Here is a 68,594-nt window from a genome sequence, read left to right as displayed (position 1 = left end):
AGAAAAGAGGGCAGCAGAATATGGACCCTGGACTTCAGAAAAGCCGACTTTGCCTCCCTCTGGGAACTGATGGGCAGGATCTCCTGGGAGAATAACATGAGGGGGAAAGGAGTCCAGGAGAGCTGGCTGTATTTTACAGAATCCTTATTGAGGTTACAGGGACAAACCATCCGATGTGTAGAAAGAATAGTAAACATGGCAGGTGACTGGCTTGGCTTAACAGTGAAATCCTTGCTGATCTTAAACACAGAAAAGAAGTTCACAAGAAGTGGAAGATTGGACAAATGACCAGGGAAGAGTATAAAAATATTGCTCGGGGATGCAGGAGTGAAATCAGGAAGGCCCAAATCCCACCTGGAGTTGCAGCTAGCAAGAGCTGTTAAGAGTAACAAGAAGGGTTTCTTCTGGTATGTTAGCAACAAGAAGAAAGTCAAGGAAAGTGTGGGCCCCTTACTGAATGAGGGAGGCAACCTAGTGACAGAGGATGTAGAAAAGCTAATGTACTCAAAATGCTTTATTTGCCTCTGTCTTCACGAACAAGGTCAGCTCCCAGACTACTGCACTGGGCAGCACAGCATGGGGAGGAGGTGACCAGCCCTCTGTGGAGAAAGAAGTGGTTCGGGACTATTTAGAAAAGCTGGACGAGCACATGTCCATGGGGCTGGATGCGCTGCATCCAAGAGGGCTAAAGGAGTTGGCGGATGTGATTGCAGAGCCATTGGCCATTATCTTTGAAAACTCATGGCGATCGGGGGAAGTCCCGGACCACTGGAAAAAGGCTAATGTAGTGCCCATCTTTTAAAAAGAGAAAAAGGAGGATCCTAGGAACTACAGGCCAGTCAGCCTCACCTCAGTCCCTGGAAAAATCATGGAGCAGGTCCTCAAGGAATCAATTCTGAAGCACTTAGAGGAGAGGAAAGTGATCAGGAACAGTCAGCATGGATTCATCAAGGGCAAGTCATGCCTGACTAATCTAATTGCCTTCTATGATGAGATAACTGGCTCTGTGGATGAGGGGAAAGCAGTGAACGTGTTGTTTCTTGACTTTAGCAAAGCTTTTGACGCGGTCTCCCACAGTATTCTTGCCAGTGTAACCCTTCTGCCCATCAGAGTTGGCAGCAACAAGAGCCGGGTTCAATATCTAGGGGATCCATTCCAATAACACAATGCAAACCGGCTTGAGCCCCCACCCAGTGACCTGGGACAAATATATACCACGCCCGCTGGGCGCCTCCAAGAGGCAATACTTCCCCTCTCGCAAGCACCTAGTCTGAGTGTAGCAAAAAGCCTTTTAATAACAGAGAGAAACAATGTGGCATTATGTTGGGGAAACACCACCAACAGGATTCATAACACAACCCATGAGCAAAAAACCCACCCCAAGCAAATTGGGGCATGTCCTTTCCCTTTGGTTCTTGAGTCCAGCAACCCCAAATCACCCAAAGTCCCAAAAGTCCAATGACCCAAAAGTCTCTGTCCCTGGTCAGGGCAGCCCCAGAGTTCAAAAGTTTATCTACAGAGCTTTACCTCCCAACCTGGGTGGAGATGGGGGCGGAGGTAAGAGGCACCTTACATGATCTGAAGCTGACCGCCCCACAGCTCCATAGGCCTTCGCTTCACTCCGCCAGCCGCCCCACGAACTCCTTCGCTCAGCTCCGCTCAGCAGCCCACACGCAGCTCCCACCATCCCACAAACTGCTCCACCAGCCAATCCACAAACTGCTCCGCATCCCACCAGCAGCTCCCGCCATCCTATGAACTGCTCCACCAGCCTGTCCACAAGGCACTCCAGCTGTCCCGCAAACTGCTCCCCCCCTACTTAACACAGCACTCAGTGAGTTCAGCTCTTAGGTGAATTCAGCTTGTAGTAAGGGAGCCTCAGTGCTGGTGCACCATTAGCCCAAAGTGAGCTCAGCAGCCTGTAACTAGACTCCTAATGGAATCAAAATTAGCTCTGATATTCCACAGTGGAGAGAGGAGGAAGTGCAATTAGCATGTAAGGCCCTCACCAAGAGGCCCAGGCCACCAAGTATTAATACTTGTCCCCAACCTCTCTCCATTCACAGAGTTTTGGAACCCATGACCCTTGCCTAGTGAGTGCTACTTAGTTGATGGTGAGTCCCTCCATCATAACAAAAGACCCAGTACAGTTCCCAGCACAGTTCCCATAATCAGGGTAATAACAATTTATTCTTTCTGCCCCAATAACAGAGACACTGGGGATCCCACAGCAGCCAAAGTGACCATTTGGGCAGCTATAGCCTCATTCTACACGGGGTGGGTGTGCCTATGCAAATGAGATCGGCCCCTGAAGTTCTTTTCCACAACTTGCCACACCTCATCACCAGATGTCAGGGTGGAGCTCATCCTGACACTGCTTACACCAGCAAGTTAAAGAAGTATGGGCTGGATGAATGGACTATAAGGTGGATAGAAAGTTGGCTAGATTGTTGGGCTCAAGGGGTAGTGATCAATGGCTCCATGTCTAGTTGGCAGCCGGTATCAAGTGGAGTGCCCCAAGGGTCGGTCCTCGGGCCGGTTTTGTTCAATATCTTCATTAATGATCTGGAGGATGGCGTGGATTCCACCCTCAGCAAGTTTGCAGATGACACTAAACTGGGAGGAGAGGTAGATACGCTGGAGGGTAGGGATAGGATACAGAGGGACCTAGACAAATTAGAGGATTGGGCCAAAAGAAATCTGATGAGGATCAACAAGGACAACTAAAGAGTCCTGCACTTAGGATGGAAGAATCCCATGCACCGCTACAGACTAGGGACCAAATGGCTCGGCAGCGGTTCTGCAGAAAAGGACCTAGGGGTTACAGTGGACGAGAAGTTGGATATGAGTCAACAGTGTGCCCTTGTTGCCAAGAAGGCCAATGGCATTTTGGGCTGTATAAGTAGGGGCACTGCCAGCAGATTGAGGGACGTGATCGTTCCCCTCTATTCGACACTGGTGAGGCCTCATCTGGAGTACTGTGTCCAGTTTTGGGCCCCACACTACAAGAAGGATGTGGAAAAATTGGAAAGCGTCCAGCGGAGGGCAACAAAAATTATTAGGGGACTGGAGCACATGACTTAGGAGGAGAGGCTGAGGGAACTGGGATTGTTTAGTCTGCGGAAGAGAAGAATGAGGGGGGATTTGACAGGCTGCTTTCAAGTACCTGAAAGGGGGTTCCAAAGAGGATGGCTCTAGACTGTTCTCAGTGGTAGAAGATGACAGAACAAGGAGTAATGGTCTCAAGTTGCAGTGGGGGAGGTTTAGGTTGGATATTAGGAAAAACTTTTTCAGTAGGAGGGTGGTGAAACACTGGAATGCGTTACCTAGGGAGGTGGTAGAATCTCCTTCCTTAGAAGTTTTTAAGATCAGGCTTGACAAAGCCCTGGCTGGGATGATTTAGTTGGGGATTGGTCCTGCTTTGAGCAGGGGTGGGACTAGATGACCTCCTGAGGTCCCTTCCAATCCTGAGATTCTATGATTCTATGAAAGGGACATGAGCCCAAGGCAGCCCTTTGTCCCTGTGTGTGTTAATGCAGCCCCCCCAACCCCACTGCTGCTCCCAGCAGGGTTCCAGGAACGCCCCTCCTGGGCCCAGTGGCTGGGAGCCCTGGGACCCCCAGCCTGCTGTTTGAAGAGGAGCAGGTCAGTTAGCTGAGTCCAGGGCTGGGAGCCACTGCTGCTCCCCAAGTTTCATGTTCTGAAAACATCCTGATGCCACGATATAAATCCCTGGCATGGCCACCCGAGGGGTGGGGGTGGGGGCTACGATAGAAGGCTATAAAATTATGACTGGTTTGGAGAAAGTGGGGTCACCCAATGAAAGTAATAGGCAGCAGGTATAAAACAAACCTAAGGAAGCATTTCTTCACACAACACACAGTCAACTGGTGGAACTCCCTGCAGCGGGATGTTGTGAAGGCCAAAAGTGTAACTGGGTTCAAAAAAGAACTAGATAAGTTCCTGGAGAATAGGTCTATCAATGGCTATTAGCCAAGAAGGGTCCCAACCGCATGCTCTGGGTGTCCCTAAGCCTCTGACTGCCAGAAGCTGGGCCTGGACAACAGGGGATGGATGTCCTGGTCTGTTCATTCCCTCTGAAGCACGTGGCATTGGCCACTGTCAGAAGCGCGATACTGGGCTAGATGGACCATTGGTCTGATCCAATCTGGCTGTTCTTATGCACCCTGTGCAATGGCCGTGGCCTCCCAGCTGTCCCCACAGTGAGAGCCCAGACTCTGCAGCATCTCACCTCACTGTCCCCTGCTGGGAGAGGGTCATTCCCCCTCCAAAGTCCAGTGACTGACCACGGCAGAACCAGGGAGGTGCTGCACCACCTCCCCCAGCACAAGAGACCATCCCAGCTAAGCCCGCCAGACTCAGCTCGCCCACTGCCCCGGGCTGAATTCAGAGAGCCCACCAAGGAGCTCCTCTAGAAGCCTAGGGCCAGAAATCTCCTTTGTAGCAGCACCCCACCCCCATTCCCCGCCCTATCATGGAGAAGCACCTCTCCCTCTCCCCAGCGTCCCAGCAGGTGCTGTCTTCATCTCCGTCCTGGGACCCATGTTAACCCTGCTTGGCTACTCCAGGGTGGGAGACAGGGAGGTGCTTTCAGGAGCACATCCATGTTCTGGCTTGGGAATGGCAACTGGCGTAGGAGCAAGCCCCAAGCTAGCTGGAGCATGCCGATTTCACAGTGGTTGCTGTGGCCCAAAGGGCAGGACCTTGCCTCTCGGCTCGCCAGCCAGGCCTGAGCGAGGCCCGTCAGCACTGAAAGCAGAGAGGCCTTTCCTGCGCTGCACTCCAGGAATAACGGTCAGGTGGCAACTTGAACTGCAAGGAGGCCACGTCCCCCTTTAGCATTTGCCATGATGATGACAAATAACTCCCATAGCTGGCAGCACGAATAGGCTGGTATACTTCCTCCTCTCCCAAATAGCTCATTACTGGAGAACTTGGCTGAGATCCAGGGCCCTGATGTGCCAGCCACTGCAAATGTAACCCACACTCCTCCTGGGCGTGGTGTCTGTCCCAGCTAGTGGAAACGAGACCACTTAGCGAGATTAATGGGTCTGGTCTACAGCCTTGGCCAGCAGACAGGTGGCTTTTAGCTCATGCAGTAGAGGCTCGTGCACTAAGCTCCAGAGATCCCAGGTTCGATCCTGCCCGCCAACAACCCGGCTCTGTCTGTGTGAGAGCCAGCTCTTGCCCCAGAGCCCTTGCAGTCTAACCAGCCACATCAGATGCAGGCAGCTGGCACTAAGGCCCAGATCCACGGAGAGATTTAGGCACCTATCTCTCATTGATTTCAGTGGGAGTTAGGCACCTAAATACCTTTGAGGATCTGGGCCCCAGGAATTGAACAGGGCCGGGGGTAGAACCTAGATCTCCTGAGTCCCAATCCAGTGCTTTATTCACAGCCCGGCTTTCTTGCTAGCCGCTCCTGTGACCCAGCCGCTGGTGAGAGGGCTGCCAGACTCTGAACCAGTGGTGAACAGCCAGACTTCCCCCCCGCCCTGTGCTGACACCCTGCCCCCCAACAGCCCCATATAGAGCTGACAGGGGAGTTGAGTCTCCCTGGCCTCTCTGCCCGGATCTACCCCCAGCAGTTTTTGCCAGGTGTGGTTTTGTGGGAACTGGGCCCAGACCCCCAAACACATTTTGCAGCCAGTCAGAGGATGGCCAAGCTGTCACAGGAGGCTGCGGGACCACGTGGTGCCCTGCCGGGGGGAGCCGTGGCACCATCAGTGGGTGCAGTGACCTGCTTTGCTGGGCACAGGGCCACGTCTCCGTGCCACACAGGGCAGGTTGCGGGCTGCGCCTATGGGGATGTGGCCCTGGGCATGCCAGTTGCACACACACAGGCCCTTGTATTCCCTGGCTGCATCGCTGGGCTCTGGGAGGGGCTGGCTATCTCCAATGGGGCCAGGCTGTAAGACACTTGTGGACTGGGATTTTGGGTGGGGAAACCGCAATTTTCACACACTGCAGCAGGTGCTGCAAACTTGAGCGGTGCAGCAACCCCGGGCGTGACCAGGTCACAACGCCATGCACTCAAATTCGGCCCCTTCTCTCTCGCTTTTTACAAACCTGCCCAAAAGGGCTCTCAAAGGCTGCAGATCAGGTATTCTTATACCAGCTGGCGAAAGGCAGGAGGGGGACACGACCAAGAAAAGACAGCGGCTGGCTTCATAAGCCATGACTGTTCGGTTTGGTGGCCGATCTTTTACTGCCCTTTCACGTATTCTGCATTAAAGGTGGGGCAGTTATTGTTCGCTGCGTTTTGTGACAAGTAATGCAAGGCATAGAAAATGCTCCCTTGCAAGCGATGACTTGCCAGCCAATGATAGAGGGACTCGTTTGAATCCCACAAATGCGCTAGGAAATTATTTGCATGGTTTTTTTCCTCTGTGTGTTTGAACAGATGCTGGTCATCCATCTGGAAAGCAGGGATCCAGTAGCAAGCCCTTGCGAGTTTGCGTATGGTACATGAACCGACCGCACCAAACCCACAACTTAAACAAACCGTGGCCACAACTTTTGAACCCCCCAAATCGCTACTTCCTCACAGCGTTCCCCTGGGGCATCCTAGAGGGACTCTGCACTAGCTCCGTTACTCTGTGATGTATTGAAAACTGTATCAAAATTACAGGCTGTCACTTTCAATCCTGAGGTTTTTTTCCCTAGCTCGGCTTGCAGGCGAGGGGGCTCTGCAGGGAAGCCTGCAATCTGGTCAGTCTGCAGAGAGCCAGCCTAAAGGAAGGTGGGATGAATTGTGCTTCTCTTAGGGAGCAGCCTGTTTTGTCTCACTCTGGTTTGGGGTTTTTGTGCTTCAGCAATCTAGATTCTAGGAAATAAAGCGAAGTAACAGTGCACCCTTCCAGCTAGAGTGTTTTGATGTTTTTATCTAATTTCTCTATGTGCTGTGAATGTAACATCATGGTCCATTGGAGAGCCACAGAGCAAGTGCAAGGGGTTGAACCTCTCCACAAGGAGTACTCAGCAGGTCACGGTTGTTTGAGGAGGGGCTCACACTCCAGGCCTCCAGGGGCTGTGCTGGAAAGTTGACCCTGTCCCTGCTACAGAGCTCACCTGGTCTTGGGCTTAAACACCGCTCTCTGTGTCTGCACCAGGTGCTGGGGGGAGGGCTTTCAATAATGTGTTAATTACAACGTGTCAATTCACACAGCTCATGTTCCTGGTGCAGACCCAGTGGTGGGGAGATGGGAAAGGCCTGATTACCAGGCGCTTGGGAGGAAAGGGGCTGGCATGGGTTGTGGGGGAGGGGATTGCAGGCGTGGTATTTGACGTGTGGGTATTTAATTCACACTCCCACATTTAAACACAAAGAAGGACTCAGGCCAGCTCTGGAGTCAGACTCAGTTCAGTGCAGGGGGGCAGGGAAGAGACATGTCCCTGGCCAAGAGACCAGGGGCCTGGCTCTGAGTCCCTCGTCACTGGCCCCACTGCCTACCTCACTATCCTCCTCGGGATTCGGAGGGGGCCCATCACCCTGGTATCAGGGCTGTCTGTTGTGCCCGCTACATAACGTTTTGTGGGTGACACCCACAAACTTTTGGAAGTGGAACCTTTTTTTCTCCGGGAACACAACCTGCCCGGCTAAAGGACCCCCACTGGCTGCATCTCCTGGAATGAGGGGCGGTGCTGTTGTGGCCCTGTTGGGCCCTGGACCTTGGAGAGACAAAGTGGATGAGGCAAGATCTTCTCTCCACGCCTGCTTGCCAGGCAGTGAAATAGTTAACCTTGGTGCCTTTCACTCTCGCATCATTAGGCTGCTAGTTACCACCCAGAACCAGTTCACACCTCTCAGATGTGGCTGGTTTCCAGGACTAGCACTTGCATATTTCGGAAGTTTTCTTTGCCACCAGCAAGGCTCCAAACAAAGCCATTTTTCCCAACAGCAACCGGCCGGTTGGTATCTCGCGCTGCCTACCAGCTGCGCTCAAAGTGCTTTATGGAGGCCAGCGGGAGGATTATCCCCCTATTGCGGGGGGAAACTGAGGCACAGGGAGGGTGCAGGGGGAAACTGAGGCACAGGGAGGGTGCAGGGGGAAACTGAGGCACAGGGAGGGGCAGTGACTTGTCTCCGGTCACCCAGCAGGCCAATGGCAGAGCTGGGACTAGAACTCGGCTCTCCCACGGACTTCTCGGGATCGACCCCCGGCCCTGGGGACTCCGGGTCACCGAGCCCCTGCTCGGCTGTGTGCCTCCCTCTCTGGCTCCCCGTGGGCAGGTGGCGGGCTCTCCCCCTCCTGCCTTGCTTGGCCCGCTCCAGAGCCTGCCCGGAGCACAGGGCGGCTATTGTGCGGCTCGCCCGCCCCCGCCCCACCGCTGGCACCGTTCCCGGCTCCGTCTGCCTCGCTACCCGCCAGACCTGTTTGCTTTGCTGCGAAGACATGTCCCCCGGGAAGCGGGGAGGGTGCGGCGGGGAGGGGGGAAGCCAGCGGGCAAGTCAGCACAGCCCCACGCCCCGCCGGGCCCCCGCCCGGCTCCACCGCCGACGCAGCGGGAGCACAGACGAGGGATTCAGCAGCACACGCCAGCGGGGGCCCCAGGCTACCCGGAGCCAGCCCCGGCGCAGGCAGCTCCAGCAGGTGCCGGAGATGAAGCGAATAAATCTCTCGGCGCAGGGGGAGATTCGGGGCGGCTCCGGGCTGTCGCACGGCCGCTGAGGCGCCCCCCTGCTCCCGGCGTCCCCCTTGCCGGGGCCGCTCGGGGGGCTGGCGCAGGGGGCCCCGGGGGGCTGAGGATGGACCCTGGGGCGGTGGGGAGCTGCCGGGGAGCTGCGGCGACAGCTGAGGCCGGGAGCCGGCGCGCAGATGAGGTACCACGTCGGCCCTGTCCCTTCCCCTCCCTCCGCGAGCCGAGAGATGTGACCCTGCGTGGGGTGGGCGCCGGGCCCGGGGGGGCAGGTTCCTCCCTTTGTTTTGGATGCCACGTGCGGCCAGTGGGCGGGTGGCGAGGGCAACCCGGGAGGGGACGTGGGGCTGGACCGTGGGCTCCTAACTGAGTGCGGGGCAGCAGGGCAGGGTGGTCCCGGGGTGGGGGCACAGAGCTACTGAGGGGCTGAGACGGTCCCTGGCTCTAGGGAAAGGGAAGCCCCTGGGCTCAGTGAGGGGCGAGCGAAGGGGGAGCCGCGGGCCGGGCTGGGCGAGTCCAATCGGCTCCCACTGGCCTCTCCGGCACTGGCAGGGTTCAGAGCCCTGCCCCCGGGGCGAGCCGGGAAAGGAGCCTGGGCGCTGTGTGGGCGAGCGAGCTCCCGCGGGGGGACCCCAGACGAGGCGGGGGGGGGGTCAGCTGAGCAGCGCGCCCCTCCCGGTCGGTGCCGTCCCAGGGCGCTGGGCAGCCGCGGGGGCCATTAACGACCCCCAGGCACGTTTCCCAGCTTCCAAGAGTCAGGGCTTAGCACCGGTGACCTCGCTAACCTCCTGCCCGCAGCTTCAGATGGATACGGGCCACTTGCCGTCCTAAGCTCCCGTGCGGCTTCGCTGCCTGCCCTGGGACAGCTGTGCTGTTCCACCCCCGAGGCAGCTGCATGTGAGGGACGGATACCTCCGGCCCCTCAGGCTCTTCTTCCTAGCTCGCAGCCCTCCCGTACAATGATCCGATTTTGTGGCAGCCCGCCGGGGGTACCGGCCAGGCTGAGCCTTGGCTCGAGGGACCGGCGCTTGGCAGCAGTGGGGAGGGGGGGGACACAACGTGGCTCCTGTGTCTAAGGGGACATCTACACCCCTGGCTGGCTCGTATCCGCTGCCTCGGGCTGCAAAACGGCAGGGTAGACGTTAGATCCAGAGCTCTGGGACCCCGCCAGGTTCCACCCTCCTCCCCCTTCAGAAGAGGCGATTGGGGGCAGCCCACCAGGAAGAGCCTGGACCCCAGGGAGGCCTCTCCCCACCCCCCATCTTATGGACACGAGACTCCGTCCAGGTCAGTGGAGTTATGCCAGGGAGCCGTTTGGCGCCGTCAGAGCGACCCTAGGTCCTTCCATGGACGGCTGGCAGGGTCGGAGATCTCAGCAGAGCCCTTCTCGCCCTGGAGCTGATGGGACCCAGGAGTCCTAGCTCTGGGCCACTGGTTGGCATCGAACCCATGTAAGAACCCGGCCATACCGGGGCCGATCACCGTGTGCCCAGGGCGCTGCTGGATCTTCCCCCCCAGCCCCGGCGCCGGCGGCAGAACTTGGCCGGTCGGAAGCGCCGTGTTGCTCCCTGATTCCACTTCAGGGGAACCCTCAACTCCATTCCGGGATTTCCCTGTGTCCCACAAGCTGCGGCCTGAACTGAAGTCAGCTGGGGAGGGGAGCCTGTGCCCGGCTGGAATATATTTTGCTACCAATCCCCTCCCCTCCCCGGAGAGGAGAAGAACCCGGGCTGGAGGTTTGTGGCCGATGGAAGAACGGGGATAGGTGGGTTTTTCCTCTCCTGCTGGTCATAGCTCACCTTACCTGATCACTCTGGTTACAGTGTGTACGGTAACACCCATTGTTTCATGTTCTCTGTGTATATAAATCTCCCCTCTGTGTTTTCCACTGAATGCATCCGATGAAGTGGGCTGTAGCTCACGAAAGCTTATGCTCAATAAATGTGTTCCTCTCTGAGGTGCCACCAGTCCTCCTGGTCTTAATTCCAAGACTGAGCCCCGTGGGCACCTTAGTTCTTGGGAAGTCGCCCGCTGTACCCCTCTCCTCTGTTAAGTAACAGGGAGCTCAGGTTGCCCAGGGCCACCTCGTGCCCTTCTGGAACATGGTGAGCGGCTAAACTTAGCCCTCTGAAAACTGGGAAATATGGAGTTAAAGAACACCCCATCCCCCTCACTCCCCTTAACTCTGCCCCCTGGAGCTGGCAACAGCGGCAGGGAATAGCTCAATCGGGGTGGTGCCATCCGAAGCCCTGAGTTAGGACTGGGAGACCGCAGTCGTTTTGGGTTCCACTGATTCAAATCGAATTCGTTTGGTGCAGCGGAACGGTGGAGGGATTGGCTGGCAGGGAGTGCACGTACCTGCACAGTTCCCGTAGAGACCCAACAGTAGAACCGAGCCCATGAGCCCTACGGGACAACGCCAAGCTTCTTCTGCTTGCTGCCTGAAAACCCTGCTTCAGGTCAGAAACCCTCAAGGCCAGGCTGACGGGCAGGGAACCTTCTGCAAGTCTGCCCCGAGACCCAGCACAGGGCGCACCAGGGTTTCCATTTTAACAGGGTGGAAAAGGTCTATGGAAATGCCACCTTGGGGGCTAGAGGATTGTCTTTAAATGCTTAGTTTGCACACGGCTTAATTCAGGCAATTCTATGGTCCTATTGTTTGATGTCCCATAGCTTGGGGGCGAGTGAGGGTTGGAGCCCACACGTTAGAAGAGCTGGAACGTTTTGGGGAGTGTGTGATCTTTGTAGGGGGCCTGTATCTCAGGAATGCCTTACTCAGACAACCCCAAATTTGGACTACCCTCCCCTGAGCCCTGATGAGGCATACTGAGTCACCCCCCCACCCCCTTCCTGCAGCACAGCACCCCTACCATGGTGCTGGGACACTGGCTCCGAGTCCCCCCTGCTGAGTAACTTCCCGCAGCGCCCTGGATTTTCGGTGGGGGACTCACCTCCGGGTACCCATCACTGCTGAGTCTGGTGAGATCTGCCCTTGAGGATGGTGAGGGCTGGGAAAAAAAGCCTTTGCAAACTTCTGCCGTCTCCCTTGGCTCAGTCTCCCCTTCCCACCTCCTCTGTGCCCAGCTCCGGATCCTCTGTTGCTCCCTGTGTGTGTTCAGCTGCCATCCTGATCTTCTTTTTATCCCTTTGGTCCTCTCTCTCCCCTCCTGCCCTCCTTCCCTGGGCTTGTCCCTCCTCTTTGTCCTTTCCTGCTGCCTGGCTCCTTTTCACCTTCCTCGCTGACTCTCCCTCCTCTTCCAGCCCTGGCACAACTTGCCTGGCATTACATATGGACCACACACCTGCCTCTGGGGCGGGCTCTGGCAGTGTGTCTGGGCCCAGGGCCACCAGGAGAGTCCTGGGGAAGCAGGTGGCGTTCCCCTGCCAAGGTCTTTACTTTGATCTGCACCTGGACTCCATTCCTGGCTGGGCAGTAAACTCTATCCCAGCCTTTACCTATGACTGTGGCAGGCGAAAAGTGCTCCTGCCTGCCAAGCCCCGACCAGGGGCAGACAGGCAGCGGAGGCAAGGTTCTGTGATGAGCTTTTTGGTCTTAGCCCCAAGGCTGTGCCAGTCCTGGCCTCCCCAGCTTCCTCATCCACATCTTTTAAGTTTCTCTAGCACCTTTCGTCACAGTGCTGCCGAAATGCAGCCAGGTCTGGGGTAGGGCACAGACAGCATGGTGCACAGTTTGGGGAAGGAGTAATTTTGGCCAAGGACATCTCAGCAAATCCCATGGCTTATCCACTGCAGGGAGAGAGGACCTCGGTTTGGGGGTCTCTTCTGAAAGATCCCAGCAGAGCAAACTGTCTGGACCTCCCTGTATCTGCAGGGCAGGTGGAAGGGCCAAGTCAGACATGCGGGTGTTGAAGGTCCGGGGCCAGGTGCTGGTGAGTCCTAGGGAGTCACGCACTACATCCTTGTGACCCCGGTGAAATGGGCTCTTGATCTTTGGAAGGGTTTGAACCACTGAGCCCTGCACACGCTCCAGTGTTAACTGAATATGGAAGCAGTTAGTGAAGGGGCTGGATCTAAACATGGCCAGTCTCCACCTGTGCGCCGTGCTCTGCAGAGGCTTTGGCTGGCTTGGGGCTGTCCCCGGCAGATGGGATCCCCCATGTCACTGGACCAGCATGTCCTCCTTCCTCCCGGCTCTCTGTGTGACGGGATATCCCCGAATGCCTTGTGCCAGGAACTCAGCAGCCTCCGGGCTCGGCTGCCCAGTGAGCTTGGCTGGGACAATAAACCCTCGCTAAGTCCCTGTGCTCCCCACTGGCACCCTAGCAGCACTGTGGCTGCTCAGTGTGGTGGTGTGTGGACGCAGCTCACCGCATTGGCTGTAGCAGAGCCGGGGTGGCAGGTTGCACTGGCAGTGAGAACAGGCCCCATTCTGAATTCTCTGCCGCCCACTCCCCAGCAGTCCCCGGGGTCACGGTGCGAGGGTTCTCGGCCAGTCTGTGACGGGTGAGACCCGGGCAGCCAGGAGTTGGTTTCACCCTCCGAGCCGGAGGCAAGGTGACAAATGAAGCAGCCCTTTAGGTTTCCTTAGGTTCTTCGGTGTCGCCGAACCCAGGGCGAGTGCCGGTACTGTGAGCTCACCCGTAGCAGCCTCCCGCTGTGCATGCAGAGGAGTCACCATTTCCCTCCTGAAAGTCCCACCGCAGTGTGGAAAGTGAGCCAGGGCGTGGCACTGGCACCTGGGGCACCTGGAATCTGGTCCTCGGTCTGCCCAGGACCTGCTGGGTCCCCTGGGGCAAGTCGCGTCCCCGCTCCAGGCCTCAGTTTCCCTGGCCCCGGTTGTCCAGTTAGCTCTTCAGGGTACGTATTTGTACAGCGCTTGCCACAATGGGGGCCTGGTCTCAGCTTGGAGGCTCCAGGTTCTGCTGTTGTACAGAGAATAAATCGCGGCATCTTGCCCACTGAAAGTCCTGATGCCAGGGGGACCCACCCCATTGACTGTAGCGAACTCAGACACTGGTTGCTTTCAGATCCCTAAGAAATGGGACCTAGTGTTAACCCGCCAGGGGCCATTCCCTGCGGATCCCAGCAGGGCAGCTCTGCCCCTCAGCTTGTTACCACGAGAAGCACATCCTGAAGGATCCTTCACCAGTAGCTTGCAAGGCTCCCAGGCCAGCAGCGAGGTCGAGAACCCAGAGCTGAGAGCCCCGTTTGGTGCCATTGGCTCTAACCTGACTCTGTGGCCCCCTGTGCCAGCAGGAACTGGGGGCCTAGCAAGCCTGGAAGGGGGTGGATGTCTCCTCGGGCTCCTGTTCCTCCGGGCCTTGCGGTGGGCTGACATCACCATGGAGGGACGCTCCAGCTCTTAAGGACAGGTTTCCCCCCAGGAGTTTCCAGAGTTGGCTGACTGGGGCTGGGGGGCCTGGCTGGGCTTGGCAGCACACATGGACCTCACAACCTGACACCCCTCCCCCCCCGCCCACCTCCGGAGGCCCTCAGCAAAGCCCCGAGGCACTACGCCAGTTCTGGCAGGAGTAGGAGGGTGCCTGGGCCCTGGGAACGCCCACTGGCTTGGCTCCAGCTCTGTGGAGCTGCTCCAAGGGCGGTTTAGAAGCCGGAAGCCTGCCCCTGTTTCCTTACCCCCAAGCCCTTTGGGACAGTGGAGATCCAAAGACGGTAAAGGGAGCACCCAGCCGCTGTGGCTGGCGGGGCCCATCCCAGGGGCGCTGTGTGGATTCGAGCCCCTGGGATCGCACTGGGAAGCAACAAGGGCAGCACCTGGTGCACAGGGGCCCTGTGCCAGGAGGGGACGCCTGTCACCGAGTCCCCAGGCGATGCTCTGGAACTGCTCCCCATGAAGCCAGTCAGGACTCTGGGGCAGTCACCTTCCTGTGAGCAGCCTGTCTGCAGGGCAAGAAGCTCACACAGCTTCCACCTTCCTGGGTCTGACCTCGGAGCATTCAGCATCCTCTGCCCCTCCGTGTGCTTCCCTCAGCGAGTCCGCCCAGGCGGGGTCCTGGGGAAGCCAGAGGGTCCTGCCCCCGAACTTTGCAGCCAGACTTGACTCTCAGCCAGCCAGTAAAACAGAGGTTTATTAGACGACAGGAACATGGTCTAACACAGAGCTTGTAGGTGCAGAGAACAGGACCTCTCAGCTGGGTCCATTTTGGGGGGCAGTGAGCCAGACAACCCCGTCTGCACTTCACTCCATGTCACAGCCAGCCCCAAACTGAAAAACTCCCTCCAGCCCCTCCTCCTCTGGGCTTTGTCCCGGGCCAGGAGGTCACCTGATGCCTTCGTTCTCCAACCCTTTAGCTCTCACCTTGCAGGGGGGAAGGGCCCAGGCCATCAGTTGCCAGGAAACAGGGTGTCGGCCATTCTCTGTGTCCAGACCCCTGCACACACCTGCCCTCTAGGGCTCTGCAACGATCATACACCCTTATCCTACCCCCTAGATACTTAAGAACTGCCTAGGGGAAACTGAGGCACCCCCACACTATTCAGAGGAAACATTAAGAATAGTCCCACTTCGTCACAACACCTCACTGCCCTGCGGGGTCTGGGGCATTCTGCACTGGCTGCTCCCCATCGGGGAACAACCCAGTGAGAGCCGGCTCAGCTCGCATAGTGATGGCCAGGTCCATAGAATCAAAGAATCTCAGGGTTGGAAGGGAGGTCATCTAGTCCCACCCCCCGCTCAAAGCAGGATCAATTCCTAATTTTTGCCCCAGATCCCTAAATGGCCCCCTCAGGGATTGAACTCACGAGCCTGGGTTTAGCAGGCTAATGCTCAAACCACTGAGCTAGCCCTCCTCCCCAGCTACTTAGCCAGCATGTAGAAGGAGGGGGTTGTAGGGCGGTCCCCCACTGGGCTGTGACTGGGGACCTCCAGAGCTGGGACAGCCGGGTGCTGCAAGAGACTCCGACCTTCTGTGGTTCAGGTGCACACTGGGGAGCAGGTTACACTGGCCCTTGGCCACCTGGGGACCTAGAAGCCGCTGGGGCTCCTTACAGGCCCCTTAGACTGCGAACCGCTTTGGCAAAGGGTGGGTGCCCCTCTCCTCCCCACCAATTCCTCTGGGCACTCCCTGCTACCCACCTGCACCACGTCAGGTCAACTCCTCTCCCAGGCTCCTAGCATGGCCAAGCGATGGGGCAGCAGGGCGGGCCTGATGGAGGAGTGACCAGGGCTGCATGGCACCCCACACGCTGCTGGCATTGTCCCCCCTGCAGCTTCACGGCCAGGAGGGGACCCTGCGAACACAGGAGAGACCTTGGGGAGGGGGAGACTTGGTCCGACGCTGCCCTCTGAGCCTGGCAGGGAAGGACCCGGGTGGGCAGCCCTGCCATGGAGCGCTGCACCCTAGCATTTCAAGGGACGGTCAAGTCATTAGCCGCATTTTATGGATGGGAGAAACTGAGGCCCAGAAAAGTGAATCCAGCTCTTCCGCACCTGAGCCCCAACCACAGCTTGTCCAGTTCTCCCCCAGGACTGTGATCACAGCTGGGGAACTCAACCGGCTTCCATGGAGCTACAGTGAATGACACCCGGTGGGATCTGGCCCATTGGCTTCAATGGAGGAAGGCTGAGTTACACCAGCTGAGGATCTGGCCTTATCCTACAGCCCCTCTTAGGGAGCAGATCACGAGGAGACACGTCCATGTTCCCTGAGCTTGGCCCCCTGAGCCAGCTGCTCCGCTGCTCCCCCTGCACACAGCAGGAGAGCCCCAAACCCAAAACGACTGCAGGAGTTTGTGACTTGGGAGCCCCCCCGGGTGGGGGCAGCACAAGGCTTGGAGCTGTCAGGAAGCGGGAGGCTCCCAGGTTCCCTGGGGGTGGAGGCGGAGTTTGACACAGGGGAGCAGGGCAGCTGCAAATGCTGGCAGGTGTTTTTGTTCCATAGCTGTTAGCAGGGATCAGAGCCCTGCTCTGCCGGGCAGGGGTCTGTCTGGGTGGCAGTGAGGATGTGACAGGATGAGGGGTGCAGCAGGGGACTTCCCACGCGGGGGGGTGGGGTGTCTCTGCACCTATTGCAGCCCATGCCCCTGGGGGCAGGAAGGGGAGCTATCCCCGTTCTGGGCCCAGGCTCTCCCAGGAAGTGTCACCATGATGGGGAACAGTGCCGGGACCCAGGCGGTGGGGGAGCGGAGACACGCCAGACCCAGCCTGTCCCAGCAGGAGGCGCTGTGGGAAATGGTGCAGGACCACTGACGGTGCGGGCCTTCCCAGCTACTCCAGTCCCAGCCTCTCCCACCAGGAGGAGCTGCAGGGAATGGGGCAAAAGCAGCAGGTCTGATGGGGGACCCAAGTGTTTCGAGGGAGGGATACTTCAGTGCTTTGAGCATTGGCCAGCTAAACCCAGGGTTGTGAGTTCAATCCTTGAGGGGGCCATTTAGGGATCTGCGGCAAAAAGAAAATGGAGATTGTGCCTGCTTTGAGCAGGGGGTTGGACTAGATGATCTCCTGAGGTCCCTTCCAACTCTGATAGTCTATGAGTCTTGCTCGAGCCCGCACAGCAGAGGAGGGTCTCGAACCCAGGTCCGCTGCCTTGTAGGGCTGCCGAGCACGTGCTGATACGAGCAGCGGACAGGCCGGGACTTGGTAGCAGACAGGGAGTGGGGATGAAGGGTGTCATCTGGAGATGGGTTCTGAGATCCACTTGCAGGACAGCCAGATGGGTGCCCTGTTCCCTTCCCCTTGGGCTGGCCAGGCCAGCTGGGAGAACTGGGCTGTTTAATGGCTGCTGCAGACACTACCCTCTAATTGGGGGTGGGGGGCTGATCCCATTCGGAGACACCCCCCGTCACTGACCCAGTTAGCTCCCCACCTGCTCCCAGCCGGACCTCGGGGGGCATTTCTGGTCGTCCTGTCACCTCCCACCCTGTGCCTGACACGCTCCTGTTTTGCCTCCCCTACAGGTCTAGGGCAGGCCGGCCCTCGGTGATGGAATACCGCCCCCGGCCAGACTTCCAGCCACACCTGACATCGCTGCCCTACCAAACGGGGAGCCAGCGGATGGGGATCCTCACCGTGGGCGGGCCCCAGGCCCTGGGGGACAGGCCTTGCCGAACAAGGCACCATGTGGCCGTCTGCAAGCAGGAGAGTTTGTCCTTCGTGGAGCTGCCCAACCTCCAGCCTCCTAGTCAGGGGGACTTTAGTCTTGTCCCATGCTCCTCGGAGGGCCTGGGGCTCCCCATCTCCCACAGCAACCCCATGGACGGGCGGGGAAGCCCGCAGTTGAGCCCCGAAGGCTGGTCCCCCAGTCATCACAGCTACCCAGACTTCCACCCCAGGCTGGGCTGGATCCCAGACTCTGGGGTCCCCTTTGGAGGCGATGCTGCGGGTGGGGGCTCTGGGACTCACCCAGGGGCGGTGGGGATTGCGGCCCCCCAGGGATGGCAGGTGGTGAGGAAAGCAGACAGCTGGCCTCACGGCAGCTCCTTCGAGCTGCCCTCGCCTGTCCACGACGTCATCAGTGGGCCCACGAGCCCCCTGCCGCTGCCCAAGTCCCAGGGGCAAGGATCCCATGGGGTGGAGAAGGAGAAGTTGGCCTGTGAGTATTGCGTGCTGGGAAAAGGCGGGCCTCATGGGGGAGGCTGGAGAGGGAGGGCAGGCAGAGGGGATCCATCTGGCAGGGCATGCTAGGGAGGAGGCATAGAGCTAAAGGCCAGAAGGGAACATTTATGATCTTCCACTCTACTCTCCGGTCATGCTCCTCCTGCACAGGGGTGAGGCCTGTGTTCGAACAGAAGGAGCAGGGGTCTAGTCCCAAGCTCTCCAGATGCAGGGGGTCCCTGCAGTGACTTAAAAGCATGAGTGCTAATCTCAGGGCAGAGTGTTAGGGCAGAACCCCCTGACTGGTTGTGAGTTCAATACTTGGATTTCACCAAGAAAGGATCAAGGGCAAACCCCTCCGGCCCTGTAACAGCCCTAACCATGGAGTCCCAGCCAGTCCCCGTGGGCACTCCAATCTGTCTTGCCACCCAGCTGAGTCTGCCTTTGTGATAGATGGTCCCTTACACTAAGGATCACAGCAGTACTCAGATTAATCCCAGTCCCAAAGGACCGGTCGCTTACCCCAGGTCAATAGAATTTTAGAGCCTACACCAAAAACAACATTTGCAGCCAGTCCTGTAATAAATGATCTGAAGATTTATTCTGGAGCAGTAGTTCTCAACCTTTTCCCATTTGCGGACCCCTAACAAACTTTGAATGGAGGTGTGGACCCCTTTGGAAATCGTAGACACGGTCTGTGGACCCCCAGGGGTCTGCGGCCCACAGGCTGAAAAGCAAAGACGCAAGCCCTGTGTGTCCCTCAGGGCTAACCCAGGAGAAGCACTGGGGATCTTTTGCTTCTGCCCAGTAAACCTTGCCCCCTTTCCCCCCAAGTCCAGGCAGCATAAAGATACAGTTCCTTCCATTTAGGGCTTTTCATTCCCTTCCCCTCTTCTGCTCTGAGCCGGAAACTCAGCTAATGGGAGGAATTCACCTGCATGCCTCATCTTCATGGGGGGGAGGAGTAAACAACAAAGTCTTTTGTCTTCTTTAATGTTCCAGGCTAGTCCGCCTGGCGCGACGGGCCTTTGCCTTCCTCGCTGGGCAGACATAATCCTGCCGTGGGAGCCCAGCATTTCACACTCGTCAGTGTCTCTCTCCTCTCGGGCGATTTACACAGTCCCAGAGGCTCTCTTGAGGCAAACGCTCAAATACTGCCCTGCAATACGGGCTGCAGGCGTTCTACGTGAGATGAAGGCCGGCAGCCATGCACCAGCATTCCATAAAGTCGGAATGCTAAACACACTTAGATAAGTGCCTGTTTTAGCAATCCCAACGCCCAGGTGAACCAGACGGCTTGCAGCTAGGTAGCTGTCAGTATTCAGCTGAGGCAGGGGGACCGTGGGATGAGCTGGCACCTGGTCTGCCAGCATCACACCAGCGCTGGAATTGACCCCCCGCCAGAGCCTGGATGTGGGACCCCACCAGGGACGCCAGTTTTGGTTGGACGTGTGCCTGGAAGTTTCATTGCATAACATAATACTTTAATTCCTGGGGACTCCAGGAGGCAAGTATAGACCCTATGGCAGGTGCTGAGGGGGTTTCTGGGAGGCTCTTGTGCAGAACCAGTCTCCAAACCTCTAGGCTGAGCTTAGGGTGGCCCCCTGTGCAGGGTTTCCCAGGGTTGTCCCTGGTTTGAGGTAGCTGCCCCGGTAAATCTGTCAGGGTCCCAATTCCCACTGCCAGGCCAGTTTTACAGGCTCAGGATCATCCCAGATGCCCTGCTGTTCTGTACCCCAGAAGTGGCAACCCCAGCTCCTGTGTTCCGTGCCACACCCATGCCGAGAGAGCGCCGCAGTGCGGGCACGGCAAACCCCTGTCAGTAAACGACAGACCACGGAGTCCATCAGCCCCGAGAGAGAGCAATAACTCGCTGTGCCGGATGCTGCAAAGCATTCTGGGATAGCATTTCTGCAAAACTAGCAAGCCCTGCCATGCTCCCAAGGGGCCTTGGAGGTAACGTCCAGGCCATGTTTGCAGGGACTGGACCTGTTCAGGGAGCAGATAAGAGGAGCTCAGTGAGCCGCAATCCAAAGTTTGAAACAGTAACACGCAATAGATCATATCACCTTGTTGTTGTCCTGGTCACACATGGCCCCCCGGAATATCCCCCCTTGGATAGTGCCCGCCGGGATCATAGGAAGGCAGCTGACCCTGGAAAATGCTGTTTATTTTCTTACTGTGCAGCGTCTGGTTTCTGACAGGGAGGACGGCCCAGTGGTTTTAGGGCCCTCGCCTGGGAGCCCCGGGTTCAGCTGGAACTCACTTAGCACTGCCACTGACTACGCAGGACCCAGAGTTAAATCCAGCTCCCTGGCCTGGCGCAGGGCTGCGCCAGGAGCAAACTCCAGTGCCCTCTCCCCAAGCTGAGCTGGCTCCTGCATGTGTGACAGGAGCAGAGGGCGGCGCACACCTCTCGGGAGGCAGCCCCTATGACACACAGCTGGGCAGATGCGCACTGCCTGCCATCTGCTCCCGCTGTCCAGGGGGAACAAGGCTGGAGGTGAAATCCAGCTGGCTATGTGCACATCACACGCCCTGGTGCCCCAGGGGAGACACAGTCCTGCCGTGCCAGGGTCCGAGGCCCAGCTCCTCAAAGAGCTTAGGTGCCTAACTCCCATGGGCCCAACTAATTCCATCTGGAAACATGTCTGTGAACAGTAACGTGCACACACGAGCCCACAGCTTTGCTTGCTGGTGCAACCGCACGTTGGCTGCTCGCTGCACCTAGAGGGAGGCCAGCCTGCCGGCTGGGAGTCAGGAGGCCCAGATTCTATTTCAGGATCAGCCATCGGCTTCCTCTGTGCCTCAGTTTCCCCCTCTGTAGAACAGGAAACATCCTGTCTCACAATGGGGGCAGAGGAAGGGGCAGCTGTGGGGCTTGATTCGCTGAGACCCCTGCCAGAAGCTGCTGTAAAGGTCGGGCATTGTTGTGAAAACAGGTAGGAACAGGCAGAGACGGGCTCAGCATTCTGGGGTCCTGGGGGTGGAAGGTCACGCACATGCCTTGTGTGTTTCATGCTCCCTTCTGATGATTAATCCATGGAGAGGATAATAGCCTTCTGCTGCTGCCAGGGGGTGGAGCTCCTCCTTCAGCTCAAGTGGCAGAGGTCTGTGCTAGCACTCCTGGGCTTGAGCCCTACTGATGCCCCATGTGGCGGGTAGCACTGTGAGGCTGGGAAAGCTCCCAGCGCGGCAGGCCCTGAGTTCTAGGGGATGGAGCAGCCCCATGAGCTGTCTCCCCTGGGCAGCTCCGCTCTGCTGGACCCAATCAGCCCTGCTTCCACATGCCCCGCTTTCCTGCTAGCTGGGGCCCAATCCTCACCGTAGCTCCTCTCTCCTTCCAGGGAGGAAGATCAGGGTCTACTCCCCCGAGACCCTCAGTGACACGTCCCCCAGCCTGGATGGAGACACCGTTTTCCCAGGCTCCCCAGTCCACGAGGACGGCAGGTGTGCGGGGGAGCTCGCGCTGCGGGGGATGGAGCCGCTGGACCTGAGGCCAGCTCCTGAGGGGCCTCCCCACGAGGTGCCCGAGACACTGGACCTGGCGCTGCCCCTCTGCTCGGCTGGCCGGAGCGCCAAGGGCTTGGCAGAGCAAGAGAGGCGACGCTTCTCGGCCTCGGAGCTCATGAACAAGCTGCAGCTGTCTCAGCGCAGGGCCACCTTCTCCCTCAAGCTGGGCAAGTCTCTCTCTGCCAGGAGCGCTTCCAAGGAGAAAGGGGCTTGGGCGAGCCAGGAAGGTATTGGGATTCTCACACTGGGCTAACTGGTCAAACCGGTATGGTCGGCTTGGGGCCTTTCTTTCTTTCTTTCTTTCTTTCTTTCTTTCTTTCTTTCTTTCTTTCTTTCTTTCTTTCTTTCTTTCTTTCTTTCTTTCTTTCTTTCGACTCCAACCCCTTTGCATCAAATGCTCTGTCCCACTATAGCGCCAGGTTAGTGGCTTTCATGCTATGGTGTACAGGCCTGTGGTCCTTGGTGCCCATCCTGGGGGATCTCCCTCCCCATCCACATTCAGTGGGGAGATCTGGGAGTGATGATGGTGGGTCCACAAGTTCTCTCTCATCAAGTGGTCCCCCCAAATGAAGACGGTGGAGAACCATGTTCCTGGGAGGAGACATGGGCGGAAGGGGCACATCTGTAATGCCAGCTCCCCCCACCCAGCAGGGACCCCCTGAAAGCGTGAGACAGGGGTGGAGTCTCCATGGCCATGGTGAAGAGACTGGGTGGAATCCTGGGCCGCTGTCCCTCTCTTCCCCCATCATCGCATAGGTGCATGATGGGATTCTCCCTCTTCCCCTGAGCTGTTAGGCCTGTTGGAGGCAGGTTAGCGATGGACCAGTGGAGGCAGGGGAGGAAGGGCGCCCTGACTCAGACCCCAGCCCAACTCCTCCCTGATCAGCTGTGAAGCTGCCGTCCATCCTTGCAGGTAAACTGAATGGAAGGGAGAAGAGTTGCAGCAGCATGGGCAGTGATGGCCTCCCATCCCCAGAGTCACCCAGTGAGCCAGGGAACGTCTGGCCCAGGTAAGGTGTGCTGGGAGAGCCCATGGCCCTAGGGGGGTGTTCCCAGCCCACCAGAAGGCACAGGCTAATGGGCAGGCTGCAGGGATCTGGACCGTCGAGAGAGGGAGGATGGAGGAAGGTGATGCTGAGTTCCTTGGAGGAGCTGGATTTCCCAGGGCATGGGCTGGTGGGGATTGGGCTGCAAACCCAGTTATCGGTGAGAGCTGTGAACCAGACCCCAGACACCCAGCGCCACTAACTAAACTCAGCATCCTGATGGAGAAGGGGGTGAGCCCCCCTGGCATCTGCCCCGTGGGCCTGAGCCCAGCCCCACGATGTGGGGAGTGTGTCCCCCATTTCACCCACTGCAGGCCCGTAGGCATGTCTGAGCCAGGCTGGATGCCAAGGGGAGAGGCACACGAAAGGCGTTTCTCAGCCTCTCTGTTTTCTAATCATCTTTTATCTCTTTCCTTTTCTTTTCTTTTTTTTTTTTTTTTTTTGAGTTTTTGATTTTTTTCTGAGGAAGTGAGCTGTAGCTCACGAAAGCTCATGCTCTAATAAATTGGTTAGTCTCTAAGGTGCCACAAGTACTCCTTTTCTTTTTGCGAATACAGACTAACACGGCTGTTACTCTGAAACCTTTGATTTTTTTAAGATCCTAAAATAACCAATAAATGATCCGCTCAGTGTTCACCTGGCGCTAACACCTGGCCCAATAGGCAGGCTCTGGCCACTCTGGTGTTTGGAAGCGGGAGGGAACACCCAGCCAGGACGGCCCCACCCTCCTTGCAACATGCTGATGGCTTTGCAAGGTGCATGTCGCACCCCTTGGACTGGTGTGATGCCTGTCCCAGGTGCAGGGCAATGGAGGAGCAGGGCTGTGTCCATAGGGCTGGGCACAGTGTCTCCACCTGCCGGGGGGTGGGGCGGTGAAAGTAGTGACAGCAGAGAGACCCTGTCCCGCTGGCTCATTCCCACTGCCTGATCTGGGTCTGGGTGACACCTGCTCTCACTCCTGATCCGCACTGGGGTTAGTGAGCTCAGGATCAGGCCCCATGGTGCAATTCAGCCCTCAGGCCCTGATCCTCCACCCTACAAGTCAATCGGGGGGGGGGGTGCAGACTCCAGTCCTCACCCCCCACCTCCATGTGTTCCTCTCTGTAGGAGCGAGGCGGAGCCGGATAGGTGCCTGAGCGCTTTGGTCCAGCACGAGAAGCGGCAGTCGAGGTTCCTGCTGAACTGTAAGCAGCCAGCTCGTCCCTCCTGGGGGATTTCCCCTCTGCCTTTAGGAACCCACATCCCAGCTGGAGCTGTGCTCAGGCTGCAGCTGTCAGGACAGCCGTGCCAAGCCCTTTAACGCCAGGACAGGGGTTGCAGGTCCCCCACCCCCTAGCCAGCCAGCGAACCCCTATCTTGGGCATCTGCTGCCTGGTCCAGAACCAGCTGACAGCAGAGGGCACAGACGCCGGAGAGAAGTGCCTGCCTGAAATGGGCACAGAGGGAAGGAGCTGTTGGCCTGTGCCTCTGGCCTGGCTAGATGGCAGAGGGCAAAGCTGGCACGGACCCTCCCCTCCGCCCTTATGGCCAGGCCCCTTCTCCCCAACCCAGCCCTTAGACCCAGGCCAGTCCCCCTGCTCCTAGCCATAGTGCCCCCCCACACCCAGACCATGCCCACATGGGGTTACCCTAGGGCCCCCGGAGGGGTGTCCCATTTGCCCCGGGGATGGCGTCTCGTTCCCTGCTGAAGGGCCCCCTCGGCCCAGCTGACCCCTCCTCCCCCTAGCCATCCTGTACCAGGAATACAGCGATGCCGCCACCGCCCGGGAGATCCAGCGGCAGCAGCGGGAGGACGCCCAGGCGGCGGAGGAGGAGGAGGAGGAGGAGAAGGAGGAGGCCGACCTGGCACAGCCCAAGCCCAACCTGTCGCCCAGCAGCTCCTTCTGTTCGCAGCGCTCGTCCCGCGGCTCCACCTTCTCGCTGTGGCAGGACATCCCGGATGTGCGGAGCAGCGGGCTGCTCAGCACCATCAGCCTCCAGGAGTGCAAGCTGCAGGAGGTGAGGGGGGGCCGGCCCCCTGCTCGGAGTGTGGGCACCGTGACGCAAAGCGTTTCCCAGCGCTTGGCCAGCCACCGCCGACACAGAGCCAGGCCTGGCACTTACTGGGCATCGTCCCCGCCCCGGGGCCACCAGGGCTGGCGGGACCCTCCTGGGCCAGCGGGTTCCTCCCATAGATTCCATTGTTCTTGGGCCCACGGTGTCCGTTCGCTTCAGTCGCCCTTCCCCCTCCCGGGGCTCCCCCCAACGCATTCACAGGGCCATCACCAGCACTGGGATAGCAGGGGGCTGCGGGTCAGGACTGAGGAGCACTGGGAGCTGGGGAAGGGGGGAGCACAGGGCTGGGATAGCAGGGGGCTGCGGGTCAGGACTGAGGGGCACTCGGAGCTGGGGAAGGGGGGAGCACAGGGCTGGGTTAGCAGGGGGCTGCAGGTCAGAGCTGAGGGGCATTGGCAGAGCTGAGGGAAGGGGGGAGCACAGGGCTGGGCTAGCAGGGGGCTGCGGGTCAGGACTGAGGGGCATTGGCAGAGCTGAGGGAAGGGGGGAGCACAGGGCTGGGCTAGCAGGGGGCTGCGGGTCAGGACTGAGGGGCATTGGTAGAGCTGAGGGAAGGGGGGAGCACAGGGCTGGGCTAGCAGGGGGCTGCGGGTCAGGACTGAGGGGCATTGGCAGAGCTGAGGGAAGGGGGGAGCACAGGGCTGGGCTAGCAGGGGGCTGCGGGTCAGGACTGAGGGGCATTGGCAGAGCTGAGGGAAGGGGGGAGCACAGGGCTGGGCTAGCAGGGGGCTGCGGGTCAGGACTGAGGGGCATTGGCAGAGCTGAGGGAGGGGGAAGCCCAGGGAGACACAATGCCACTGGTGCTGCATGCCCTGTCACAGAACCCGTGCCCTCTCTAGGGTGGCCAACTTTCTCATTAGTGAAAACCAGCCACTTAGCACCGGAATCTCCCCCGCACCCGGCTCCACCTCTTCCCCGAGGCCCCACCCCTTGCTCCATCTCTTTCCCTTGAGGCCCCACCCCTGCTCCTCTTTCTCCCCCCCCCCACTGTGGCTCGTTGCTCTCTCCACCACACTCCCCCTGCCAGCTGAGCAGGGCTCTAAGGGTGGAGGGGTGACTGGGGCAGGGTGGGGGAGGGAGAGCCGGGCTCTGGGATTTGTGGGGGGGTGAGTGGGGCAGGATAGGGGAGCTGCTGGTACCCCTCTCCACCAGAGCCATTCCTGAGTGCTCCACCAGGCTCCAGCAGCAGCTGCTGCTCTTCCCACCCCCCAGTGGCGGAGGCCAGTTACTGCAGGTAACCGCACTTTTAGTGTCCGGTCAGCCCTGCCGACTGGACACTGCCAGGTTCCCTTTTTGAGTGGCCGCAGCGTGAGGACGCCCTGGCAGAGGAGGAGGAGGAGGCCGCCCTGGCGCCGCCCAAGACCAACCTGTCGATGGTTCCCCCTCGCTCTCGCCCCGGCAGGCCAAGTTTGAGCTGATCACCTCGGAGGCCTCCTACATCCACAGCCTCTCCATCGCGGTGCAGCACTTCATGAACTCACGGGAGCTGAACGAGTGCCTGGGAGCCCAGGAGAAGCAGTGGCTCTTCTCCAAGCTGCCCGAAGTGAAGGACGTCAGCGAAAGGTCAGCTCCTCCCAGGGGATGGGGCCTTTTGACCTCCTGCAAGGTGCTGTTGGGGAGCGGGGGCGGGGGGGGTGAGACAGGAGCGAGCCGAGAGGCCATTTCAGGTGACCGGGGAACCCGGTTCAGGCTCTTCTCCCTGCAGCTCTGCCCAGCGCCCTGGTCCGGGGGGCCCAGGTTCTGGAGATGTTGGTGCTCAGAGCACCATGCGGTTGTGGTGCAGGCTTGTGTTGCTCTCGGGCGCTGTCTTGCAGCCCCATCTCAGGGTCTAACACCTTAGTCCAGGGCTGTGGGGAGCTGAGGACCCTTCTCCAGACAGGAGGGAGACCATTCCCAGCGACGCTGAGATAGAGCCGGGGCCTCGAGCATCCCCGGGCGTGACCAGGGCAGCGGCATCACGCCCCCACCCAGTGCTGGGAAAGGCCGGCGGTTTCCTCGGGGCCTCAGGTTCGCCTGCCCGCTAAGGCCCCGTCTCACGCCCTGGCTCCCCGGCAGGTTCCTGCTGGAGCTGGAGGAGCGGCTGGAGGAGAACATCCTGCACTTCGACATCTGCGACATCGTGCTGCGCCACTGCCCGGCCTTCCGCCGGGTCTACCTGCCCTACGTCACCAACCAGGCCTACCAGGAGCAGACCTACCAGCGCCTGCTGTGCGTGAGCCCCACGCCGCCCACAGGCCTTGCTGCTCCACAGCACCGCCCCGGGGGCCACGCAGAGAGGAGAGCTGAGCGGGGAGCTCTGGGCTGGGGGGCCAGTGAGCAGGCGGGGGGGGGGCTCTGGAGTGGGGGGCCAGTGAGCAGGTAGGGGGAGCTCTGGGCTGGGGGGGGGCAGTGAGCAGGCAGGTGGGGAGCTCTTGGCTGGGGGGCCGGTGAGCAGGCGGGGGGGGCCCTGGAGTGGGGGACCGGTGAGCAGGCGGGGGGGGGGCTCTGGAGTGGGGGGCCAGTGAGCAGGTGGGGGGAGCTCTCGGCTGGGGCGGGCGATGAGCAGGAGGGTGGAGGAGCTCTGGGCTGGGGGGGGCAGTGAGCAGGCAGGTGGGGAGCTCTGGGCTGGGGGGCCGGTGAGCAGGCTGCGGGGGCTTTGGAGTTGGGGGCCAGTGAGCAGGTCTGGGGGAGCTCTGGGCTGGGGGTGCTGGTGAGGAGGTGGGGGGGAGCTTTGGGCTGCAGGGGCCAGTGAGCAGGTGGCGGGGAGCTCAGGATGGGGGGCTGTTGAGCAGGCATGGGGGAGCTCTGGGCTTGGGGGTCCCCTGTGTCCCCCACAGCCTCCTTCCCCCTTCCCTTATCTCTATGTGTCCAGCTCTGTCTCCTCTTAGCTCCTCAGGGATTTGGTCCATCAGGGATGCAGGACGGTTCTCACCAGCTTCCCCTTCCCACACCTCCCTCCCTGGCCAGTTCGAAGGCTCCTGTCACGCCCAGTCCTGGATCCTGCTAGTTCCTGCGGGGATGTCTCCTGGAGTGGGGGTGGGGGAGCCCTTGCCCAGTGCCAGGCCCTTCCTGTGGTGACAGCTCCTGGAGAGGGCCCTCGGGTGCTTCGATGGAGAGCCATGGGTGCGTCGTACAGGCTCAGTGCTTGCTTCTGGCCTGATCCAACAGCCCACTTATGTCAGTGGAAAGCCTCCGCTAACTCCGGTGGGCTTTGGGGACCCGGCTGGGTGTGCTGCCCCTGACATCCTAGGAGCCTCTGCCCCTAGCACCACGGCTCTGGGGACTTGTTAAAATTCCTGTCCACATTGTTCCAGGCAGGACAATCCTAAATTCCCAGGGATCCTGGCAAAGCTGGAAGAGGGGCCAATGTGTCAGCGCTTACCTCTCACCTCCTTCCTCATCCTGCCCTTCCAGAGGGTCATGCGCTTGCAGATGCTGGTGGAGGTGAGCCCCAGGGCGGGGGGAGAGGGGACCGGGGGTGTAATTGGAGAGTATCACTCCAGCCAGAGCCGGCCTGGCATTAAAGGGAAGTGCCCTGAATTATAGGGCACCACACTGCAATCTAAGGCCTATCTCTGCCACTGACTCACTGTTTGCCCCTTGGCATGTTGCTTCCCCTCCCTGTGCCTCAGTTTCCCCCCGTCCCATGCAGATACCCTATCTTTGTGAAGTGCTTGGAGAGCTGCAGCTGAGGAGGGCTCAGTGTGACTTCATGGCCTGTTGTTCGGATTCTCTTTGTATTGTTATTACTTGGGCCAAACTCCCGATGGGCTCCCTGGGGGCTGCACCCGAGTGACAAGTGGAGCTAAGCCATTGTCAGAATGGCAGGATGTCCCCCGGAGATTGTTAAAACCCACGTCATGTTTTGTCACCAACCAACAGTGGCACTACATTGGTCCATCTTAGGCGGTTTCACTTTGCATCTCTCATGCCGAGCCCAGGCCTGCCGTGTTAGCAACCCAACAATACAGGGATTGCTTAAAACCTGCTTGCAGGGCATTCAGGCATTTCTGCTGTCTAGCTTTCTCTGTAGCCCAGAGATCAGGTTCCCCCAGACCTCCGGGTAGGCATGTTTTAAGTGCCTTACAAGGGCAGCAAGTGTCATTTTACGGATGGGGAAACTGAGGCACAGAGGGGGCGACGTGGCTTGTCCAAGGCCAGGAAACTCAGGCTGAATCTGCCTGATTCAGAGCAGGGTCTCTGGCAACTGTGGTGAGTGCTCTAACCACCCGGCTTCTGGCTCTTGTGGGGTGGGTCTCTCCCTCTCTCTCTGAACAATTTCAGCTGTGATCCCAATAAGAAACAGGAAATTTTTTTGAAAGCTCGAAAATTGTCACAGGATGGGAACACCCATGTCCCGCCCAGCTCTGTTATGAAATCTTCCCTCAGCTGTCAGCAAACATAACACGATCGCGAGCTGTTGGGTGACAATGGGACAGAATAGCAGAGGGAGCCACTTTCTTCCAACACTGCACAAGGAACTCTCTCTGCTTCCCTGGAGAGCTTCTGCCTAGGGCTTCCCCCGTCTTAGCCCTGCCTGATGGCCTGCTCCAGATATAAAGAAACAGCTCCCAGACTGTCCCACGTGCTGCTTCCCACAGGCCTAGATAGCCGAGCCACAGGCTTGTGGCAGCAGCGGCCTCTGGGATTCACGGTTAGACCAATGGCGCGAGCTGAAGGGTTTCAGAGGCCTGGGATGTAGGGCACTGGTGACCTCAAGTGGCAGACTGGAGTCAGTGTACGCCACCCACCCTCCCCTCTCCCTTATGCCTCACTCGATCCACACACCTTCTGGGCTATCCCTTTCTTTGGTACCAGGTCCCTAACTCTCAGTGTCTGGAAACGAACTCCCTGCACTGGCTGCTGCCCTGGTGCTTAGAACCGGTCCGGAGTACTCAGGGAACCAAGGGAGGCAGCGTGGCCTGGTGGATAGAGTGTTATTAATAACCTGAGTGTTATTCCCAGCTCTGCTATTGCCTCGTTAGGTGACCTCGGGCAAGTCACAGCCCCTTCGTGCCTGTTTCCTAGCTGTAAAATGGGGGTGAAGATACTGATCTCCTTTGGGCTGTGCTTTGAGATTTCCTGATAACGGAGCTGTCTAAGAGCTAGCTATTATTGTTATTCAATGTGCAGGAGAGACCAAAGCCTCCATGGAAAGCTACCGATTTGCACTGAACCCTGATCAGACACTCTAGATTGCCACGAGATTTCCCCAGCTGCCTGGAGCTCCCAGTACAGGGGTGGGAGGGCCCAATATAAGCCCCCCAAATACTGTAAAGTGTTACCCACATGGCCAGGTACTGTGCCCAGGACCAGGACTGTTATTCAATAGCTCCTAAGCTGCTTTTTAGAACAGACTGGACCCCATTCCTCGTGGCTCTGGACGGGGCGGACAATCACTGGCACCAGAGTGAGAGCGGATTGTTACCGCGTGGATTTGGCAGGTTTTGCCATCACTTTGCCCTGGTCTGTGTTCGCCAGGAGGCCAGAGCAGAGCACAAAGGGCCCTGTAAAGGTTTGCCGAAGGGGCAGGGTCACAGTGCATCGGGCTCAGCCTACACCAGCAAAGTCCCCTGCCACGGAGAGCTCACACTCGCACGAGGGCCCCGTTGTGCTACCGAGCGCCTGTGCTGAGATCACCGAAGTCCCCCTGGATTCACAGGGCGCCAGCCGAATTCGACCTCAAACACGCTACAGGTCTGAGTCTGTAGCTCTGGTATCAGCTGGTGCCATTGACCCATTCTGCTCCTGGGGCACTTCCCGTTGGGTTCATGCTACTGATCTGTGCCCCCGGTGCTGGTCAGGACTGCTGATCTCTGGTGCTGAGGTGTTCGGCTTGGGACTGACACCCGGGGCATCTGACGCTTCTTAAGTTGATACGTTTTCTGCCTCCTGCTTGCAGAACATCCTGAAACGCACATTGCAGGGCTCCCGGGACGAGGCCACGGCCACCAAGGCCTTCAACCAGCTCAAGAAGGTAACTGGCGAAGGCTAGGAAGCGCTTTGAGAATGGTATAAAATCTCTCCATGTGGGCTGCGAGGACTGGGCTGGCTGGTGGGAGAGCAGGATGGGCACTGCTTTGTCTCCGTGACTGGAGCTGTGTGTGTGTGGGGAGGGAGGGTGTACCTTGGGGCCTTTCTGATTTGGGGATGTGTGTGACTGGGACAGGTGTCCTTGCAGGGAGAATTGTGAGTCCTCTCTGTTGTCTTGGCTCAGATTCTCCATGACACTGAGTAGTAATGTGGTGCGGCACAGAGGGGCCTGTTAGGGAATCGCTCACACCTCGGCAACACCCTGGCCATTGGCATAGGTTAGAGCAGCTTTGGGGCAGCTCTAACTTCCACCAGCTGGCAGAAACACTCCCCCCGTCCCCAGAGGACTGTGTGCCATCCGGGACTGTCTGGAGCCCAGAGCTTTCTGGGGATGACACCGGGGCCATTTCTGCTGGCTCTGCACCATCTGGGAGCTCCCTTGTCCGGGGGAGATTCTCAGCTGGCCGGCCCTGGGGGCTTTCTGGCCCCTCTGCACTGGCTGAGTGCAGATTCGGCGTGGTGGTGGCTAACGGCTCCCTCGGCTCCCCAGCTCGTAAAGGAATGCAATGCCAGCGTCCAGTCCATGAAGAGAACCGAGGAGCTCATTCATCTGAACAAGAAAATCCACTTTGAAAGTAAGGTGAGCACGGGGACTCATCTGGGGGAAAGGGGAGGGGGGGAGAGTCCTCGGAAAGCTGGTTCCCCCCAGAAAGCAGCGAACCCAGGGAACACAGACCGGACCCAGAGAACACAGAGAACACAGACTGGATCTACCAGAGAAAGCACAGCCAGGGTGTGTGCGTCTTGGGCCGGGTGCGTCTTGGGCCAACTCCAGGGACTGCGGGAGCTACCAAAGGGGCGAATCAGCCAAATCCTCAGCTGGTGCCAATCTGTGTCCAGTGGAGAGAGACAGACGTACACCCCATGAGGATCTGGCCCTGGGCTCTGAACAGGGTGTGCCGCCACCCAAAAGTGTTCTAGACACAGACACTTCTGGGTTCAATACTGTGTGAGTTCGACAGGGTGATGCTCGGTCAGCCCTGCCTAGGAACCCAGGCTCCAATAGGTTTAAAGTCCAGTCTCATAGCATGCAGGTGATGGGCTCTGAGTTCACATGCTGACTGGATGCCTCCTCCATATGGCCACCTATTCCGCCATGGAGACACCAGCTTCCTGCTCAGAACTGCCCCCAGAGCTGCTACCTCTGCAGCCATCTGCACGGGCCACTGCTGCTCCTGTGACCAGAGCCCTTCGCGCTCTGTATCTTTCACTGACCCCCCAGCCACTCCCACTCCCGCCACAGCCAGAATAAAATGTAAAGGGCTCCCCATCCTTACCGAGCCCCAGGCTTCAGCTGAGCCACTGGGCTCCACCAGCCAAGCTCCTGGTGCAGCTGCATCATGGGAGGTTCACGCCATGGCCAGGCCGTTGGACCATTGATGTGTCGTGGGCTGGTGATCGTTGTGTCTCCGGGATGGAGCCTTACAACACCCTCCCGGCTCTGACGTCTTCTTCTCCTTTCTGGGCCGGGGCCCTCGGCAGATCTTCCCGCTGATCTCGCAGTCGCGCTGGCTCGTGAAGCATGGGGAGCTGGTGGAAGTGGACATGCAGCTCATCAGCACCCTCGCCGCCAAGTTCAAGCTCTCCACCAAGATGGTGTATCTCCACCTCTTCAATGACTGCCTCTTGCTCTCCAGGAGGAAGGAGTGAGTGGTGGGGCGGGGCGGGGCAAGGCGAGCTGTGCAGGATGGATGGGATAGTCCTGTGGAGCGTGGGTCTAGCTGGCCTGGCTCTCCTCGGTTGGAGTTCACGCGTTGGCCCCCTCGCACTCACAGGGCCGGAGGAGCAGAAGGGGGCGGTGCGCTGTCCTCCCAGCAGTGGGACGAGAACCTGGGCTAACAGGCTGTAGACAGCTCTCCTTCCAGGTCTCCACTGGATGCCCCACTCACAGGTTCCCCTGTGCTGGGAGGAGAAAGCAGGCCACAGCTCGGGAGCAGGTGCTTGAGGCTCCCCATTCACCCTGCGGTCGGCGCTCTGAGCCCAGACAGGTTTGTGGCAGTTTCTGGCCCGCAGGGGAGAGGTCCCGGCGGAGTCTGGGGGATGTGTGGCCTGGGCCCGTCTGTCATGCTGGGCAGGCCCCAGGGTGAAAGCCGACCCTGCCCGTGCCTCGTTTCCCGGGTCCCTCCTGCACAGGAGCAGCGTGTCCTGCTCCCCAGGCGTCAGCACCTGCCACGCGCCGGCGCTGAGCAGCGGGTGCTGCTGCCCCTCGGTCACCGTCTCTCTCCCTTTGCCTGTCTCGCCCAGGATGGGGAAGTTCGCGGTCTTTGTTCACGCCAAGATGCCGGAGCTGAAAGTGACCGACCTGAGCAGGAAGCTTCACGGGGTCCCGGGACAAATCTTCCACCTCCAGCTCTTCGACAGCCAGCGGCTGAAGCACCAGGTCTTGCTGCGGGCACAGACCGAGTGAGTGCCCAGTGGGGCAGGGCCGTCTCCATGTGACACCCCCAAACACCCCAGCCCAGCTCCCGAGGGGAGGGGGAGAGAAGGCTCCTTCTCGCTGTCACCTGGCTCGGGGGAGGGTTACGACCAGCCTGGGACGGGAGCCCTTATTGCCGGCTGGCTGGTGGGGACCTGGCCAGCGGAGAGCCAGCATTTCTGGGGAGCTCCTGCCGAGCGATGGCTGGGGAGCTGTCTCTCACTCCGCCAGCGGGGGGCCTGCGTAGCCCGTGAGCAGTGTCAGTGTCCCAGCAGCGGGCACAGCTGACATGGGCACCAAGCCGCATCCCCCAAGCCACCAGGCTGCCAGGTAGGGGGGGACCCAGCTGGCTCTGGAGGTAGGCTCACCAGAGTGGGAAGCATATAGTGCCCATCAGGGCAGCTCCACAGGACTCCAGCAAGGACCAGAGCTGGTCCACAGGCTGCCAAGTTTGGCCCTGCCCCCAGGACTGGATCAGAACCATCCCGGAGTTCTGGGGCATCAGGATGTGGGATTTGGGTTTGGGTTGTGTGGAGATGGGTGACCTGCTGCCGATTGGGGTTCTCCCCAGTTCTGAGCCTGTTCAGATCAGGGGGGCGGTCTGGGTGATTCTCTGGGAGCCTTGCCTGTCCTATCGGGCAGGGCTGGGCTGACCAGCTCCGTCTGGCCCTGCAGGAGTGAGAAGCAGCGGTGGATCTCGGCAATGGTCCCTTCCAGCCCCCAGATGGACAGGGAGCATGTCACCAAGAATGCAGGTACCCCTGAGAACGCGCCCGCCCCCTTCCTGCCAGGGCTTGAACCCAGCAAGGGACCAGCCTGGCTGCAGCAGGATCTCGGGTCCCAGGGGCATGACCCTGCTTTGGACATGACAGCTCTGCTGTGACTTCTGGCTTCTGTCCCTCATCCCTGCGTACTCCCCTGCCCCAAGCACCTAGCATCCAGGTGCCCCAATCACACACAGGTAACATGGTGTCATGGAGCAGTCAGTCCTCTGTCAGGCCAGCGCCAGCCTCCCCGTTTCTGGAGTCACGTGCCCCTCACTGCTCCCAGCAGAGCTCAGGCAGGGCTGGACTGGCTCAGGGGGGATGTGTCCGGCCACATCACTAGGGAGATTTTGTCCCCGGTGGAACCTCGAGGGTCCCAGAGTGGGTAGAAGCAGCCTTCCCTCGGATCCCAAACCCCTGCCCCAGGGTCCCGGGCAGTACGTGACCCTCTGTGTCTTGCCACTGCTTCCAGACACCGCCCAGGTCCAGTGTATCAAAGCCTACAAGGCCCAGGAGCACGACGAGCTGACCTTGGAGAAGGCGGACATCCTGGGGGTCAAGACGAGAACCAGCGACGGTGAGGGGCCCTGGCTTCGTCTCTCTTCTTCTCCCTCAAGCTGCCCTCTCCAGCCCCAACACCGCAGTGGCTGGCAGGCTGGGCAGTGCCCCCCCGCCCCCAGGCTAATGTTTCCTTCTCTCCCGCACAGGCTGGCTTGAGGGGATCCGTCTGTCAGATGGGGAGAGGGGCTGGGTCCCTCAGGGGCACGTGGAGGAGATCACCAGCCGGGGTGCCCGGCTGCGCAACCTGCGTGAGAATGACCGCATCAAGCATGCCACGAGCAAGCTGGAGGAGGAGCAGGCATGAGCCGGCCCAGGCGCCGGCCAGGGGAGACTCTGGGAACACAGTCAGAGCCCTGCGTCGTGGCAGGGCGATGGGCAGAAAGGTGGGGGCAGGACTGCTCCCGTTGCTAAGGGGCTGCTGAGCGAGCATCCTGGGCACACCCACCAAACGGCACCAGGCGATGGTAGCAACAGGCCGCGGCTTGGTGGATGATCTGCCGCGGCCTCCACGCTCCCCGCTGCTGGCTGAAGCTCCAGGGAGGGAATGAGGCCCTGGGAACCCCCTCCACAAACGGACCTGCTGTTCTGTGCTCTCTACACGGTTTCCTGGGAAGGTGGCACTGGCTGCCGTGGGTGGGATCCTGGCCTGGTCCTCATAGGCACGGCCGGCTGGGGGAACCATCTGGCAACGAACTCTCTGCCCTGGCCCCTGTCAGAAACAGGCTACTGGGCAAGGGGGACCCTTGGTCTGACCCAGTGGGGCTGTTCGTGTGTTCAGGCGCCACCCACCCAAAGCATCATCTGCCTGGAGGGCAGGGACCAGCCAGGCAAGTGTCTCCCCAGCTGGAATGGGCACCTTGTGGGGGGAGCAGCGCACCATCTCCATGGCCCAGGCTTCTCGGGGTAGGGTGAGGGCAAGTTCCTGCTGCTTCCATCCTGGGCCAGCGTCACACGAGGGAGGAGGGACCCCATTAGTGATCCCTGGAGCTGCCCATTCTTCGAGGGGGGTTGCAAGGCAGGGGGTCGCCTCCGAAACAGCATCGCCAAAGCCGGGCTCCAGGCCCCTCCCCTTCCCTGTACTGCTCTGCCAGCCCGGGCACCGCTGGTGCAGGACGCTGCCCCCGGCGCTCCCTTGCGATGGCCTGGGGAGGGTGGATCGGCCTCGTTGTCATGGCAGGGGACAGCCACGGCTCCCTCCACCACGGCCCGGCCCAGCTCTTGCCTCGGCCTGGAACCTCTGCCCATGGCTGGCGGGTCTGCAAAGGAGCCAGGGCGGAACCAGCCCCCGCTGACGTCTCACCCTCTATTCCAGCTCGAACTGAGCCGAAGGAGGAGGGAGACGCCGGGAGAGCCGGAGACCCGCTGCAGGGGCTGGGTTTGCACAAGCCGCGCATCAGTAAAGGCCTTAATTCACTGCACGGGTGTTTCTTTCACGGGTTCCATTGGGCCGCGCCCACTGCCGGGCTGTTCCACTCCTGACCCCCGCCTGCCCCAGCTCTGCTGGTGCCCCTCAATGCCGACCCGCAGCCCCCCTGCTGTTCCGCTCCTGACCCCCGCCTGCCCCAGCTCCGCTGGTGCCCCTCAATGCCGACCCGCAGCCCCCCTGCTGTTCCGCTCCTGACCCCCGCCTGCCCCAGCTCCGCTGGTGCCCCTCAATGCCGACCCGCAGCCCCCCTGCTGTTCCGCTCCTGACCCCCGCCTGCCCCAGCTCCGCTGGTGCCCCTCAATGCCGACCCGCAGCCCCCCTGCTGTTCCGCTCCTGACCCCCGCCTGCCCCAGCTCCGCTGGTGCCCCTCAATGCCGACCCGCAGCCCCCCTGCTGTTCCGCTCCTGACCCCCGCCTGCCCCAGCTCTGCTGGTGCCCCTCAATGCCGACCCGCAGCCCCCCTGCTATTCCGCTCCTGACCCCCGCGTGCCCCAGCTCCGCTGGTGCCCCTCAATGCCGACCCGCAGCCCCCCTGCTGTTCCGCTCCTGACCCCCGCCTGCCCCAGCTCCGCTGGTGCCCCTCAATGCCGACCCGCAGCCCCCCTGCTGTTCCGCTCCTGACCCCCGCCTGCCCCAGCTCCGCTGGTGCCCCTCAATGCCGACCCGCAGCCCCCCTGCTGTTCCGCTCCTGACCCCCGCCTGCCCCAGCTCTGCTGGTGCCCCTCAATGCCGACCCGCAGCCCCCCTGCTGTTCCGCTCCTGACCCCCGCCTGCCCCAGCTCTGCTGGTGCCCCTCAATGCCGACCCGCAGCCCCCCTGCTGTTCCGCTCCTGAGCAGCTGCCCCCGCCCCAGGTCACTCGCTTTTGCCCATTGGCCCCCCACATGAGCGTGGCCTGCTTGGTTATTTAGCACTTGCTTAGCCCAGGCCTGGCAATCACCCACTACTGAGGGGTGCCAGGGAAGGTGTGTTGTTGGGAGGGGCCTAAACCATAGAAGAAGAAGAAGATCAGGGTTGGAAGAGACCTCAGGAGGTCATCTTGTCCAACGCCCTGCTCAAAGTAGGACCAACACCAACTAAATCATCCCAGCCAGGGCTTTGTCAAGCCTGACCTTAAAAACTTCTAAGGAAGGAGATTCCACCACCTCCCTAGGTAACGCATTCCAGTACTTCACCACCCTCCTAGGGAACTAGTGTTTCCTAATATCCAATCTAAACCTCCCCGACTGCAACTTGAGACCATTACTCCTCGTTCTGTCATCTGCCACCCCTGAGAACAGCCGAGCTCCACCCTCTTTGGAACCCCCCTTCAGGTAGTTGAAGGCGGCTATCAAATCCCCCCTCATTCTTCTCTTCTGCAGACTAAACAAGCCCAGTTCCCTCAGCCTCTTCTCGTAAGTCATGTGCCCCAGCTCCCTGATAATTTTTGTTGCCCTTCGCTGGACTCTCTCTCCAATTTCTCCACATCCTTTCTGTAGTGGGGGGCCCAAAACTGGACGCAATACTCCAGATGTGGCCTCACCAGTGCCGAATAGAGGGGAATAATCACTTCTCTCGATCTGCTGGCAATGCCCCTACTAAACGCAGCCCAATATGCCATTAGCCTTCTTGGCAACAAGGGCACACTGCTGACTCATATCCAGCTTCTCGTCCACGGTAATCCCCAGGTCCTTTTCTGCAGAACTGCTGCTTAGCTAGTCGGTCCCTAGTCTGTAGCTGTGCATGGGATTCTTCCTTCCTAAGCGCAGGACTCTGCACTTGTCCTTGTTGAACCTCATCAGATTTCTTTTGGCCCAGTCCTCCAATTTGTCTAGGTCTCTCTGGACCCTATCCCTACCCTCCAGCATATCTACCTCTCCCCCAAGCTTAGTGTCATCTGTGAATTTGCTGAGGGTGCAATCCACACCATCCTCCAGATCATTAATAAAGATGTTGAACAAAACCGGCCCCAGGACCGACCCCGGGGCACTCTGCTTGATACCGGCTGCCAACTAGACATTGAGCCATTGATCACTACCCGCTGAGCCCGACAATCTAGCCAGCTTTCTATCCACCTTATAGTCCATTCATCCAATCCATACTTCTTTAACTTGCTGGCAAGAATACCATGGGAGACCATATCAAAAGCTTTGCTAAAGTCAAGATAAAGTCAACGACCCCCCCAGTCTCTGGGCTTGGGGGGAGGGTCTGGATTCAAACCTAGACCCAGATCCAAACATTGCTACAGGCCCCCAATGAATGGCTGAACCAACCAGCTGGATGTGACCAACCCAGACCTTTGGATCAGGCCCATCTCCAGCCCAGCCCAGGCCTAAGCTGAGCTGGCTGCTGCGTTGCTGGGGGGAAGTGCTGGACAGCAGCGCAGGGCCCTAGCCCCGATCCCAGGGCAGGTGCCACCGGGGCCAGGTTGTGGGAAGTACAGCCCAGGGCTCTCCGTGGCCCATGATTAGCAGGAAGGAGCCAGGGGTCCTGGGGGAGCGGGTGCCGTGTTACTGGCTGACGGGAGGGGCTGTCTCCGGCAGGGACAAACCCCAGGCACGCAGTGGAGCTCCCCTGTTCCCAGCGTCTGGGCCAAGGGGTGCTGTGACTTTGCTCTGCTGGCTGGCCCGAGCCCTGCTGCAGATTGCGGAGCGCCTTCTCCGTCCTGGGGCAGCAGAACCGGGGCTGGAGGCTGGGGCTGGTGACAGCCCTGGGCTCGGGCCAGGGTGCTGGCAAAAGAATCAAAGACAGGCCCTCTCGTGTTCTGCAAAAGAGGAGGCTCTGGGGGCCCAGGCCAGGAACAGCCCTGTCCCCAGCCCTGCTGCAGAGCAGAGTGTAAGGTGGGGAGAGCATCAGATGTAAACACAAGGGCCAGACTCACGTGCTGGAGTAAATCAGGGTGTCTCCTTGCTGCCAGTGCGGTTACATTGGTGTAAGCAACGGGAGTCTGGCCCCAGCAAGCAACTGAGCTGAGGGGCCACTCCTGGCCACTGCGGCCTCCCTCTCCGGCACCGGAACCGGGGAGGAGGTACCTCACAGCCCAGCCCCCCACAGAGCCCAGCAAGCCCACCCTGGTTCCCACCTGGGTCCTGCAGGGAGAAAGGCCTGGCCGGGGCAGGGCAGTTGACAGGGCAAAGTCAACGCAAAGAGAAGGCCCTTGCCAGCCCCGAGCCAGCCCCGCGGTGTCGCCAACTCCACAAAGCAGGAAGTCACCAGACAAACCCTGAAAAGTGGCTAGATGCAGCTGTTTAAGCACTCAGAAGGAGTCCAAAATGTCACCGAACAAAATTTCCAGAGAATTCAGCAGAGAATTATACACCCCCCCACACCCCCCCACACACAGGCGAGTTACACACGCACACACACACACACACAGGCGAGTATAGTCACCAAATCATTCACAAGTGGCTCAATAGTGTTAATAAAATCCATTCCATGCCCTTCTTACTACATTCTCTTGCACACCAGAAGCAACTACACCAGGACGCTGTCATCATCAGGAGGGCGCCCTCTGCGTGTTGGGCAGAGCGCTCTGTCCAGGGCAGCCCAGTACAGCTGGGGTTGGGTCATTTCAGCTCAGCTTCCCTTTCTTGCCAGCCTGGATTTGAGCCGACTGGTGAGTGAAAGGGGGAGCCCGGACCTGGGAGGGGAAGAGGGCATCCACCTGACCTGAGCTCGGAGCTGCAGGGAGCCAAGAAAGCAGATTTAAAAACAAAAATCCACTAGCCGGACCCCTTCCCCCCACTTCCAGGGTTTCATTTCTGAAAAGAGCTGGGCAGGTAACCCCAGGCCAAGCCGGGGGAAGGAGTAAAGGGGAACCGAAATCAAGCTAGCTCCACCTTTGATCCTGCAGTAAGGGCTTCATCCCCGGAGGCCTGGTGCCCCCCGCCCCATTGGGGCACATGGCCCTGTCTCATCCCACCTTCCATCCGTGCGGCTGTCCTTGCTGGCTAACCTGCCTCCCCGGCCCAACCCACTTCATTAGCCGTCTTCCCCTGCATCACAGGCTGGGCTACCTACGACTGAGCAGCGAGAACGAACATCTGGGTAAAAACAAGCCCTGGCTAAGGTGCTGCTCTCTCCAACGTGCACCTGGATTTAGCAACGTATTTAATTAGCCTCCACAAACTTCTTTCCCTTGCCGGCAGGTTATCGTGATCTCAGCCCAAGCAGCCCTGGAAGGCGATTCCTTCCGAGGCCGTGCTCAGCTGGGACGTAATGACACTGACTTGGGGTGCAGCAGAACGTAGTAAGAAGAGCACGGAGTGGATTTTATGAACACTGTTGAGTGGCTTGTGAATAATTTGGTGACTACGCCTGTTGGTGACGTCTTTCTCTGAATGCCACTGTCATTGGCAGCGAAAGTCGCTAGATTTGTCACTGGTCACTTGGACACTTATTTGCTCGCTAGGGAACCAAAAAGTCACTAAATCTGGTGACAAAGTGGCTAAGTTGGCAACACGGCTGGCGGCACCTGCGAGCTCCACGCCCTCCTGGGGCCATGCCCACCGCAGCCTGCAGCATGAGCCTAAGGCAAGGGGCGAGACCCAGAGGAGCCCAGGAGGCTGGGAAAGCCCTCGTTCGGATGGGGCGGTCAGCCAGAGGCCAGGCTAGCGCTGGGGAGGCTGGTGAGCATTGACCGAGCCCCGGTGCAGCACGCTACAGAGTGGCCTGGCCTATCCCCTCCCTAGCGGAGGCAGCCAGTCCCGGAGATCCCACCTGGGGGTCCATGTCCAGATCCCTGGTGCGCACTCACACAAGGGAGGGATCTCTGCTCCCCGGCTCCGTTCTCGCACTCAGCCATCTCCAACCTCCTCCCCTGGGCAATTCTGCTGGGACAGACGGCAGCGTGAGCCATGGGGTATCCCCATCACCCTCGGCCCCTCTCCTGTCCCTTCTCCCACAGATCTCTGAGGGCTTCGCAGCCCCTGGCTCCGTGAACCACCACAAGCCGGGTGGAGACACCAGGGGCTCAGCCCACCCCTGAAGTGGACCCATGCGCAGGAGGCAGAGCAATTCATGCAGGCAGCTGGGACAGGACAGAGCTGGGATTGAGGCCAGCCTCCAGGGCTAATCCCCCAGGGACTCGGGGCCTCCTGTTTGCAGACTGGCCCTAAGGGAAGGCCTCCACCAGCTCCCTTCCCAAGCTTACAAACTGGGAATGGACTCGTGCTGGGAGTTCTCCCCACGTCCCGCCCTTGCTCCCGGTTAGGATGGTAAATAGCCCCCACCTGGGAAGCCAAGGAACCCCCCCAGCACAGCCCTCATTGCCCTGCTGCCATCTGCTCCATTGGGTGCCAACCGAGGGCAGCCTTTGGGAGCCCACGCTTGCTGCCCTTGGCTGATGAGGCCCCGGCGCTCTGCCCCTTTAAGGAGCTGCTAACTAGGGAGTCCTGGAGGTTATTTATTTGCAGGTGGGAGCAGCTGTACCTTCTTGCTCTCCCTGTCTGGGGGGATCCTACAGGTAAGAGGCTGCTTTAGCTCTGGGAGCTGTGGCCTTGGCCAGGAGCTATTGCCAAGGGCAGTGTGATGCGCCCAGGGCTGAGCAGGTGGGCAGTGGTATGGCCCTTGCACTGAATCTCCCTGGCCATAGGTGGGAGGGGCCCAGCTGGCCTATCGGGCCTGCCCAGCCCAGAGCAGAGTTCACCCTTTGGGTGCTTTGCCCCCGTTTTAGCTGTTTGGCTGGTCCTGATCCCAGAGCACTGCAGGGCTTCCCTGCTCTCTAGGCTAGACGCTGGGCTGTGGGCTAAGCACAGACAAGTGGCTAGAGTTGCAGAGGGGGCCTGAGCTGAGCCCTGGGCTAGCAGCCTCGGAGCCAGGGCACCGATGGAGCTGGGGGTTGCTGAGGCCACCCTGGCCCTCCCAGTGCCACCCAGGGACCTGCCCGGTGAGACACAGCCCAGCTTTTGTGTCTGGCGTTCAGGGTGCGGTGCCAGGTGGCCCGGTGAGCATGGCAGGAGGGCACTTAAACCCTTTGGTGTTCCTGGGGGCCTTTCCTGGTGCCCAGCTGCTGAGAGAGGCCAGCCCCCGAAGTGGGAGCAAGCCACCTGGCCAGGACTGAGCCCCCTTCTCCTCTGTCTGCCAGGCATCTCATCGCCCCCATGGATTTCTTCTGCCGGAAGCGAGCGCGCTCAGACTCGCCGCCCAGGGCAGTGGTGCCAGTCAAGAGGCATGGCTCCTGCCCGGTGGCCCAGAGACCCCAGCCGGCCAGGCCGGAGAGCCGCCCGGAGCTTGGCCCCTTCTTGGCCAGCCTCTTCCGCCCCAGGAGTGCCCAGAAGGGCCTTTCCGCAGCTTGCAGGGGGCGGTCCTGGGATCCAGGCTCAGCAGCGGAGGAGAGGGTCCCGCTTCTGGTGGACAACTCCGAAGGTCTGTGTGCCTGTCTGCCATGGGTGTTCTCCTCCCCCCACCCCAGGTAAACGTGTGGGGAGTGCCCTGAAGGTGGTGAGTTTCAGTTCCCATAACTGGGACCAGGCAGAGTCCTGGGCCTGACTCCTGCTAACTCTAGAAATTCATCTCAGGCCTGACCCACAGCACCCGCTCTTCCAGCCCTGCCCCCCAGCTCTGCCAGGGCCCCTCAGTCCTGACCTGCAGCCCCCCAGCTCTGCCAGGGCCCCTCAGTCCTGACCTGCAGCCCCCTGCCGTTGCAGGTGAGTGCTCTCCCGTTATCCAGGTGACGGTAGGTGGCGTCAGGCAAGTTCTCCAGCTAGCCCTGCCGGCGTGGGGCAGGCAGCTCCCTGGGGGTGATGGGGAGCAGAGGCGGGCGCGGGTTTTGTTTTGACGACGTGGCTCTGGTGCAGCCCGGTGCTAGCTGACCCCTCTGCTCTGCCCCTGCACCATCCTCATCCCCTCGCTCCTGCTCTCCCTAGGGGCTGACCTGCCAGGCAGCGCTGTCCCTGTCCCGCTCCGCTGCCAGCCCTCTCCTCCCACAGTGGAGCTGGCAGCCCTCAAGAGCACGGGCCCAGAGGAGCAGATGGAGGAGCCCCCTAGCTCTGCAGGGCCAACGGGCCCCTCTGGCCTGCTGGAAATGAGGACAAAGCCGCCCACCCCAATCCCCGGGAGGAAGGTCCTGCATGGCTCCCTGGAAGATCTCTCCAAAGCCACAGCTATGCAGATGCCAAGTCCGGAGCGCAGGTAACCCACCTCCCCCCGGGGAGCTCTCCGTATCACTGCCCTGGGGCTGGGAGATTGTCTCTTAGTTGCGATGTAGCTTGTGCCTAGAGAGGGATTCTTGCTTCCTTTTTCTTTAAGCTACTGGCATGTCCATGGAAATATCCAGTAATCATTCCAGGTGGGGTGCAGGAGCTGAATGGGAGGGGACCCAGCGCTGCCCTCTAGTTCCCACCACAAAACAAGCTCTGCCCATGAAGTGCCAGTCTTTGGGCAAATCTCTGTAATGTGATTGCATTTCTAAACTCTCTGGTGCTTTGAGCATTGCTATGCTATGTGCCATCTTTAGGTTTCAGAGAGAACAACCCCTTGGATTAAGCAGAGGGCTGTGTCACGGAGTGTGGTGGAGTCCAGGCCCTGCACCCCTCTTCCTGGGATTCACTGAGACTCTCAGCCAGCCAGTAAAATGGAAGGTTTATTGGACAACAGGAACACAGTCCAAAACAGAGCTTGTGGGTCCACCCAGGACCCCTCAGTCAAGTCCTTCTGGGGGAGCAGGGAGCTTAGACCCCAGCCCTGGGGTCCCCTGCCTTCCTCCACCCAGCCCCAAACTGAAACTAAACTCACCCAGCAGGTTCCCTGCTGCAGCCTCCGTGGTCCACATTCCCCAGCAGAGGTGTTACCTCCCCATCCCCCTCCTGGCTCAGGTGACAGGCTCTCAGGTCTCCCATCCCCAGGGCACATTCCCAGGTCAACATTCCCCCCTCCCTGCTGCGTCACATCCTCACAGGCTGTTCCTGTCTGGTCTCCCATAACTGTGGTCCCAGGCTGCCTCCTGGCTTAGTGTGTTTTACCCCCCTCAGTTCCCATTTTTATAGTTATCGTTGGAGCCAAAGGGCTAGCAGCTTCATTTGGGTTGAAACAAAAGATCTTTGAGCGCAAGATGGCAGCGACCAGAAAATGGCCTGGCTCTCTGAGCCTCTGCAGATTGGTTCAATTCAACCCCTGCCCAGATCCTTACACTTCCTGACCCTGAAGCTGGCCTTCCCAACTGCCACCTATTGTTATAATGGGATGATCCAAACATCTGGAACTTTGGGGACATTTGGAGCAGAGCTGGGTTTTATAATTCAGGCTTGGCTCTGACGATCACCTTATTTCTCTGGTACCTTTCAGAGCGGAAGGATAGCCCAGTGGGTAGGGCACAAGCCTAGTACTGGGGAAAGCTGGATTCAAAGCCCTGTTTTGCCACAGGTTTCCTGTGTGACCTTGGGCGAGTCACGTGGCTTCTCTGGGCCTCAGTTTCCCATCTATAAAATGGCCATAAGAGCACCTTCCTTCCTCACAGGGGTATTGTGAGGATCAGTACAATACAAAGATTGAGGCATGGTCTTACACACCATGTGTGGGAGATAATTAAGACTGTTGTGACGTTCCCCTCTGGTGTTATCCAGACCGGTGATCTGTGAGGTCACTCCAGTCCTTGACTCTGGGAGCCAGACTTACCCTGCTCTGCTGTGAGAACCCCCACTCCTGGGCTGTTCACACACAGCCTCGGGCATGTAAGCTGCTCCTTGGATTGTGCAACCGAATGACACTAGCCAATATCTCCGGTCCCAGACACAACCCTAGGAACCTCCTTCTTGCAGTGTCCAGTTATGCCCGCTGGATACTGCAAGCTTATATGAGTTCATCAATTAACAAAGAAATTGATATGTACCAGGCTTGTTATCCCAAGGGGAGTCTCTGACATGCTTTAAACCAAATGCACTGCGTCAGGTAGAATAAAAAAAATTATTAACTACAAAGATAGATTTTAAGTGATTAGAAGTCAAAGCATAACCAGTCAGATTTGGTCAAATGAAATAAAAGCAAAATGCATTCTAAGCCGATCTTAACACTTTTAATGACCTTACAAACTTAGATGCTTCTCACCACGGGCTGGCTCTCCCCTTTGATCAGCGCTTCAGTCACTTGGTGGTGGTGTCTGTAGATGGAAGTGGAAGAGACAGGAAGAGTATGGCAAATGTCTCTCCCTTTTATCATGTTCTTTCTTCCCTCTTGGCTTTGCGTCTCCTTCCCCCGCCCTTCAGAGTCAGGCGAGCATTACCTCATCACAGTCCCAAACTGACCAAAGGAAGGGGAGTGACTCACTCAAGAGTCTAACAGGTCCTTTTGTTGTTGCCTAGGCCAGTGTCCTTTGTTCCTGTGAGGCTTGCCTGGGTTTGTCCTATACATGCCCTGATGATGTGTGAACTGCCACTCCGCTCTTGGAGAGTTTTTGTCTGTGCTTGCTTTAAGCCATGAGGACACATTCTCAGCCTCATAACTATATACATGAAATTACAACCTATAACAACGATTACTATAACAATGCTCAGTATGTCAAGAGCCTTCCGTAGACACCCGACATGACAAACTTTGCACTAGATACCACAGAATCATATGATAAGGATGAACATGGGGTTACTGGGTGTTCCCCTGAGGTACAGAACATAACTGTATATCACCCAGTGTGCAGTTAGACTGTGGAACTCTCTGCCTCATGATGTCGTTGACTCCAGAATTTGGCAAGATCCAAAAATGGATTGAATGCTAATATGGATAATGAGAATACCCAGAGTTTCCATGCTTTATGGTAACAGTTCTGGGGGGGATGTCAACCCCCCACTTCAGAGTTTTAAACCAATCTCTATCTCTAAGAAATCAAGAAGAGACCTGATCTGAGGACCAGATTATTCCACACTGCTACTGTGGGTTCTCTCACCTTCTCTGGCCACTGTCAGAGACAGAACACTGGGCTAAGTGGACCTTAGTTCTGATCCACCTGGCATATTCCTACCTATCCATTTAACACCTGTGTACATTGAGGCACAGAGGTTTTGATTTGCACAAGGACACAAATAAGTGACAAAGCCCAGCAGGAGGCACTGTAGGGCATGAGGAAAGAGCCAGAGTTATGGGGGAAAGTTCATGTTTGCTGTAGTATAGGGCTCTCCCGGTGGGACTCAGTTCAGAAGCTTCTTCTCGCTGCTTTTTAGACTGTTCCGCCGACCACTGGGGAAAGGAGCAAAGGACACGGACAAGCGGAGGAGGGAATCTAAATATGTGCAAACCCGTGAGTACTGATCTGCTCCTTGTGCGATGGCTGTAGGGTCTCAGGCATGGCGGGATGGAGGGAAATTCCTAGAAGGGCTTCCGGAGGCTGCTGCCGTGAACAAGCCCTTACATGGGCCACAGAGTGCTACTTCCACCACCTTGGCCCTAGCCAGGAAAGGGAAACTGAGTCACTAAACATTATAAGCCTGTTCCGGAGCAGGCTGTGCCTTTAAGAGCCTACTGAATTGAGCTGTTGCAAAACTGTGTCTTTGTCCGCTGTGTGTTGGGCCTCAAATGTCTAAGACCTCTCCTGGCCTGCAGAGGGGAAGCCCACACCCTGTTCTCTCTCCTGGGGACTCTGCTCTTGTTCTTTCTAGTCTGGTTGTTTCCCTTAAGGTAAAATAAGCTACACGTTGGAGTTAGACACATCACACTGAAATTGGAGCCACGAGACCCTTTTACACAGTTCTCTCTGCACTAAATTCACTCTGAAGAGAGCGATCTTTTCCTTGCATGCAGATTGCTTAATGACCTCCTGCAATTGTGGCAGTGGGGGGAGAAATGCTAGAACCACAGGGTTAGAAGGGACCGCAAGGGTCAGCTAGTCTAAACACTGACTAGATGCAGGGTTTTTTGTGTCTAAACCATGAGACAACACACACACACCTGCAATCTGGTCAGGACTGTTTTGAATTTGCTGAGAGCATCTCCAAGACCCAAGGTGATGGTTGGAACAGAGATGGCTGCTCCTTAGAGATCCTTCAGTTCTCCATCCATTAACGGTGAAGGCAGCATGCCGTGACTTCTGTCTGAGTGGGCTATGGGCACACATGGTGAACTGTGCTCATGGGGACACTGTGCTGGGGCCCAGAAATGGCGAAGACCACCCCGAAGTCCAGGAGAGGGTTTCCCAGTGTCCAGGGCCATGTGTGGAGCAGGCGGGCCGTGTCACTAGACCTGGGATTATATGAATCGTTCAAAGACTGCAAAAAGAAAAGGAGGACTTGTGGCACCTTAGAGACTAACCAATTTATTTGAGCATGAGCTTTCGTGAGCTACAGCTCACTGCAATTATTCATGAAGCACTCTGGGAAGCCCTTGGCTGACCGTTGACGGGCAGGTTCCTGTGGCTAATGTCACACTCATTGCGCTCCTTCCCAGAGCCTCTCTACCAAGACTACTGGATGAAGCGCCTCAAGGCAGTGGAGCGCAAGCCCAAGGACCCGTCTTTCCGGGTGGACGCCAGCCTATCCATCGCTGGCATCCTCTCCTCCTCCCTGCTCGGCGCAGTGTCGCAGATCTCTTCCCGCGACTACAGCTCCTGCTTCTGGCAGGAGATCCCAGAGGTGAAGAGCGGGCGGCTCCTGGAGAGTCTCACACCCCAGCAGCACCACCTGCAGGAGGTATTGGAGGGCAGCCGCCTCTCGGACTGGGAGGGAAGGGCTGATCATTTGATTGCACGGCTGGCTGGCAAGTAGGGGTGGGATGTTCCCACCTGCCAGAGGCGGGTTCAGCCCAAGCGAAAGCTGCTCCAGCTGAGGAGACCCCCACGTGGCGAGGGGAGGGACAATGTTCTGCAGAGACCTGCCGTCTGCTGCAGCCACAGTTTGATCACTCTGGGGCCCCTGCTGCGGTGTGGGGATGGTACCACAGAGCGGGCAGTGCTGGAGAGCAGGATGCCCCCTACCCCCAGAGCCAGCAGTTCCAGTCCCTGCCCTGGTGAAAGCAGAAGGAGACTGTGGGGTAGTGCTGAGACTGGGCAGTGCCACCGCGCGGGTTAACCACAGACAAAACCTTGCTCACTGGGGGCGGGGGGGGGGGGGTGTCAACCAGTAACTGGCAACCTTGAAAATGGGGACCAGGAGACCGATGCTCTCTATCAGCCTCGAGGACAGCAGCTGGGCCTGTGGCTTGCTCTGGGATGCGCAGCTTCCTGTGGTCTCCAGCGCTGGCAGCATGGCACCCACCCTGCTCTCCTACTCCAAAGAGGGCATTTGCCCCACCTCTGCCCCCCGGCAGAGTGGCCCTGAATTTTCTCGCTCACTGGGCTACAGCCGAGCCGGGGTGGTTCTGGCCTTGAGGCCCCTCACCCGCCCCCTTTCTCCTGCACGCTGCAGACAGGAGAACTGGCGCTGCTGGCAAACAGAGGCTAGGGACCCCATCCCTGCTAAGAGCCATTGATGGACCTATCCTGCATGAGTTTATCTAGTTCCTTTTTGAACCCTGTTATAATCTTGGCCTTCTGGTGAGGGTGGCACAGTGTGGGAATGGGCGACAGGAGATGGGTCACTTGATGATGACCTGTTCTGTTCATGCCCTCTGGGGCACCTGGCATTGGCCACTGTTGGAAGACCAGATACTGGGCTAGATGGACCTTTGGTCTGACCCTCTATCGCCGTTCCCACGTTCTCATGCTTGTGTCAGCTGATGAAGCCGCAGACCTGGAAGCTGGATTGTATTCCCGGCTCTGCCCTGTGCCCAGCCCTGTACCGGTGCCCAGTAGGGATGCCAGCTTTGGTTGGATGTATTCCTGGAGATTTCATCACATGACAGTCTTTCATGAAAGACTAATCTTTAATTCCTGGAGACTCCAGGACAATCCTGGAGGCTGGCAACCCTACAGCGGCCAGAAGGCAATGCCCCTTGCCTGTCTGGCTGCCGCTCCCAGCAGGAGTCCTCAGAGCAAGAGGCCTGTAATGGAAGGGAAGTGTTTCCTGTAGGCGGACCGGGGAAGTGGCATGGCTAAGGCATTTCTCTATGCCAGCCCACTCTGGCTGTGGGAACAGCCCACAGGGCTGGCACAGAGCTGCTCAGGCACTGTGCACTGGCTCGTCTTGGGTACTCGCATTTGCAAAGTGATTTAGATGCCTGGTTCCCGGTGATTTCAGGGAGGCACCTAAGTCCCTTGAACCAGCAGGCCCAGAGCCCCTTGGCTTCGGGCACTAGAGGGGAACAGCGTGTTGCACTGTTTGGAGGGTTCCCAGGCCCTGCCGCGCTGCCTCGCTCTCCCCCGTCTTTTGACGCACGGTCTCCGCTCCAGGCCATGTTTGAGATGATCACATCGGAGGCCTCCTACCTGTGCAGCCTCTCGGTGGCCATGAGCCACTTCAAGGGATCGCTGGCGCTGCGGGAGACGCTGACCAGGGCCGAGGTGCACCGGCTCTTCTCCAACCTGCAGCAGGTGAAGGACATCAGTGAAAGGTAACTGCGGTGGGTGAGGAACACCCAGTGATGCCAGTCCCAGCCTCACCCAGCAGGGGGCGCTGTAGGGAGGGGGAAGAGGTGCTGGCTGCGGAGGGAGCTCCCAGCTACTCCAGCCCAAACCTTGCCCAGTGGCAGGATCCTTTCCCTCTACTCCTGATCTCCGCAGGTTTCTCCTGGATCTCAAGGAGCACATGGACAAGGACGTCTTCCTGGCGGGGCTGGGGGCCGTGGTCCTGAAGCACTGCCCCGCCTTCCACAGGGTTTACATTCCCTACGTCACCAACCAGATGTACCAGGAACAGCTCATGCAGCAGCTGATGTGAGGAGCCGCAGCGGCTCAGGGGGTGTCCTGGGGGGAGGAATAACCGGGGGCTGCTTGTGCCCCAATTGCTCCTCCCCACTGTCTGTGCCCCTTGGAGCAGCCCATCTGCCCCTTCCTAGATGGCTCCTCTCTCAATGGGGACACTGAGGCTTCATGCTAGTGAAACTTTCATGCCAGTGAGAGCTGAGAGTCTGCAGGGCGTCCTCCAGAGGATGCTTGGGCTGTTTGGAACTAGACTGGGCACTGCCCAGGGGAGTGGACTGTAGGGGACACCCCAGTAATGTCCCTTGGGGAGGATTCCATAACTCACTAGGTCTCTGTTCTCTCCGACTTCTCCATCGTGGAGAGGGGTCTCTGCTGAAAATGGTCACCAATTGTTATGCTACGTGGTTGTCATTATGTTCCAGAGTTAACACATTGTTTTGATGCCTGAGGGCGGCTGACCCCATTCCCCTGCTTGCTCACCTATTTGGGAAGGGAGGAACCCCCCCCCCCACACACACATGTTCTCTTTGGGGCTGGAATGGCTAGCAGCTTGCTGGCTTCTGGCCTAGGGGATGCACAAGGGGTTCATGGGGAGCAGTAGGTCAGGTCCCTCCTGGCCTCAGGCAGGAGAGGTGAGCTGGGGCAGGAATTGATGTGGGTCTGCATTTCAGTTTTGTACCTTCCCAGCTTGGCGGAGGATATCCTTCCACCCTCCCACCCCATGCCCCAGAGAAATAGCCCCACACATGCCCTCCCACACCCCGTTGCTCTGGGAATCCCAGCATCAGGCCTTGCCCACACTCAACCTCTGGCTTTAGTGCAGACACAGCTGGGCTCGTCCAGCCAGGGTCTCTGGGCAGGGTTTGCCCTGGCGCTTGTAGCCCAGTGAGCGAGAGAATTCAGGGCCACTCTGCCGGGGTGGTTCTGGCCTCGGGGCCCCTCACCTGCCCCCTTTCTCCTGCACGCTGCAGACGGGAGAACTGGCGCTTCCGGCAGGTCCTGAGGAAGCTGGAGGAGCAGCCGGTATGCCAGCGGCAGCCCCTGAAATCCTTCCTGGTGCTGCCCTTCCAGAGGATCACCCGCCTGAAGATCCTGCTGGAGGTGAGAGGCTGGAGCAAGAATCCGTCTCTGGGATCTCACTCGGGGTGGGGGGAGGGGGTTGGCTGGGGCTGGCCTCCCAGGGATCCTGCCTCAGAGGGGCACAGGCTGCCCCGGCCAGCGTCCGCTGAGCTGCAGCCAAAGCAAAACACTGGGGTGACTGAGGTGGCTTTGTGCAAGAAGAGAGGGATAGGGACGGGCGGGGAGAGGGGAAGGCTCTGTCTGGGTATGGGGGCTGGGAGGGAGGGGGAAAAGGTCTGTAGGGAGATGATGGGGGGGGGGGTAGGAGGGAGGGTATAGGGTCTGTAGGGAGATGGGGTAGGGTCTGTAGGCAGATGAGGGAAGGGGTTGGGAGGCAGGTGGGTTGGGAGCGGGAGGGAGGGGGAAGGATCTGTAGGGAGATGATGGGGCGGGATGGAGACCCTCTCCCCTGACAGATCCTCCTGCTCTCCCCTCTGCCCCACAGAACATCCTGAAGCTGGCCCCAGCAGACTCCGAGCTGGCCAGTTCCACCAGCGTGGCCCTGGCGGCAGTGGGAGAGGTAAGGGCACCATTGGGTGCTTGTGGGAGGCAGCCGCAGGCTGGCTGTGCAGGTCCCCGCATGGTAGCAGCCCTCACGCTGCCTGCCTTGACCCGCCGTTCACGCCCCAGTGGCCCTGCGAGGCAGCATGTGGAGATGGGCTATGCTCTGGGGTTCGGGGGCTTGGTCCTCGGCTCCCTGGCGGAGCTGGGGGAAGTGGTTGGAGAAGGTTCTGGTCTGTCTGTTCCTGGTTCTCTGCTCATCCCGGCCCGCGCTGGTCTCCGCTCACTCCGCCCGGGGCGGACTCAGCCCCCCACCGCTTCCTGCATGGGCCGCGTCCTGCTGGCCTCTGCGCTCAGGGCAGCTCCGGTCACTCAGTGACCGGCTGCCTTTTGTGCTTTGAAAACCCCTGGCATTGGGGGTCTCTCTCTCGGCCTCTCCCCCGTCCCTGGTCAGACCTGAGCTTGCTGAGCCGTCTGGCCAGCGTGCCGTGCGGCCTTCCTGGGACATTACTCGGGGCCTCCGCTCCTCCTGGGGAGTGATTGTGCTTGTGGGGTTTTAGGGCTCCAGCCTGGTTTCCTTCCCCAAGGGAGGCTAAAATGCAGAACGTCCAGGGTCTCGCGTTCCCAGGCTCTGGGGAGCCCAAAAGGTGACTGCAAGGGGGGGGGATAAAACAGGCTTTGGCCATTTTATGCGGCTGGGAACGCCTGGAAGGTGTTTTTAAATAGGGGTTTTTCCTGCTTGTTTGCTAGTGTGGTAATAGCCCATCTTCTCTTCCCTGACTTCCCCCGAGGTCTCCAGCGAGGGGGTGGGAGGGAACTAGAGTTTCCTCCTCTATTCACTGCGGGCACACGTTGAATCTTTAACAAGTGCTTTTCTGCCAACTGTTTCTCTGGCCTTGGAGTTAATCATGTTAACAAACAGCCCGGGTTTAAAAACAAAAATCCCTTCCCGCCTGAATGAATCAGCCTTCATTTCCTTGTCCTCCGACTCGCGCCGGTTCTCCCTGGCGTCTTCCCCAGGAGTAACCGGGGAGGCAGGAGTTGGATTTCCTACCTAGAACCCGCAGAAACGCTGTGGTGAAAAGAACCCTCCGTCCCCACTTCAGATGTTCTAGCCGAGGTCTCCTCGCAGGCAGAACATCACCGGTGCAAAGGGCTGTGGGGTGCCAGCATCCCAGGAGGTCTCTGCAGGGTGGGACATCTGAGCCTCTGTCCCTGGCACCCAGGGAGCTAATGCGCAGCCTATCCCAAACCTGGCTGGTGGCACCCCAGGGCGAGTGAGAGCTCAGCCCTGATTCTCACCCGGGGCAAAGCCCGGGCACTCGCATGGACCGGGAGGTGCCGTGTGCACCTGACTCTTCAATCTTCGGCGGGAGCTGAGAAATGTCCCATAATCCCCCAGACCAGCAGTGTCCAACGGCTGGAAAAGCTTCCTTCCTGTCCCCTGGGGTGCACCAAGTGTCCTGGATTCCCTGGTCTCTGCCCCCTCCTGTGGGACCAAGGGAGGCAGGGGGTGGGGGGAGCCCTGGCCAGAGCGCCCAGCTCCCCCGCGCTGGGCCTGCAGTTTCCCGTGCCCTTCCTCAGATCGTGTCAGAGTGCAACGAGAACGTGCGACGGATGAAGCAGACGGAGGAGCTGGTGCTGCTGGAGAAGCAAGTCGAGTTTGTAAAGACAAAGGTGAGGCCTGGCTCTGCACTGGGGCGGCTCTTGGTGATCCAGCCCCACAGGGGAGGGCTGGGGTGGCATGTGGTGGGAGGGCTAGACAGATGGGGGGCTGGGGTGAGGTATGGGGGAGCTAGAGGGATGGGACGCTGGAGGGGCTGGGTTGGGACATGGGGGGCTAGAAGGGTGGGATGCCATCATGGGACTTGGGGGGGATGCAGGGGTGGGTGGGGCGGGACATGTAGAGGCTAGAGTGATGCATGTGATCTGGTGAACTGCACAGTGCCATGATCTACCTCTAAGTAGCTGAGTGCCCTGTGGGACCTCCAGCCTCCCAGCCTGGACCTGGGTGTGTTCCAGGCAGTGTCCTGCAGGGATCCAGTAGGGGGCGCTGGTGCATGGCTCAGGCCGGGACTGATCCTGCCCCTTGGGGCAGCGCAGTGATGGTCTCTGCACAAAGTGATCTGTGTCTTTCTCTCTTCCCCGCCCAGTCCATCCCACTCATCAGCCGGGGCCGCTGGCTGGTCAGGGCAGGGGAGTTCTCCCAGGTCCTCATCCAGGAGGTGGGCGTGGGGTACAAACCCCGCCTGAGCACCAAGCCCATCCACCTGCACCTCCTCAGCGACCTGCTGCTCTTGTCCCGCCAGAGGGAGTAAGTCTGGGTGGTGCCCGTGCTCTACCCTCAGCACCTTGGGGGCCCTGCTGCTCTGGCCAGAGGCATCGAAACCTCCCGGGGGTGGGGGTGGGGGTAGGGGTGCATCAATCTGCTGTTCCCGTGCCCACTGTCCGCCTGCAGTTCCCCTCCAGTGTCCTGGTGGATCCAGCTGGCAGGGCGAGCCATCGGGGGGTTTCATTGTCTCCAGCCCTGGAAGAAGGAGCAGGCAGTGGGGCAGGGTGGGGTGGGGTCCATCGGTGGCAGTGCCCATCTCTCTGTCGAGGAGGGAAAGCTGGAGGTCCCAGGTGGGGATGCCCCGTCTGTGGGTACAGGATCTAATGGCCTGTTGCAGTGAGCATTGCCAGGAAGCCAGGAGCTGGGCGTTCGGGGTGGGGCTCCATCGCCTGGCTCCACCCCACGAACGCTGCCCCTCGTACTTTCCCCGCAGCGATGGCAGGTTTTCCGTCAAGGATTACGCCGAGACCTGCCATGTGAGAGCAGAGTTCCTCAGAGCCAAGCCGCTGGGGCTCCCTGACCCAACCTTCCTCCTGTGCCTCTCCCGCAACCACCGCGGGGCCAGCACCGAGTTCATCCTCAAAGCAGCCAGCGAGTGAGTGTGGGGCTCCCGCTCGGGGAGGCTGGTGGGGTGGGAGGTGGGTTCCTTGGCTGGCTGGTGGCCGTGTGGGGCTGCTGCAGACCCAAAGCCATGCTGGCTGCCGGGGGAGCATTGGGCCTGCCAAGCTGGCACCATTGGCAGGAAGGGGGTTGTGAAGGAGATCTGCCAAGCTGTAAGTTGCTAGCAGCTCATCATCCAGGGAGCTTTGTAGCCTGGTTTCTTTGAGTGCCACCTGGGGGACCTTGGCAGAGGCCTTGAGGGGCAGGTGCATGAGCTTGCAGGCCAGTGCATCCAGCTCTGACACACCAAAGGGGCTCTGGAAATGAGGACCCCTCCCCACAAATGTCCTGCTCCCAGCCCCCTCCCGTGAGCTCTTGGGAGCCGTGAACTGGTGGGATGTGGCTGGGGGAGGCATGGTGGGGTCTGAGTGGCCCACAGGGGAGGAAGAGGAGGATGGCGCTAGGGAGGGAGACATTAGGAATGCCCAGCCCCTCCATGAACACGCCCCGGCTCACGCTGGGACCTAAGCCTCAAACTGAGGGATAGCTATGCAGCTTTCGGAGGAGTTCCCCTTTTGGAAAGATGCAGCCCCCCCCAGGGGTGTGGATTATGGGGGCTTGGCATGTGATCCCTCTTCTGTCTGACCTCTCCTAGGGCCCAGAGGCAGGAGTGGATCTCACTGATAACCAGCCAGGCGTCCCCTCGGCCTGCAGGTGTGATCAAAGCCCTGAGAGATGCCTGCGCTGGTCTCTGACTCACTGGGGCCCACGCCAGCCGGACTCCATGCTTGGCCTTTCCTTTTCCTGTCCCTGGCTGCTCCCCCAGAGGATGACCTCCCGCCTGCTGCACAAGGGGGTCTGCAGCCCCTCACCTGTTTGGAGCCCTGTCCAGGCCCAGCTGTTCTTTGCAGGCCTGGGAGCTCCGCTTGGGGACCTTGTGCGGGGTGAATGCAGCAGGCTGCGCTGGACTCAGCGGTGGGGCTGGGAAGGGCGGTGCATGGTGTGGCAAGCTGCTGTCTCTGAAAGCCATACGCTCTTAGAAGCTGCAGTCGGGAGCTGATCTCTGAGTGCTGGTGTGTTTCTGGGGGATCTGCCCAAATGGGGTCCCCCGACAGGCCCCAGTGAGGAGGGTACAGATTCCCAGCTCGCTGCCCAAGTAGCGCCGAGCCTTGACTTGCATCCGGCCAGTAGTGTTCTGGGGGGCGAGACCCTTTGCCAAGAAACCCTTTGGAAAACTTCTGGGGTCTGAGCCAGAAGCCTGGCTCCGGCCCTCGACCTGCGGGGGAGCCAGTGGGAAGCACTAGATGGGAGCAAGTCCTCTGGGTTCTAAGCACTTGTGTCTGTCAAGCGAGTTCCCGGCTTCTCCAGGAAATCTCCAGTTCTTGTGTTACATGGGGTCTTTGATCTGACTGGAACAGCCCTTGAGAAGCCAAAAGCTCCCCAAATCTCCCAGCAAAGGGGAGGATGCTGCCCACTGCCTCTTGGGGGGGGGGTGTCCCCTACATGTGCCTATTGCGGAGGACATGATCCTGCGGAGGGCGCTCGGGGGGAGCTGGTCTCTCATTTGCTATAGCTGCCTGGCAGGATATTTGAGCTTTGGTCTCTGAACGTCCTCTTTCCCATTGGTTTATTTTTGCAAACGGAGCTTGTAGGTTCCCCCGACCCAGGCTCAGTTGGAAGTTTGGGGGGTGATTCCCACAGAGGCCGTGCTGGCTGGACCAAGCAGTGTCTTGGGTCTTGGTCTGTATGGGGCCATGGCGTGGGTTGGTGCTTTTGGCACTAACCCCGTCTTCCCGGTCTGGATTGACCCAGCGCAGGGGGCCTCTGGAGCAGGCCCACTCCAGAAGCACCAAGACCTGGCGCGTGGGTCCAGCTGTTCACACTCTGGGGTGGTTGATGGGGGATTTTCATTAGCTGTGGTTCTAAATGGGGCTCTGGGGGCCTCGTTCCTCCTGGGAGGAGCAGCTGAGGGTACGAGCCCCCTGTCTGTCTCCTGCTCAGCCTGGGAACTGCTGGCCTTAGTGGGAGCTGGCTTTCCGAGCTGATCTCCCCCCAGCTGTGCTGGGCATCAGTGACCCTCAGCCCCCGCAGGGCTGGGAAGCAAGAGGTGTCTGTCTGCTTCCCCACACCAGCTGGGCAATTAGCAGATCCTGGGGAATGTTCGTTGGCCCAGCTGGGCAGGAAATGCCTGGCTGGGGAGCTGCAGGGGGCCACTGCTCAGTGATGGAGGGGGAAGGGCTGGTGGCTGGGGATGGAAGACTGCAGGAAGCTGGGGTGCTACAACCAGGTGTGGCCAACATCTGTCCCCCTGCAAATCCCCACAAATCACGGCTACAGGGAGGGGCTGATCCGGGCACCACTGATGGAAGAGAAGATGCTTGGTTGGGGCATGTTAGCTGGGGAGGGGTCTCTATCCAGACCTTGGTACCTGCTGTCCAGCCTCCATTGGAGTGGTTGAGGTCTCAACCCCACAGAGTCCAGCTGTGCTTTGTGTGTGGGGCAGCTCTCCTGAGATTGGTAGGGAGGCCAGGGGCTTAGTCCCTGCTGTGTCTTACCCTGGCATAGGGGAGAGGGCCCAGGGCCCAGCTGGTAGGGGGCGAGCCCTGTGTCTGGGCTCAGTGCAGAGAAGCTGGGGGAGGAGGGCCGGATCTGCTCCTTTTGCTGAGCCACCCCCAGGCCGCAGCTGGGCCCTAGCCACGCAGTGTCTGAGGGGCTCACGCTTGTCAAAGTCTCTTGTTTTGAAATAAATATTGACCTTGTTTTAAGGACCCGGCCTGCCCTTGTGTCTACAGCAGCATCCTTTGGGGGTGGGGGGAAGAGACCCCCCCCCCTTAGCCTGCAGGCTGCCAAGCCACGGCGTTTCCAGCAAACTTGATTTAAAACAAGGCACCAAGGGCCAAGCTTTGGCCATGGGCTGGTCTGTGGCTGCTGAATCTCTCCCCCTGCTGGGACCAGCAACGGCATCTGCATGAAAAACGAGATTCTGGCAGGTGGAGGCTTAACCATTCCAACAACTCCCCCCTGGCCTTCCCCAGGGGCTGGCGAGTGACTGAGGCTTTCTCCAGCCGCACATTATCTGCTCCTCCAGGTAAGGACTAAGCTGAGCTTCCAGAACCTAGGGTCTGAGCTTGTCTTCCCCCTTCCTCGTTCCTGCCTCCCCGAATGCCTTGGCTTAGAGGAAGTGCCTTTGTCTTGAGGTTAGAGGGGCTAGGCTGGGACTGGAGATGGGGTCATGTCCGGACTCTGCCCAAGCCTCTCGGAGCCCTTGGGCAAGTCACTTAGTTGCTCTGGGCCTCACTTTCCCTCAGCTGGAAGTGAAAATCTCCGTGTGGTTAGACTGCAAGCTCCTTGGAGCAGGGACTCTTAAGCCAGGGCATCTCACGCTCTGGATGTAGAGTGCCTAGCACAATGGGGCCCCGATCTCGGGTGTGGCCCCAGGGCATCACCCGAATACAATCAATAATTGGTTATAAAGAACTAGGGGCCCGAGACCTGGGGGCAGGAAATCCAGCAGGGGCGTGTTTTCTCAACAGGCAATCTGGAGGAGGGCTGAGTAGAAGGTTTTTCAAAGGCTGAACAATTTGATGCTAGCACTGGGTTCCAATTTGTGAGATGTGCCCTTGACCTTCGCCCCCTCAGTGCCCTACACCTGTAAGAGGGATTGCCTCATGCGTCCTGTCAGTTGACAGTGGCAAGCAAAGCTCTGGCAATGAGCCCTGCCCCTGGGACGTGCCCACTCTGTGTGGGGCAGAGATCCCTCTCTGAGTCGCCGGTCTGTGCCCAGCAGGCTCGGGAATGTGTGTGGGGGAAACGCACTCTCCATTCAGTGCATGCTGCTTCCTGTGAGTCTGCGTTTTTTGGTGGGGAGGGGAGAGCTGGCAGATCCTTGGTCTCCCTCCACCCAGCATCCCCCCTTTTTGTGGGTCAGGGGCTGCCAAGCACTGGACCCTAGTTCCAGACACCAGGGGGCAGTAGAGCTCTGCCTCCGAGTCTGGCTACCTGGCCTAAGGCTGGCTCTGTGCCTGTCCTGTCACCCCACAGCAGCCTCTGGGCAGGGCCTGAGCCACTCAGAAGGAAACTGAGTCACTGGGCCAGGCCCAGCTCCCTCGGGGCTGCTTCCCAGGCCTGGCTGCTGAGGTCCCAGACTGCAATGTGGGATGGGCCGCGACCGGCGTCGTTTTAGGGGTACGTACCTCCCCAGGGAGGGGGGGTAATGACTGGAGGGCTTGGCCCCCATGGTCAGTGTCTATTAACTTGCACTGCAGTGGTGTCTCAGCTGCAGCCATGGCCAAGCCCTCGTTGTGCTAGGCGCTGTATGAACCCACAGCACAAAGGACGTCCCTGCCGCAGGAGGGGACAGCCTGAGCGCCCAGCGGTGGCTACAGAGGGAGTGAGGAGCACAAGGTGAGAATGAGCCAGCAGGCAGTGCTCTCCGCACACCAGCTGTCTGAGCACTGGCAGGTTTTGTCACCCCGGCCCCAGAGGGGTTGGCTGGAGGGAGGGCAGGCAGCAGGAGTGTGCGGCCATTCCCAGGGGGCCTCCTGTCCATGGGGGTCAGCCCAGGCACCTCCCTGTAGCCCTGGGAGCCTGTTCAGAGGGGAAAATTTTAAAACCAGCTCTGGGGGGACTGGTGAGCTGCTCCAGCCTGCTCCCTAGACTGCGAGATACAGGGCGGGAGGCGGGGGATTCTTTGCACTGAGACCTTAAAGCAAAACTCCCTTTGGTGCCAACAGGAACAGGATCAGGCCTTCACAGCACACTCCTGCATGGGCTTCAGCCCTTATGTCCTATGTCCTTCTCCTTCCAAAGATTTCTCCCCTGTTGGGCTGAGCCCTCCGTGCTGGTGGGTGACTGCTCCACCCCAGAGATGGCTGCATTTTTCTGCTGCTGTGTATGGGAAGTGCTGCCTTTGGTAGAGGAGTTGCTAGAGAAACACACGGTTCTTAGCTGCAGAGAAGTGAAATAGCAGCCCCCATGAGGGGTTGGTCAATGAACAGGGTCCTCTCCATGCAATTTGAAATGGCAATCCTGGCTTTTTCACCACCTGGGCGTGTGTTGTCTAATTCTAGCCTGGTGCAGTTTTCCCTGGACAGTCAGATGCTGCAACCTCTGCTCTTCATCTTCCTTGTCCTCGATGTACCTTGGACTATGGCCCCTCTTCCCCACCCTCTAAAAGGTGACTCCAGCCCAAATTTTCAGGAGTCAGGCCCCTCAAAAAATGCACGAATGGCAAAACCTGACCCCAGCAGATGTTGAAAAGATAAGTGGGGGGGTGGTTCTTATTCTTTGTATAACAGGAGGCTTGCCATTAAACCAGGAGCATTGGCCATGGCTGGCCTGTTTCTGTGTCACTCCCCGCTCTGCTTCTGGGCCAGCTGGCTTTTTATTTCAGATCAAGGGGGAAAAAACAGCTGAAGAGTTCCTATATGTGAGAGCACGGGGTTTGCAGGGTCTTGGCTGCTCCAATCTGTGCTGACCTAACACACAGCGGCTGCTGTCTGGGCGCAGGCTGAGTATTTAGAGGTGGGAAGGCCTGGTACCCAGAAAGCAAAGGCAGGGCTGTTTCCTGGCTCCATCTACCCCACCCCCTGCTTCACCGTTAGCATCACCTCCCAGGAATAAGGGAAGCTAAAAGACCCTTGGTCCCTCGGAGTTACATAGGCAGATGCTACCCATTCCCCCTCAGTCTTCCTGGAAGGAGGACTCCATGCCCAGGGTGGTGCTCTACCCCTCTCTCTCTCCCATCCCCAGGGCGGTTTAGCAGGAAGACGCATGTAATGCTGAGAGAGAGGTGCTAGCTCGCTCTTATGATCAGTAGCCTTATCCCCATATTACAGGTGGGAAAACTGAGGCATGGGGAGGAGACACGACTTGCCCAAAGTCTGTGGCGAAGCAGGGCTAGATGCCAGCTCTCCCCTCAACCTGTGATCCACTAGGCCCCTGCAAGCGCCTCAAAGACAAGGATCTTGCACTTGGTGCTGTACACACACCTCTCCTGAGTTGTGGGCTGGCTCTGCAGGCACCCCATGGTTTCCAGCGCAGCAGAGACACCTCCCCCGCCCCTCATTTCCCACCCACAGGCTGGGCTGCAGCAGGCCAGTCTCATCTGTGGGTAGCGGTTCAAGCCCAGGTGTTGCTGGAGCCCAGGGCTGGGTGTGCTGGCTGGCTCTTGGGGACTGCGGCTCTGGAATCCAACCTTCCCCGTCCCCCTAGCAAGCTGCATGCTGGGCTCTAGCCCTCCTTCACTGTCTGGGCCGGGCCGCCCACCTGCTGGGGCTTCAGCTTTTGACCTGGGAGTTGCCCTCCTGCATCTGATCGATCAGTGCAGCCTCTGATGGGCCAATTCCAGGAGTCTGTGCAAGAAACCCTCTAGGGGGCAGTTCTGGAATAACCTGCTCCTAGGGCAAGCTCCTGCCTGACCCCCATTAGCTGGGGGCCGGCTGCTGCCCTGAAGGCATTTGTACAGCCCTTGGTGGTGGTTTAATTCTTACTATTAAAACCCTCCAACCTCTTGTTCTCTCTAGAAATATCCCACACTTCCTTTTTTTAATCCTGCTAAGCTCTCAGCCTCCAGCCTGCCTTGTGGCAATGAGTTCTACTGGCTAGTTGTGTCCCCACCCATCTTCGTAGCGGGCAGGGGATATTTTTCCCCTTCCAGGAGCCAGGAATCTGAACCAGAGTCCTATGGGGAATCGCTGATCTGCAGGTCAGTGGCCTTTTAGCAAAGCCTCCCTGAGGAAACTGCCTTTCTTACCTATAAGGGCGGGGGAGCCAATGTATCGAGACCCGGGCAGGTCTGCTCTGTAATTACCCTCGCAGGCAGGGGGTCTCTGATGCAGCTGACTGATCGTATGGCTGCTTCCACCAAGTGGGCAGTGGATGCTTCTAGCAGGCAGGTTCCTGAGATCGCAGCTGTGACACTTCGAGCCCCCTGCATGCGGGTTGGTTCATGCTCTCAGCAGGCAGAGCCCCATTAGTCCCATTTCACAGTTGGGGAAGTGAGACAAGGGCTAGTTTAAATGACTCGCCCAAGGTCACAGAGTCGGTAGCAGAGCCGGGAATTGAACCCTTCACCCTGCTGTCCTTTTAAGCAGTGTCATACGCTTTCATCTTTTCCCATCATGCCCCATTCCCACCTTATGTAACCGGCCTTTCCCACACCCACAGCTCTCTCCCTCTGCTAATTACCTGGCATTTGCAGGCTGCTGTTTGACTGACTGAGGCAACGACAGTGTGGAGCGTGGTGCTTGTCAGTCCCCTGAGAGTGGCAGTCCTCTGTGGCCCCTGTAGGTGGCACTCTTGTGCATGCAGTATCATTTATACAGGGCCATGGGACTTTACAGCACCCCTGTCTGGAATGCTGCTCAGGGGGTAAGGGAAGAGGCACAGTCCTGGTGACTGGGGTGTCATGGTTCCTTGGAAAAGCAAAGCAGTGAAACGGGCCTTGTGCAAGCCGGCAGCCGACGTGTTGGCTGGGGCCTGGCTGAGGTGGCGTTCTAGGGTGGGGCGAGGGCTGTGAGCTTTGGGGATGTTGCCCTGCAACAAGAAGGCCACCAGGCAGCTTTGCCCAGGTGGTGGCGGGGCTGCCTCCTGGGGGGAGGAGCGCAGAGCGTGACAGTCACAGGGGAGGCGGTCATTTGGTTTTGGTGTCCTTCGCCTTTACATATGGACGCTTCGCCCTGCCTGCTGCCATTTTTGCATATTCTTTCCCATGCCACATGGTAGAGTGAGGTGCATGCTCTGTGCTTGCCCCGGCTGGCAGCTCAGCTGAGGTGGGTCTGAGGCACAAAGCTGAGCTTTGAACTCCTGCTCCATTGGGCTCTGGGCCTCACCCGTCCCTGCCATCCAGCCACCTACATTGATGTCCCATCGCTAACACCCCTGTCCCAAAAATCAAGCAGTCAGGTCCCAACACGCTGGTGAGGTTTGTAGAGCTATGTTTGTAGACTATTATAAATTAGAGACGCTACCTCATAAGGGACACTATTATGAACAGAGGAAGTTGGTGATGTGCCCTGGAGGCGGGGGTTGGGAACACTGTCTGGCTGTGTGCAGCAGCTCGCTCGAGAAGCTCACCAGGTTTTGTTATTAAAGTTTTATTCCTTTCTCATTCCCCTGGTTTATTATTTATAACCCTTCTGCCCATCAGAGTTGGCAGCAACAAGGGCCGGGTTCAATATCTAGGGGATCCATTCCAATAACACAATGCAAACCGGTTCGAGCCCCCACCCAGTGACCTGGGACAAATATATACCACCCCTGCTGGGCGCCTCCAAGAGGCAATACTTCCCCTCTCGCAAGCACCTAGTCTGAGTGTAGCAAAAAGCCTTTTAATAACAGAGAGAAACAATGTGGCATTATGTTGGGGAAACACCACCAACAGGATTCATAACACAACCCATGAGCAAAAAACCCACCCCAAGCAAATTGGGGCATGCCCTTTCCCTTTGGTTCTTGAGTCCAGCAACCCCCAATCACCCAAAGTCCCAAAAGTCCAGTGGCCCAAAAGTCTCTATCCCTGGTCAGGGCAGCCCCAGAGTTCAAAAGTTTATCTGCAGAGCTTTACCTCCCAACCTGGGTGGAGATGGGGGGGAGAGAGAGAGAGAGGTAAGGGGCACCTTACATGATCTGAAGCTGACCGCCCCACAGCTCCATAAGTCTTTGCTCCGCTCTGCCCGCCACCCCACAAACTGCTTCGCTCAGCTCGGTTCTGCGGCCCACAAGCAGCTCCTGCCGTCCCACGAACTGCTCCGCGTCCCACAGGCAGTTCCCGCCATCCTATGAACTGCTCCACCAGCCTGTCCACAAGGCGCTCCAGCACTCCTTGCAAACTGCTCCACAATATATCTTCAGGCTCCCCCACTACTTAACACAACGCTCAGTGATTTCAGCTCTTAGGTGAATTCAGCTTGTAGTAAGGGAGCCTCAGTACTGGTGCACTGTCAGCCCAAAATGAGCTCAGCAGCCTGTAACTAGACTCCTAATAGAATCAAAATCAGCTCTGATATTCTACAGTGGAGAGAGGAGGAAGTGCAATTAGCATGTAAGGCCCTCAACAAGAGGCCCATACCACCAAATATTTATACTTGTCCCCCAGCCGCTTTCTATTCATAGAGTTTTGGAACCCATGTCCCTTGCCTAGTGAGTGCTGCTTAGTTGATGGCGAGTCCCTCCATCATAACAAAAGACAAGTACAGTTCCAAGCACAGTTCCCATAGTCAGGGTAATAACAATTTATTCTTCCTGCCCCAATAACAGAGACACTGGGGATCCCACAGCAGCCAAAGTGACCATTTGGGCAGCTGTGGGCTCATGCTAGGCGGGGTGGGTGTGCCTATGCAAATGAGATCAGCCCCTGAAGTTCTTTTTCACAACTTGCCACACCTCACCACCAGATGTCAGGGTGGAGCTCATCCTGACTCTGCTTACAATTTAATTAACCCCAAGATCATTACATGGTGCGAGCAGTGGGATTTAAACCCATGCCTCCACACGGAGACCACAACTTAAGGCTGTCGTGAGCCCCAAGATTGGTTCAGCTTTCCAAGTTGTCCTTTGCAGACACCAGGGCTTAAAAACGAAAGCTGAGCGTCTCGGTCGATCACGTGACTCCGGGAGTTGGAGCTGTATGAAAACCCCTGAATTAGTGCAAGACTCCTGAGAAAATTGTGACATTTGCCCATGCTGACTTTTTGCAGGCTGCCCCTGCTACTGTAACTCACGGGTGGTAGCCCCCCCCATCCCTGCTGGGCTCAGTCCATAGAGGATATGAGTCAGTTACAGCCCCATGTAAGGATGCTTGGCTTCTTACCTCATGCTTTTGGCTCTGGGGACCCCTGTGTCAGTCCCGGCTATAGTGGCCGTCACACCATTGTTATTCATGGAGCACCTGGGCCCTGCTGGGTGCTGGATAGAACGAGGAGGAAGCAATCAATGCCAGGCTCAAGGAGTTTCTCATCTAGTGGTCGATACAGGGCTGCTTTGGCAAAGGCCAGCTGCTGCAGGCTGTAGTCCTAAGCACTGGCGGGGGGAGGCAGCAGGGGGCCTGTGAGGCTAAGTACATTGACAGGGGGGAGATGCTCAGCGAGTGTGGGGCTGGGGCCCAGAGCTGGTGTCCGCACAGCCTTCGCAGGTGGGTGGGGCAGGGCTCAGTGGCTGCTGATGGGCAGCTGGGCTCCTGGCTTGGGGCCTGGAGCAGAAATCGTCTTTCTTGTGAGGCACGTCCTGTCCTAAGCGTCTCCCCCCCTCCCCCACCATGTGCCAGGGCTGTGGGAGGGGCAGCTGGGGGGGCTGCTTTTCATTAGCAGGAGGCAGCTTCCCCAGGCCTCCCCTGCTGGCTTATCGCTAGGTGGCACAAAATGGGGAGGCCTGGCCTCTCCTCGGAGCCCTGGGCTCTTTGCAGAAAGGCCAGGTCCATGCCAGACCTCGAGATCAGAACCTCCCAGGCTTGGAGGGAGCTGGGTCTGAGCTTGGAGCTTCGGAGCCTTCTGGATCCATAACCCCCACTCCCCCTTTCTGAGGGGCAATGCTGGGGGTCCTGGCGGGTGCCTGCTCCTGGGCTCATATACCTGACAGGTTGCACACCTCTCCAAGAGGTGAGTGTAACAGTCCAGCTGCAGTGATGATATTGGCAAGGGGCTTCCCACATGCACGCCTTCAATCCACAAGCAGGTGCAGGGGGTGAGTTAATAACTAGCTCGCTGTGTTGCTCTTTCCAGCCTTCCTCTGTAGCCAGGGGCATGGGTCACTTGCTGGAGGATTCTCTGCTCCCTGAAGTCTTTAAACCACAATTTGAGGACTTCAATAGCTCAGACATAGGTGAGAGGTTTTTCGCAGGAGTGGGTGGGTGAGATTCTGTGGCCTGCATTGTGCAGGAGGTCGGTCTAGATGATCATAATGGTTCCTTCTGACCTTAATATCTATGAATCTATGATGCTGGTTCTGGTGGGACCCAACCAAGAGTGCCAATTCAGGACAAATTGCTTAAAGCAGGGCAGTTACAGCCCAAGGCTGGGGTTTTTCCACCTCTAAGGCAAACCAAACCAGCCAGACAGAGAGGACTTTGGTTTTACCCCACTGGCTAACCACAAGTCACACAAGCAATTCCCTTAGACACTCCAGTTTCCCAGTATTCCCACCAGTGCCCCTCGTTATGGGGACAAATGGTTATGAAAACCTATACCCCAATAAAAGAAAAAAGGTTCTCTCGATCCCAAAGGACCCAGACCCAGGTCAATATACAAATCAGATCTTACCCACAAATCACACTGTTGCCAGTCCTTTAGAATCGAAAATATAAAGGTTTATTCATAAAAGGAAAGAAATATAGATGAGAGCTAGAATTGGTTAAATGGAATCAATTACACACAGTCATGGCAAAGTTCTTGGTTCACACTTGCAGCAGTGGTGGAATAAACTGCAGGTTCAAATCCAGTCTCTGGAGAACACCCACAGCTGGGATGGGTCTTTCAGTCCTTGGTTCAAAGCTTCAGTGTAGCAAAGTCCCTCCAGAGGTATGAAGCAGGACTGAAGACAAGATGGAGATGAGGCATCAGCCTTTTATAGTCTTTTCCAGGTGTAAGAACACCTCTTTGTTCTTACTGTGGAAAATTACAGCAAAATGGAGTTTGGAGTCACATGGGCAAGTCCCTGCATACTTTGCTGAGTCCCAAGGCCTGTCTGCCTTCTCTCAGTGGATCATATAGCTGATGGTCCTTAATGGGCCATCAAGCAGTTAGGCAGAGCTGACACCAACTTGTCTGGGGTGTCACCCAGAAGCATAGCACAAGTTTGAACTACAGACAGTATAGAGCCAATATTCATAACTTCAACTACAAAAAATGCTACACACATATAGACAGGATAATCATAATCAGCAAACCATAACCTTGTCTTAGACACCTCATTTGACCGCCTTTATGTAAGATTTGGTGCCACTACAGGACCTTGGTTGCAACAATGATCTATACGGTCCCAGATTATGTCACCATCTCCAAGAGTTTTACCGACCAGTCCAGTGATCTCACCTGTCTCTTCTTGTCAGGCAGGGCGGTAGTGGTATTATTAAAATGCATGACTGGCAACTGCAGGTCCCAACCAACATTGGGGCCCTCCTGTTCTAGGTGCTGCGCATACCATAGCGAGAGACAGCCCCTGCCTTCATGCGCTTATAATTATTATCCCCCTTTTACAGATGAGGAAACTGAGGGACAGAGAAGTTAGGCCCAGGTCCTCAAAGGTAGTTAGGCTCTGAATTCCCACTGATTCCAATGGAAATTGAGCCTAAATACCATGAGGGGCTGGCCCTTAATGACTTGCCTAGAGTGAGTGGTATTGCTGGGAATAGCACCCAAGAGTCCTGCATTGTAGCCCTCTGTTCTAACTGCTGGATGGAGCACATTGGGCGTGGGGCTGCTATTTGCTGACTTATTAGCTGGGCCTAGGGCTGGGAGTTTTAGTACAACATGGTACCAGTAGCACACGGCTAACTGATCTGCACTGACGGTTAGTTGATATGTGAAACTCCCTTCCCTCCTAAGCGCCTGGCCATTCCCTTCAGCTTAGAGAGAAGAATTCCTTTGATGTAAAGGTTCTGTGACTGGGCTGTTAGTGCTGACCCAGTGGGTTATGTACACCGCTGGGCATTTTCATAGCAAACAATTACCCTTGCCTGTCCCCTTGGGGAGCTAGCTGTCAGCTGGAGCCAACTACTCCTGACCCTCTCATCCGTCTTCTTGTAAGTTTCACCAGAAGTTGATTAGAACAGTGGCTTCTGCTGACAAGCGGAGCGAATGCAACTGACAGCACTGAGGTAAGGTGGATTGATACATCCTCCCTGGATGGGAAAGCGAGCCTGCCTTTGATCTTCGATGGCTGCTTGGCCACCGGCCAGGAACACAATGCAATTGCAGAGGAAGAGTGGTGCGTTTGGCTGATGCAAGGGTCTCGTTAGCTGGGCCGTATTTCATGAGAGAAGCATGTCCTCATTAGCTCTGGTATGTTTCCCCACAGGGAACACGTCCATGACTGTGGTATTCCTAACGCAGAGCAAGCTCATCAGTGAGGATATATTTCCCGCAGGCAGCGTGCTGCTTAGGTCGGGTTAATTTCACTCTGGGAACGCATGCCTGGGTGGCATACTTGGTAGCAGTGGTAAATTTCGCCATGGTGTTCTCATGCATCCGGGCCACGTGCATTCTGTTCTCTAGCCGGTAAAAATACAGTTCCCTTCCCCAGGGCGCTCCCTCCAACTGGCAGGCCCCTCTTTGAGTTCAGATCCTTCCCTAAGATACACTTTTCAGGGTTAACGCTTCAAGGAAGCAAGCACATGGCTATGTGTGATCCATTGCTCTAAGATTGTCAGGTCCTTGAGGCAGGGTCTGTCTATTCTACATCTGTACAGCCCCAAGCACAAGGGGGTCCTGCTCCAGAACTCGGTCTCCTTAATTCGACCACAATACGGACTTGTCTTATCTTCCAATAAATTCTCATTTTCTGCTGCTAATCAAAACAGAGTCTTTTAAAAAGGTATATTTTAGTTAATAAATAAATCCAATCCCATGACACTTGGTATGAATTTAACTGGCACGGCTTGAATTCAGATCTGCTGTTTCCCAGAATTCAGGGGAGGTCCGAGAAGGGCTTTTGATTCAACCACAACTCTTTATCTTCAATACAGCCAGCTTTGTTTGGCATGCAGATTTCTTCCCCACTGTATTCAGGGCTGGGGGAGCAGTGCTGTGTGAAGATTAGCACAGTATTAGCTAATTTGGTAGAGCTGGTTGGGAAGTAGGGGGTTTTTCCCTGCAAAAAATGTTGAATTTTAGTCTAAAACCTCAAAACTGAAAATTTTGCCCCAAAGATTACACATTTTGCCTGAAAATGGGGGGGGGAGTTGGTTTTTCTAAGGAAACATTAAAAATGTTGGAGGAAAGCCGATGCTTTCTCAGAACTGTCCATTTAATTGACACTCCAAGTTTTCCGTTTCAAAAAAACAGTCCGAGCAGACCATTTTTGAGCAGCCCTGTGCTGTGCGTGCTGTGGTGAAGCTGTTCAGCACATACCATGTGGACAACCCCAAACTGCTGGGAGAGAGCTTAAAACAACAGCTCAGAGATGAGTGAACTGTCCAAGTCATGTGTGTCTTGCCCCATTGAACCTATGTACCTGATCCACAGGACTGTTCTCCCGTCCCTTGTACCATACTGATGCACTTGGATGCATCTTGTCTAGCTGCAGGAAGGTGTGCCGGTGTTCACTCTGAAGTCTAATGGTGGTATTTAAATGTGAGCATTGTTAACCCTTTCACTGCTGGTCATT

The 68,594-nt window shown here is 58.2% G+C and overlaps 2 protein-coding genes across 3 annotated transcripts; both read left to right on the top strand.

The window, feature by feature from the left end:
* Window positions 1–8,487: 8,487 nt before the first annotated feature.
* On the top strand, window positions 8,488–36,016 carry ARHGEF19 (Rho guanine nucleotide exchange factor 19). Of its 2 annotated transcripts, none has more exons than XM_084651536.1 (16): window positions 8,488–8,845; window positions 17,539–18,173; window positions 21,523–21,915; window positions 22,602–22,698; window positions 23,842–23,918; window positions 24,461–24,732; window positions 26,192–26,352; window positions 26,845–26,997; window positions 28,083–28,212; window positions 30,671–30,745; window positions 31,352–31,441; window positions 32,344–32,507; window positions 33,106–33,264; window positions 33,953–34,032; window positions 34,514–34,618; window positions 34,749–36,016. In XM_084651536.1, exons 1-16 carry the CDS (start codon window positions 8,841–8,843, stop codon window positions 34,904–34,906), a joined length of 2,754 nt encoding a protein of 917 aa, XP_084507662.1. In that variant the 5' UTR covers window positions 8,488–8,840; the 3' UTR covers window positions 34,907–36,016. The 2 variants fall into 2 exon arrangements, with proteins under 2 accessions (XP_084507662.1, XP_084507663.1); XM_084651537.1 differs by having other exon boundaries at window positions 8,506–8,615.
* Window positions 36,017–42,107: 6,091 nt separating this feature from the next.
* On the top strand, window positions 42,108–56,992 carry LOC311532976 (rho guanine nucleotide exchange factor 19-like; the record flags this gene model as incomplete). Its single annotated transcript, XM_084651999.1, has 12 exons — window positions 42,108–42,372; window positions 42,936–43,137; window positions 46,155–46,231; window positions 47,374–47,615; window positions 49,253–49,413; window positions 49,583–49,735; window positions 50,695–50,824; window positions 51,288–51,362; window positions 52,928–53,020; window positions 53,497–53,657; window positions 54,109–54,270; window positions 54,931–56,992. The coding sequence occupies 12 exons, from the start codon at window positions 42,108–42,110 to the stop codon at window positions 55,028–55,030; spliced, it is 1,821 nt and encodes a 606-aa protein (XP_084508125.1). The 3' UTR covers window positions 55,031–56,992.
* Window positions 56,993–68,594: the final 11,602 nt, after the last annotated feature.

This window comes from Lepidochelys olivacea (genome assembly GCF_965140295.1).
Source record: "Lepidochelys olivacea isolate rLepOli2 genome assembly, chromosome: 18".
Classification (NCBI taxonomy): Eukaryota; Metazoa; Chordata; order Testudines; family Cheloniidae; genus Lepidochelys; species Lepidochelys olivacea.
Note: the sequence above shows the minus strand (reverse complement) of the source record. Positions and strands in the feature narration are given on the sequence as shown.

Bases quoted from the DNA above. Each gene is read 5' to 3' on its own strand.
- ARHGEF19 (XM_084651536.1), top strand. The intron at 30,746-31,351 runs GTAACTGGCGAA...TCGGCTCCCCAG, and splicing joins CCTTCAACCAGCTCAAGAAG to CTCGTAAAGGAATGCAATGC. The intron at 31,442-32,343 runs GTGAGCACGGGG...GGCCCTCGGCAG, and splicing joins AAATCCACTTTGAAAGTAAG to ATCTTCCCGCTGATCTCGCA.